Source organism: Anguilla anguilla, chromosome 5 (genome assembly GCF_013347855.1).
Source record: "Anguilla anguilla isolate fAngAng1 chromosome 5, fAngAng1.pri, whole genome shotgun sequence".
NCBI classification, from domain to species: domain Eukaryota; kingdom Metazoa; phylum Chordata; class Actinopteri; order Anguilliformes; family Anguillidae; genus Anguilla; species Anguilla anguilla.
The window spans coordinates 14,323,865-14,395,953 of NC_049205.1; the positions used below are offsets into that span (position 1 = coordinate 14,323,865).

The 72,089-nt window shown below is 42.2% G+C and overlaps 2 protein-coding genes across 3 annotated transcripts; both read right to left on the reverse strand.

The window, feature by feature from the left end:
- Nucleotides 1-2,098: 2,098 nt before the first annotated feature.
- Nucleotides 2,099-7,093, reverse strand: LOC118227525 (N-acetyltransferase family 8 member 3-like). 2 transcript variants are annotated; one of them, XM_035418071.1, is made up of 2 exons: nt 6,209-7,093; nt 2,099-2,965 (listed from the first exon to the last, which is right to left on the reverse strand). In XM_035418071.1, the coding sequence occupies exon 2, from the start codon at nt 2,939-2,941 to the stop codon at nt 2,270-2,272; it is 672 nt and encodes a 223-aa protein (XP_035273962.1). In that variant the 5' UTR covers nt 2,942-2,965; nt 6,209-7,093; the 3' UTR covers nt 2,099-2,269. The 2 variants fall into 2 exon arrangements, with proteins under 2 accessions (XP_035273962.1, XP_035273966.1); XM_035418075.1 differs by lacking the exon at nt 6,209-7,093 and adding an exon at nt 5,762-6,202.
- Nucleotides 7,094-7,191: 98 nt separating this feature from the next.
- Nucleotides 7,192-24,227, reverse strand: cpxm1a (carboxypeptidase X (M14 family), member 1a). The gene is made up of 13 exons (XM_035418070.1): nt 23,838-24,227; nt 18,497-18,606; nt 17,773-17,912; nt 17,111-17,195; nt 15,810-15,960; nt 15,090-15,178; nt 14,697-14,820; nt 12,788-12,984; nt 11,821-12,000; nt 9,660-9,954; nt 9,407-9,546; nt 8,990-9,092; nt 7,192-8,870 (listed from the first exon to the last, which is right to left on the reverse strand). Exons 1-13 carry the CDS (start codon nt 24,181-24,183, stop codon nt 8,557-8,559), a joined length of 2,274 nt encoding a protein of 757 aa, XP_035273961.1. The 5' UTR covers nt 24,184-24,227; the 3' UTR covers nt 7,192-8,556.
- Nucleotides 24,228-72,089: the final 47,862 nt, after the last annotated feature.

Here is a 72,089-nt window from a genome sequence, read left to right on the forward strand (position 1 = left end):
AAAAAAATACAGGAAAATATGCAATCTCAGCTCTAAATATACTGTTTAACAGCTTGACATATAGCATAGTCTACAATTTTCCAGGACCTCACAAATATTTCCAGGACATTTTGTAAATTTTCTCATTTTCCAGGTGTTTTCCATGACTGGAAAACTAGTCGATAAATTTTCAGGTTTTCAAGGTTTTCCAGGACGAGTGGGAACCCTGTGTTTGGAATGTTGGTAACCTTTTTACCCGGGCTTGATAATTAACAGGTTAAATCGCCTCAGTTCTTACGCAACAAATGCCCTCGAGCCTGTCGCAGTTAGTGATTAATGAAAAGCAAATCACTCTACCATCAAGAACATTTCTAACTATGTCCAGGCGTGACTAAACATTTATTCAGTAAACATTAACAAAATGTTAAACATTTATACGGTTAAGTGCATTTGAAATTGCCAACAAAAATAATTCATAACCATTTCCTTTTACAGTGTCCAACTCTCAATGTGATGAGCGTAGGCTCATTTTAAAAGTAGGCCTACAATGATATTGTGTTAGTTTTGACAATTGAGTGACGTTGTGATATGGACCTTGGGAAAAATGTTCCTTGATCAGCTCTAACATAGGTGCCTGTGTCAGTACAAAATCTGTTGCACGTGCAAAACCTGTTGCCTTCCGCTTCTGGTCGAACCCTTATTGGATAAAACGACCAATCCGCCTCCCCGGCGGACTGAATGCCACACACCTCCAACCAGAGAATTCAGCTAACGGCTAATTCGGCATACGCCGAGACCGCTCCCTCCCGGGTTTCGGCACCGAAATGTCACATGCCAGCGTGACACCCCTGGGAGGGAGATGAGGCAGAGCCGGGGAACACCGTTGATTGCTGCATGGAGAGAGAGAGAGAGAGTGCACCCACACAAACCCGAAACCAAATAAACGACCCTCTTTATACGTCCCCCTCACGGGTTCCGGGTGAAAACAATAAACTAAAACAACAAGCTAAAATAACAAAGACAAAAGAAAGTAAAACGGTGCGACCACTTTCCCGTGTGCCGCCCGTAGCTGGCCCAGCTGAGGTCCAGCTCCTCCAGCATCCCAGCTGAGGATTACTTATTTGGTCTTTCCTTTTTGCTTGAACCACACTCCAAAATTAAACGAAACTAAAATCATAAACGCGCTCTCTGTGTGAGCTCCCAGTCTCGGCCCCGAACTGTGGAGAGCAGCACACCTTTAAGCACCTGGGCTGATTAGCTAACGCAACCCAGGTACGTGTGCTCTGTCCACCAGCCGGCGCAGCCGTGACCAATCCGCTTCTCCGGCGGACCAAATTCCACAAACGCTGTCCCATGATTTAATATTCGTTACATTGTTTTGTGCATGCGAACGTACAAGTTACTGGTACAGTTACGCATACTTAGCATTGTTTCCGATAAGGGGTCAATATGTACCAATGACATCAGTACCGGAAATAGAACGCAACAGGTTTTACACAAGCAACAGATTTTTTACTGACTCCAGCTTGCCCGGGAGTCAAAACTCAAACTGACATTCCTGGAAATGCTTAGCATGCCTGACAGTGCTTGACGTTCTCATCTAGGCCACTGAATTTGCAGAGATCTTGTGATCCCTCGTTTGCAGTGGTCTGTCTCTTGCCTTACTACTCTGTAAAGTGTCTTTGTGGCATTTCTCTGTAAAAAAGTGCTATACAAATAAAATCGAACTGAATTGAAGAAGGTACCTACTGATGCGGGTCAAAAAGTCTTCACTGTGCCTTTGGAAGGCCCAGGAAGAGTATACAGTGCTAGGTTCTAAGGCTGCTAAGGCTTTTAATGGTGACATGAGTATGCACTCCAAATGCCATTCCATTAAGTTTTCCGTTAATCTCTTTCTGGATTGTGTTGCATGTTGGAAAGTGATATTATATATCTCCAATAATTAATTTTCACTAAAAGTAATCACTTAATTGCTCTGTAATTTCCAAAGCTAATACACAAAACCTCTTAAAATCCTAAATGTATTCAATTCAATTAAAATATTTTACTCAGAAATGGTTAAAATTAATATCCAGTAATTTCGTAGCTATTTATCCCAGGAGAGAGCTATCACCTTACGTTTTTTTTTTTTTTTTTTTTTTGCCAAACTGATCAGATACAATTTGTCCCTGCCATTAATGACCGGCATCACACTTGTCAAAAGAATGAGATCACCCTTTCCAAATAAGACATTGGTAGTTGTGGTTAATCAGAAGCCATTCACACCATTTTCTGCTCTACCAGATTCCTTTCATTCAATTTTCCTCTCCTGCAACTCTAATCTGTACTCAATGATACTGAAGTTACTGAGCTTGGCCATTAGGGACGGGTAGGTGAACTCCCGTATCTTGGTGTAGCCCAAGTGCTCGTACAGTTTCTGAGCGTCCGTCTGAATTATAGAGGTACCCAGGACAACTGCCAGGTAGCCCCTCTCCCGCGTGTGATCCGCCAACGCCTGGCAGAGGGCCTTGCCCATGCCCAAGCCCCGGTGGGTCCTCCGGACGGACATGCGCTTGAGCTCCAGGCACTCGGGCTGAGTCGGGGAGGGCTGGCAGGCCACAGTGGCCAACACCTGGCCCTCGCTCTCCGCCACCCAGAAGCAGGAGTCCCCCTTCCCCATGTAGGTCTCCCGTATGCAGGCCAGGTCCTCCTTTAGGCAGGCCTCGATGTAGCTGCGGAACATGTAGCTGGCCATCTGCCGGAGCCCCGCCAGCATCAGCGTGACGGTCAGCACGGGCAGGAGGAGGGACTTGGAGCTGGTCAGCAGGGCGCAGAAGGTGCACATGAGCGCCATCTGGACCAGGGGCTGCTTGAGCAGGTGCACGAAGCAGGCGGGCACGTGCTCGATCATGCCCATGGTGAAGATCTCCTTCACCGCCTCATCGTCCTCGTCCCGGTACCTCCGGATTCGAAAGCCGGCCATGGCGACGGCGACGCCCGCTGGCTCCTTCAACACAAACGAGACGAGAGCGGCTGACAAGTCTGCACCGACGCCGGCTCTTCGGTGCGAGGCCACCGCTACTGATCTGAAGATGAAGATATGCTGGCATACTGGCTGAGCTTCAACACTCATCAGTGACCAGCGCGTAACCTGTAGATCTGTCCCCATGGCAACAGTAAACTGTGCCATGCCACTTCTGTCAGTCATGATTCATACATGGAGCAAAACTCATATGCAAAGAACCTCCAGTGAGAACCAAGGTGTGGCATGATGACAGCTGATTGTGACTGTTAGGCCTATGTCCTGGACATACAACTAGACTGTGTTTAAATCTGCTAATTGAGAGGCACCTGTGGGGAGGCATCGAGTGCTTAAAAGCCCCTCCTCCACCTCTCACTGGCCCCCTCTCTCTCTCAGCCAGCAGACACTGCAGGAGCAGTGTCTCCCTCATCTGCCACATTTTCCCCTTTTTTTCTTTGTTTTACTCTTAATAAATTCAACCTTTTGTTTACATCTAACCCTGGTTGTCTGTGTCCCTTTATGTTGCTTCCCTCTGAGCCGGGGTCGTAACAAGGACTAACAACAGTCAGTACTGCACTGTAGTTTCCACTAATGCTGTTGCGGGCTCTAGAGAACATTGATCCGAAGTAACCTCAACATCATCTGTTTACTCAATATTAAAAGAAGGTCAGATCCTCATAAGCATGTATGTTCATTTAAAGAAAAAAAAAAAAAGGAAATGAAAGGAATGGTGTCTTCAGAAATAGACCGAAGGGGGAAGTGGAATACAGTCAAGTGAACAGGCAAATGGGAATGGTAAATGGAAGGACAGGAGCTGAAGAGTGTCTGAATTAGAGAGGACCTCCACAGTGCACAGGCATTCATATGTCACGCTTCTTTAAAAAGCAAAAATGCCCAGTTTTGCATTGCTACTAAATTCAACTGAAACTACCCTTGAGCAAACACAGCTTAAAGGTGCAGTACACAAGTTTGTTGTAAGAACACTTTTGTTCATATCTGGTAAAATTGTAACTGTACTGTATGAGTTTTACAGCGATAAATTAGATCTCGATCGCATCACACCATACAGAAGTACATTACTCAACTTATACCCAACAGAGGGATGGAACAAACATAGGACAGGAGCAGGGAGATCCAGGAGAACACAGGAGAAGGTGGGTGGGGAAAAAAAGGAAAGTTTGTGGACTGGGCAAAGGTAGGGCAACTGGCACTTGAGCACTGTTTACTCCTGGGCTTGTGGTGATTGGCTAGCTCGCAGGGAGCTTCCCCCCAGGTTATCAGTGAAGATTTACAGTGATGGCAGTCCCCTATAGGAGCTTGAATAATTAGATTAGAAATAATTTTTTAAATATACGATCGGAGCCATGATATAGAGTCCTAAAAAATACTGAATTTTCCAAGTCAAGCTTTCGAAACGCACTATGACATCACACGACACCAAACGTGGCAGTTCTAGAAATCAATTTTGCTTACTTTCATTGATAACTTACAAGATCCCAGATAAATAAACTGAACAGGTTTATTAGCCTGTTGTCAGTAGACTATTAATGAACAAATTCAGTTGTTTGGATTGTGCCAGTGCTACAGCTGGCAAGGCAATGCGCCATACAGAATAAAGAGCCCAGAATGTGAATGGCTAACGGACACCAGATTAGTTGAACATTACAAGCATTTTGCTGCAAAATTCATCTGAAGGTGCATCTTGCTAACGCTTGGCCATACACTAAAATACAATTCAGGGTGCACTTTGTGTTACTACATACTTTAGATCAAAGCCATGCTTCTTTCACAGAGCATGACCTTTAATCGTTAACATCTATGCCAAGTGAGTGACATTGAAGTAATACCCAAGCTAACGGTGCTAATGCTCATTTACTGCTTTATTCCTTCCTTGTTAACATGTCTATTTGATACCTTCTCATAGCATGTTCTTAACTCTTTTTTGTCTGCCTCTTTTATTCTTATGTTTTACCCTTTGGTTTGTATATTGTGTTGAGGCATTGTTAAATGTACTTTTAACTGAAATAAACTTGAACACGCACGCCAAGTGAGTGACATCACACTGTTTCAAAGCAATGCCTGACACTAAATCAAAGGCTGTTACTGTGAGATGATGTGTTTATATAATATTTGCAATGGGGTTGTGTTATCAGGTGACTGCCTGTCCATTTGTGCCTTCGTCTGTGAAAATGGAACCTGCCAGCTGCTAGAAACCAGCTGTCCTAAACCAAGCTGCCCTCAGATGGTGACTCCGCAGAACAAAGTCATATGGTCACATGTCACATGACTGCCTCAAGCTTATAGTACACAATAGATTTACCTTGAGGCAGTCTTAGAGTTGAAGATCAAGGATGTAAAGCTACGAAAGCGCATTGCATTCACAAAAATTAGACACCTCATCTCGTAATCATGAGTTACTATCTCGTAATTATGAGATCTTTTTTGTAATTACGAGATAGTAACTCATAATAACGATATAAAGTGTCTATTTTTTTCTTTTGTGAATGCAATGCGCTTCCGTATAAAGTAGCTCCAGCAAGTACATGCAACTGGGATGGAAAGTGTTTCCTGGGCTGCAATGAAAGACTCATACTGAGAACGATTACTGAGCTTGAGACGTGGATGCACCCAGCTTTGGTTACATTTATTTTTCAAAGTCATAGCAAAGTAAGAACGTACAATTGCCATCTGAAGCAAATATTTATCTGAAGTAGAATTCTGAAAGCATTGGGACAAGCTGAACCTAGGTATTATCAGGCTGTTTGTTTATATAAGCAATACCTGTAGTGCTCTTATTACTCCACCTCAAATTCTCCGCAGGACAGGGTTCAGCGCTCCTTTGACAATGAAAGTCACTCCTAATGTTCGTTCTTGCGTGTAAGGAGGGAAACTATCAGAACCCTGATATCGGACGATGCAAATATGATTTTATTAGACAACGACAACATTTCTGCACCGTAGCTAAAGAAACAAAATTAAGACACTTGTTAAGTGCGTTAATATACTCCTCGTGATGACGTTACAATGCACAGTCATCGGTCAGCAACACAGTTAGTAAACATTCGCCAGCTACCGTGCTATAGCCTAGTAAACTATATTTAATATACTGTACAGTTTTAACGCTACAAAGTCAACAGATGCAAACTAGCGAAACATTAGCTATACATTGCTACTGTACGTCGGCTGAACTCCGGCTAGCTAACGATAGATAGATACAGGCGACCTTACCTGAGATTTCGAAAAAAAATGGCAGAGACGTTATCTTTATGAGACCGTTATCAACACCAGTTATAATACATTTACTATATTTTATTTTTTATACACGCTAAATGCCAAAAGAAAATGTATAAATTGTAGACGTGGCTATTGCCAAAGAAAACATGCAACTACCAAAGAGTATCTCTGACTATAATAAGCAGAAGTGTGAACTTCTGTATGATCAATACAGTTCAGTGAGTCATGATCTATGATGCACATTGGTATGATGCTAGCGCCGCCACCAGGCCAGCAGCCACTACGGCTTCCGGTGACTATCAGATCGGGAGATTTCATAATAAAAGTTCACATTTATGGTTTGTTTCCAGTAATTTGGCAGTTTGTAACAAAAAAAAGTCATCTGCACCCATATAATACTGCAATTATAACATTATTTGGTCATTGTACATATTTTTAAGCATAAATGAATACATTTCAGCACTTTTGCTGATCTCAATCAATTTCGTTATTGCCTTATTTAGCTATAATCTGTGAGCCCAAGTTTGCTCCAGTGCCGAAGCAACAGATTCAAACTCAATAAAAGTGGGGCGTTATGGCTTCTGGAGAATGTGTAAATCAGATGAGTTTCAGAAAATACATTCCCCTTAGAAATTGTGACTGGGGTTTAACCCCTGCACTTTCCCTTATTTGCATAATAGGCATTACAAATCTTACCCTCTTGCAAAAACAAAGGATTCTAACTCAGTAAATGTGTGATAAAATGGGTCCTTCAGACAGCCTACTATCTAAATCAGCAAGTTTAAAATAGCTAATTCATCCCATGAACTGTGGCTGGGGTTTAACTAGCACACATCCATAAAGGAGTTCTTGTTTTAATTAAATTTGAGGTGGGGCAGTGAGGTGTTGATGAGTAAGTTGCAGATGGGTATCATTTAATCAATGTTTTTCATTTTAAATTAGGCTGACTTGAACAACTCAGGAATAAAAAAATTGGAGACTGTTCTTAGTAAGCTTTAATTGGAATTCTTGTAAAACATGCTCTTGACTTGCAAGAACCCCAGAATGCCAGCATTATTTATAGATTTTGAACACTTGTGGAAAATGAACCATGAATAAGCACATACAATTGTACTCTGAAGTATAGTTTTCACCCTGTAGAAAAGAGCATTTATCATGTTATCTTAGCAGTTCCAGACTGTAAGAGTTCAGTACTCACACATACAAGTAGGCATAGCTCATATCTCAAGAGCAACTATCATATTCCATGGACGGCACTCATGAAAATGTGAAAATAAAGAAATATTTAATGTTTCAGTATTTGCTTTGGTGCAAGTTACCTGTTTTCCCCAGTTTCTAAGATAAGGTGCACCTAAAAAAATTGTGGTCTTGCATACAATAGGTAACCTGCATGACATACCTAGGTGATGTAAATTGTGTAATAACTTCTGCCCTTTTGAGCAAAGCAGTTCCTCTACCTCACAACTGTAGACAAACTCATTTTATAATTCATAATGTGTTATAAACTACTGCTACATTCGCCAGTTAGCTTCATTACTTAAAGGTGTACTGGTTTTTTATAATCTGCAACAGTACCAGAGCTCCTGTGTCTGCTGGTTTCACTTCCATCCATAGTTTACCCAAGTGGAACAGTTTATCCAAGTGAAACAGCGAATTATAGTCAGTATTTGAGAGTAACAGCTGTTTTGCAGAAAATTTTATACACACATATTGGTGTGAAATTAATTGTTTTCCCTCTTGTGCACTTACGAACCTGCCCTTGCTTTCAAATTAAACTAATGTTAACTGATATTGAAATTAATCACAAAAGGGTATGTATTCATTAATAAACCTTTTAGTCACCCCATTCCCCTTTAATTTAAATATCTACAGCTGAATACGCCAAACACATTCAAATGAAAACTTTAAACCTGTTCAACTGGTTAAAACTGTACACTTCCTGTATGGATAAACTTTTAAGAGATGTAATTTGCTCTGTATAAACAATAGTCAAATTTCACATATTCTGAAATATTCTGCATATGAATGAAGAGCCAATGACTGTACTCACCCCCCATAACTCTGAGAACGACTTCATGTGATCAAACCTGACTATAACTTTTGCAAATGAACACATCCACAGATCAAACACAGGAAATGCAGATATTGAGGACAAAGTGATCAAAGTGAATGAGACAAATTGGCTCTCGGTGGTATGCACCAGAATGCAGACTACCCCTTTGCACCCTCATATAAGCGCACTAGTATTTCTCCCACTGTTACCTTACATACACCAGAAGTGAATGCAGAGACACTGACACTGAGACGGTTTAGCGTACATCAGATAAGGCTTTGACAGGCCTTCAGAAGGACCTACGGAGAGCTCTGGCTTTGCGCTGCCTGGCCCGTCGCTGGTTGATTGCTTTGGTGGTGGCGCGCAGCTTGCGTAGCCGAAGGGCCCGGAGACGTAGCTGCAGGTCCTTGGGGATCTTGCCGCCATTGGCCAGGATCTCGCGCAGCCTCTGCTTTAGCATCTTGCTGAGATAGAAGTCGCAGATAGTTGCGCGGGGCTCCGACCCGACGTGGCACCTGCGCACAGAGGGGATGTAGCCTTCGGCAACCACGGTCACTTTATATTCCCCCGGGTTCAGCAGCCTCCAGTAGTCCCCGTCATCGGCTGAAAAGGTACAGAGAGATATGAGACCCTTCACTGATACTGTAACAGCTCTTGAAAATCCACATGCCTGAGCATAGTTTGAGGTCCCAATGCTCAGGAATAGCGGTTAGATGGCAAACCTGTTCTTATGTGGTGGTCAAGGTCCTCCACTTTGATGATGGCGTTGGCGATACCGGCATTCGTGTCCTTGTCTCTCACCACACCCTTTATTCCACGATGAACCTGTGGTAGGCAGAGGTGAGCAGAGCAATAGGAAATATCCACTAAAACTTCAGCCTTTACTACTGAGGGACCATGACCTGCTCCCAGTATACTGAAGGGACACCAGAGCTAAGTTCAGGCTTCCCTGTTTCTTTGGCCATACTTTTACCACAAACACCACCAAATGTAATCATTCATAATATTCCACCATTGATCTACTCCAAAATAATACAATAATACAATAACTGCTTGCAGTTCAGTTGATAAAAATAGTTTCACAGCTTATGGGCAAGATGAGATGGACAGAGAAGCAGCAAAGGTTCAGAGACCCTCACCTGCTCCATGTAGACCAACAGAGACTCCTTGTTGTTCTCCCACTCGATTGGCAGCTCGCTGGCATGGGGGAACTTGTCACAGGAGAGCTCCACCGTCACTTCGAAGCAGTTGGTGTGAAGGTAGCTGAAGTCATTCATGCCTGTAGAACAAATACAGGTAAAATTCACCACCTCAGAGCTCAACTTCTGCGATCACTGTTCGTGAAAATGTGAAGGGAGCGTATCGCAACCCAGCAGGGTTTATGTTACGCACTGCCTGGGACCGTGTGCCAATCGCCGCCGTTGATGATGTTGTTGTGCCGCTGAAAGTCCTCGTAGTGACAGATGCGGCGGTCGGGGTTAGCCATGACCTGGTTGGTGCTGGCGTAGACGGCGGCCAGCCAGCGGAAGAAGCTGTCGTCCGGGGTCGGGGTGTGCTCCCGCGGGGCCCAGTCTCGGGTGCAGTCGAAGGGGTAGGTGACCACCAGCTCCCCCCCGTGTAGGTTAGCGCTCAGCACAAACGGGATGTCCTGCATCCAGTTGATGACAGCACGGGTCTCTGGAGCGACCTTACACAAAAAAAGAAGGAATTATCAAAAAATTATTAACCAATTTTTAAGAGAATATTTTAGAGTCATAAATTTTACTGACATTTCAAGTGACACATAAGTACCACATAACAACATCCCCCAAAGATATTAGACCAATTCATTTTAGTCTACAGTTGTTTTGTTAAATAAATACATTTTAAATATTTCATTCTGAATCAAAGGTCATTATCAGTGACTCAGATTACTCTGACTCTGATGATTCTGTAGAAGACATAATAGCTGATTTTGATACTGCAATACAGACATTCAGGTTTGATCAGGTTTGAGTTAATCAGAGTTGGAGGTGTCTTCCCAAAGCCCACAACCAGAGGACCTTCTGGGAAATTTGCATTTTTGCCCAGATTCATACAAGAAGACAGATACCAATGGTGTACGTCCCTGTGCATCTAATACAAGGATATTAGACAACATGGGCTGCATGCTAACAGTGTTAGCTCTATCAATGGCTGCAGATGGATAGCACTAGCTAGCTTGGCTACTACCTTAGGGTCTACTCTAATCAACCTCTGGTGAGCGAATTAGTCCAGCATAGTCTAGTTTCCCACCCACTCCCCCTATAATGTACGCAAACATCTGTGTATCCACATTGATTGCTCTCTCTCTGTACTTTTCCCTTGCAGACAAGTGTATCTTTAGGCAATGGAATACAGACTGGAATAATAAACCCATCTGCTGTCTTGTCAGCCCTGTATTTATTTCCTATCCCCTATTTGGGAACAATGAGGACAAGAAGTTCTATCACAAATCAAAATGACATTATACAGCAGGGATTTTTTTTTTTTTTTTACAATGACAACAAATCTTTTGCAAGAAAGTGACCTTTTCTCGGCTCTCTAAATTAAAGACTGATGTTATCCGATGAGACCTGTGACCAAAACTTGAAGTTAAAACAATAAAAAGGACAGACTGTAGTGGAGGATCCACCACTTCTTTATGAAACCTTTAGTTACTGTAACGTTTCTCAGAGATAGGTCTTCCAACCTATTTATTTTTCTAGACGGCTTTTCACATTTTTCTTCTGGTTTGGGTAAAATACCACAGCTTCAGCCATTTCCATAATGCTGTTACAGTGATTCCACCAAGTAAATAAGGGCCACATGTCAGAACGGCTGAGAAAGGGAAGCACAGACATTCTTTAGAGGGCTATTGGAGACAGAGTGTGCTGTTTTTTCCTGTCTCTCTAAAGATGCACAATCCCTTCATCAATAATGTCAAAATAAGTCTTCCGGCTCACAGTATAAGCCCATCCTAAGTTCCAAAAACAATTTTAAAAGTTAACATTTAAAACAGCTTTAACAAAGTGCTTTTATATTAATTTGCTGCCTGCACATCAGATTAATTTATACAGGGTGGCGTACATAGCATTTTCTATTTTATTCTTACACAGTTGAATACTGAAGCAATGCAGGGTAATTACTTTGATCACAGTTAAAGAACAGTGTGTTACACAGCAATCTAAAACTGTAACTCTTTCTTTAGAAGTTAAGCTGTTTAATCACTAACCACAATGTTGCTGTACTTTGACCGGACTGAGTGGTATCATTAAGAAACTGAAGACATTTAAGGACTGAAGACATTTAAGGAGAAATTAGTTCAAGATTACATAGCTTACAAAACTGTCATTGGCATCGGATTGCATGTGAGAACCAGACTACAGTTTACTAGACAGGATATCTTATTTGGGCCACTCATAAGTGCTTTTTTGCATTAATCATACGTACAATGTTATAGGCTGGTCTGGTTTAAATGCCATTTTCACTGACTCACCCCCAAAGCAACAGCAGGAGAGCAATCCAAGAGAGCTGACATGGCATTTTTACTTACCATAGCCTCTTCAGAAGTATAGTACTCAGGGAGGGGGATGTAGTGGTTGCTGATTTTGGATTTGTCCTGCTCCATCTCTTGGGCGTCCCACATGATGTTGTTCAGGTCAGCGAAGTTGCTGTTCAGGTCGATCCACTCATAAGTGTAGCGTCCCATGGCCCACCCGGCTAGCTCCGAGCCCTGCACAAGACCCAGGAACACGCCGAGAAGGTGATGACACTCGCCAGAGTGCAGTTATATTCTCCATCCAGTGAAGACAGATTTATATTACACATTTGTATTTAAACGAAATATATTTTCGAGCAACTTTTTATTCCTCATTTTCCTTTTCTCCCCAGTTCTTGAGTGCGCACACTAGTGCAGATGCCCATTGAGATGTGCTCTAGCAGGTACTACTTCTTTCATGCTGTAGTCCAACAGCTAACGTGCTATTTAGCAATAAGCGTGGGGCTGCTAGCTGAAGCCCACCCCCTGATAATTATGCACAGCTCAGCAGGATTCCCAGACACAGTCGCCACTGGATTCACATGGATTGGATCCAGCCTGAACCACAGGATGCGTCACTGCATCAGCCGCAAGTGCACACAACTGAGTGGGCAGGGGGCCCAAATTAATACACAGTACAGTACAAGAACAAACACACATACTAGCCTGCATGCACTGCAGTTCATACGCATGCAGGGTGTCAAAAGAGAGCTGGAGAGAGCTGCTATGGCTCCAACTGCTGGGCAACAGAGATCTTACACACACACAACTTTTTTGCTTTCACTTTTGAGACATGGGAACACTGCAGGTTTAGCACAAAAAAGCAAGACACGCGTTTCCACTTTTACGAAGGTGCAAAGCGCACAAGACCCAGCGATGACCGCACAACATCAGGATGTCATGAGAAGCATTTTGGCAAGTCCTCTATAAAGCACCTCTGTAGCTATGCCATTTACCCGGACCCTAACCCCAGCTAGCCCACCTTCTCGTAGGCCCCCTCGTGGCCGTCGGGGTTCATGGAGGGCAGCAGGTGTATGCGGGTGTCTTTCACCAGACGCACGACGCGCTGGTTGCCTCTCTTGTACTGCTGGCACAGGTACTGCATCAGGTTGAGAACCAGCTCCCGACCCAGAGCCTCGTTGCCATGCATCCCGGCCACGTAGCGGAACTCGGGCTCACCTGCAGACACGGGCAGAACCATACACCGCATGACATTAAATTGCACTGCATCCTTTATTTACCAAGCGGACACACTCATCCAAAACCCCTTTTACATGTTGTCAGTATCAGGCCCGCCACTAGGGGGGAGATCGAATGGAGCAGTCGCACAGGGTCTCCCGCCAGTCAGAGATTTAAAAAAAACAAGAATTTTATTTCTGCCTTTAAGAAATGTACAAACGTTCACACATGATATTGTATTTATTATTAGTCAATCATATAGAACTAGAAATCTATCATACTGGTAGACATTAGATAGATTTGTAGAATAGTCCTCTTTTCCTGAAAGTGACCTTACGTGACACATCATTTTTGGTGCTAAATATCCAGAGAAAGAGGAAAAAAAAGAGAGGAAGAATTCAGGGCCTCATTGAGAGAGGTTTTTCACAACAACAACAAAAAAACACATAATGGCCTTTTTATTTAAATTAGAGGTAGAAAGGGTTTAAGGAACGATTCCTTCATTTTAGTGATTGTAAGATGGTAAGAATTCCATGTACTTTTTCTCTCCTTATATCTCCTCCCAAATCTCATCATGTACTTTATGAAAATCTGGGACTGGTTATGAGTTCCATGAAACTCGCATCTCTTCGACTAACCTTCCCCTTTATTCTGCTAAAACAGCCTAGATGAAAAACACATGCCAACTCCTGTGAGTAAAACAAAAGGCCCTTGGGTCAAATCGCGTGAAACCAGAGCTTTTGAAATCGCTCATAAATAACCACGTTTTTCTTCTCACTCGTCTGAATTTTATCTTGTTCATAACTCCCAAGGAAAACTTTCCCAAGGAAAGACTTGCTTTATGTTTACATGTCTTATCTCCATGCTCAAAGACATTTTAGTAAACCATGGAGAGACAGCGGGCAGCCAGTTAAGCTAAGGAGCATTACAGAACAATAAAATAACATGCAATCACTGGTTCATAAACCAGTCTTGTAAACAAAAGGCTTCCACTAAAAAGAACTGTGGCTCGCGTCTTGAGCAAATTACTACAAAAATCACTTTAGATAATATCCTGCTGTATAAATGGATGTTGTGTATGCTATGCACAATAAGCCTTCTGCTATAAATGTAAATAACGCAATGCAAGGAACATGGAAAAAACATCAATTTCTTTTAGCTAACTGCGGCTTTTTTGACATATCTTTCACGACATGCCCCAGATACAAGTTTTTGCTCCCTTGGAAAAGAGGTCTCAGTTTCATAACATAGTCATTTTAGGTATTGCTGGCCCCCACATGTCATAATTATTTGTTCCAGGATTTCAGAGTTTGGCCAGAATGGTATGCCTCTTTTGGCTATTCAAATTTCACTCTGCATTATGTGTTCTGGCAAAAAGCAATGTGCTTGCTTCCAATGCTGACTGCCCTGCTGGTTCTTAGGCCAATGGAAACATGTCTGTAAATGGGGATGATTGCCCCACTTTTAAAACTGAAGTGAGCACAATGAGTTATGAAACTGTAAAATATCATAAATGTGATATCACATGGACACGTACACGCACACACACGCACACATGCACACACGCACACACTCACAGGCACATACACAGAGACACCACGCTCACACACATACACACAGAGACACACATTCGCACACACATACAGGCACACACATTCACACTGACACACATACAAACACACACACCAGCACACACTCACACACACACTCACCCAGTTCGTGCTTGCCAGGGTTGTCAGAGAATTCCATGACGTAGAGTTTGAGTCCTTCGTAACTCTTTCCAATGCTATAGATGCGAGTGATGTCGGGGCACTCATCACTCACTGACTTCATGAGCTGGGGAAAGAGAGGGAACACCACACTGTAAACATAAATTACAGTAGCATAATTACAGTACAGTTTGCATTGGCTGGCACTATACAAAAGGTCTTCCAACATATGGAATAATAAAAAAAACCTAAAATTATACATAAACTCTTTGATGTGATTTTGAGAAGTGGTCAGATTGTGACAAGCTTCATTATCAATAAAAAACAACTTGTGTAAACTGTAAGAGGTTAAAATGGCAGAAATATTATTCAGTGATTATTAGCCTCTCTCATCACCTTTCTCATCTCCTTGTAGTTGTGGTGTCTGAAGTCCAGGTCATCCTTGGAGCCTTGCACTGTCTCCCACATGTAGATATTATTAGGATCTAGAGGATGGAAAGACCAGAGCTTTAGCGACCCTCCTGCCAAACAGCAGCATAAACATACTTCAGGCATATTTGCTGAGATGGTGCTTAAACATGTGGAGAAGTGAGTCCCACCAATGGTGAAAAATTGTGTGCTTTACAGTATCTTTGGTGGCAGGATATGATCACCTGACCACATGCTTCTGCACCACACCTTTTACATCTTTAAATGCTAAACAGTTAGAATTTCAACACTCCACCCCAATAGTCAATTTATACACACACCATATTGTATTTTTTTGGAAACAAATTTTGTCTAGTTTCCATCTGGTATACAGTAGCACTTGAATATATATCGCTGGAATAATTTTAACTGTAAAGTCCCCAATGCCCAATGACGTCACGCTGACATCTATCTAGGCTAAGGGAAACTCAATCGCTGTCTCTCTGCAGGTGTATGTGTGTGCGTCTAATTGAGAAACTTGGTGCTGACTTCTGTGTGAATTGCATTAAAGCAGTGGGAAAAAAGATCTGAATCATAATAATATCGGCCAAATTTGAGAGGAAAAAACATTCAGAGAGAACGCATTATCCAAGTGCTGCTGAATAGGTTATTTGTTTTCGGCACCGTCCCTACAACACAGGGCCATACCTGGCAGGGGGCAACCCAACACCTCAGCCCTCAGGCATATGGTCCCATTCTCGTACCAGGTCTGGGGGTTGATGCGGATGTAGCGAGCCACCGTGGGCACCGGCAAAAGGCCCAGCACCGGGGTTTCTGGGTCCTGGTTGCCTTCAAATACCTGGTGAGACCCCATGCTATTATCAACATCTATCTGATCTTATCACCAGCCTTTACACCATCTTATCACCAGTATTTAGTGAATTTTATCACCAGCATTAATCACGTCATTTTTAACACACGTCATGTAATTTACCCCATCAGCCTTTTCCAATCCCTTTAGTGCTGTTTACCCACCAGTTTTCTGTGACATTCTTTATGCAGTTAACTAGAAATAGTTTTTTTATTTTTTAAATGTTATCTTTTCATTAGATTTTATGAATGCCTTTAGATGTGAAGAAAGAAACTGCGTATACCTGCCATTGGAATAACCACATTGTTTGCACACTAGTTGATCAAGGAAAATGAATGAAAACAGATCGAGACCAATTTAAAGGACAGTTCTCTGCCTCATCTATATTCGGCTCAACACCCGCCACTGCTGTTTACAAAGATGGCCTATTCCAACTGTCCTAATTCATTAGATAATTTCCTGTCTAAAAGCCGCACATGGACATTACTGCGTTTATGCTGAGACAGCATGTGTTCCCCTTCAGGTCACAGGGTGTGCCTGAACTCTCTGAGAGCCAGTAAGTGGGACACAGTGCTGGGTGAGGTGCCAGTCTATTGCCAGGATGGTCTGGCACACAGGAGCTGGCACAAGGCAGCAAACTCTGTCCAAAAGAACCCCTCTTCCAGGATTGTGGCGCCTGGGTCCTGCCACTGCCAAGAACCACTTATTTTAACCTTGTGCCAGTAAGCTGGACAAAACTCCAAAACTGCACTCCAGTGGTATAAGGGGAGTGAGGAGAAACTAATGACATACACTATCTGCTTTGAAAAGACTGGATGCTGATGTGTTCCAATCACTGATATTAAATTAGTTATATTGTAACAATCAGAGCCTGCTTCATTAGCCCGACTCAGATATTACCATTTATGGGCATTAGGGCAGTGGTATTAATAGGGAAACAACAAAAAGGTACTGAATGACTCGAGAGCTGACTTCTGACCAATCATGATCTTATGTAGGTGGGGCTCATATTGGAGGCAGCGAATCAGGCCAGGGCAGCAGCATATCAACAACATAAGCATGGCGAAACCTCACTAGAACCATTCAGAATGGAGCATCTGGAGGCCAGAAAAGCACACGGGTTTCCCCCAGGACTTACCGCCTCCTCTGTCCCATTCATGCAGGGCTTCCAGTACACAGAGTCATTACTCAGCTGCACCTTGTACGTGTGGACCCAGTCCCAGCTGCAGATAAAAGCGTGACCTCCATGAACTGAGTACATTTTTTGCACAGATAAGGGAATTTGATGTTTGCTGTTAAACTGACAAACTGAGAATGTAAGGGGAACTTTCCTAAGGCTTGTGTGATATAACACCATGGAAATTGTAATACTGGAGTACCTTCTCTGCACTGCTGCAACACAGTAAAATGTCCAGTGTTAAATCAACTCTTATACATATGTTCCCTATTGGACTCATATGTACTCTGTTAGAGTTGATTTAACACTGGACATTTTACAGTGTGTAGATGCTGCTGATAACAACAGAGAACTACGTATTGCAAGTAATTAAACTAGCGAGTAATTAAATGTGAAAGACATTTTAACATAATTAACATTTGAAACTGTATGCAATTTATATGAATTAAAAACAATGGGAAATAAATGTTTCAATAAAACTAAAAAAAAAAACATATTTAACACGTTGTGGGTGTCTTTGCTTGTGACAGCATGTTTAGTGTCTTAGACGGACACGTTTACTACTGCTAACTGGTACACCTCTGAAGGTCCCATTCCTCAAAAGAGCCCTTAGGGTCACTTACCTCCAGATGGAATTGCGTCCTTGCAGGATGACCCCGGTGAAAAGAGTGGGGCGACGGGCATCCACCTCCAGCCACTGGTCCAAGTCCTCATACTGGGCACACCAGGCCCCATCGTAGAGATCCCCGTCCTCGATGCCCGACTAAAGATACAAATGTGACAGAATTGTACACATAGCATAGGGTCAACGGACTGAATATCAGTAGTTTAGCAAAACAGACTGTCACAGCTGACTAAACATAATCCAGCAATGACAAAGTAAGTATTGTATTACTTGTATGTTCAATGGCAACTTAAGGGGAGCATGACGGAGTTCCTTAAACCCTTGCACAACAGGGGTGGAAAATGACAAAAAGACTTCACGTAACTGACAAAAACATTTTCAAAGAACATTGACAAAGCACCATGGACAAAGAGTTCACATAATTCATCCCGCTTCATGTTCTTTAAAGAAAGTATCCTGTAAAGCCATAGCAATCTAAAAGGCTAGTGCAGTGCAATGTGTTTGCATTATAGCAGCATTTCACAGTGGCACATTATGAGTTGTCTTGATTACAGAGGACTATGTAATATTGGTGAACAGGTTTTAGGTTACTATATGACTTGGTCTCTTTAACAGAAGCTTTTATACATGGAGACTAAGGAAGTTATCATGCCTTTAGTTTTCTTAAGCATGACCAGGACTATTTTGCTTTGGGAACCTCCCAGTACTGATAAGCGGCTCACCTGGATGTTGAGTCGGCCACGGTGAGGGCCCAGTCCCATCCGCTGGTACGAGGAAGCCTGGAGCTGTGTGTCCTCCACCCGCAGAGACTCCAGACCCAGAGGAGGACATTCTGAGAGAGGAGGGACAAGACACTCACTCACAGAGCAGACACTTCACTGGCAGAGCTAAGGACACACTGTCACTCACAGAGCAGACACCTCAGTAACAGAGCTAAGGACACACTGTCACTCACAGAGCAGACACTTCACTGGCAGAGCTAAGGACACACTGTCACTCACAGAGCAGACACTACAGTAACAGAGCTAAGGACACACTGTCACTCACAGAGCAGACACTACAGTAACAGAGCTAAGGACACACTGTCACTCACAGAGCAGACACTACAGTGTCAGAGCTAAGGACACACTGTCACTCACAGAGCAGACACTACAGTGGCAGAGCTAAGGACACACTGTCACTCACAGAGCAGACACTACAGTGTCAGAGCTAAGGACACACTGTCACTCACAGAGCAGACACTACACTGGCACAGCTAAGGACACACTGTCACTCACAGAACAGGCACTACAGTGGCACAACGTCGCAAGGAAACCCTTTCACACATTCTGGCATGGAAGTACAATGATAAATCCAGGTTATAATAAAGTGAATGGTCACCTGCAAACTCATTTTGGAGACCTAGCAGGGCCTCAACTCAGTGACACTTTATGGCAGGCCCATTCCTCTCATTCCCATGCAACATGCTGGCTCATACAATTATTCTGGAGACTGAGTCAGCATCGTGCTTATCCTTCTGATCTCGCACTCATAGACCAGTAGGGGTCCTTTCATAATCTCCTTACGGATATCCCCTTCCTCCTCCACAGTCGGGCACAGGACAGGCTCCCATTGTTAGAGGAGGCTACACTCGGTCCACTGATTTCCTTGGCTTGCGGGACTGTGCATATTCCCTCCCGGGTTTCAGTTTATACCAGGCTGCCCGGCTGCCTGTGACGCCTGCTGGATCAAACCTCAGCGCATTCTGCCTGACCCGCCCAGCTCACTGAGCATGCTCCCACTGTTCCCTTTTAAAAGCAACCCTCCCTCCATTCTCCCTGCCAACAATGTGCAAATTGGGAAACAACTCTTTCCTACGTTAAAACTGAAAGGGGAAGGTTGTTGGGTTTAAATCTGCACAGCTCCATATTGTTTAACTCTGAGTAGCAAAATGTTTTTTTTTTATAGCAAAAATGTTTTTTTCTCCATGAAATGAATTGACTGCTGCACTTGTGATAAAGTATGGAGATATATTCAAATAGATTTCAGTGTGAGCAAGATTTAGACCCTGGTGTTAGTGTGAGATGGTGCTGTGTGTGCAGTTTTTGTTCAAATCTTGGGGGCACATTGCTGTTCTGAAACTAAGCCATATACGGTATTTTAAATGCGTACACACATTATACATGAATATTTCATTGTATATGTATACAAGGTAAATTGCCTGATTAAAATCTTAGCACCATGAGGAATCTTAGCTAGAAAAGTATTTGGAGAAATAATGTACTTATGTGTGAATTCAGGGAATATTCTGGTTTAAAGAATCAAATTCCTTACAATCCCAGTGTGCCATTAAAAACGTATTTGCAATGAGGGATTGGCTGAATGAAGAACACAGACTGAGGTTAAAGGAGGGAACGGCTGGAGTACACATGAAGAAGCAGCTCTCAAAAAGTGCCCGGAAAGTCCAGGGAACTTGGAAAAGTTAATTTCTGTCAGTTCTTAAATAATGTGATTATCTACAACTTTAAAAGCATCCAGACTTCCCACATAGCTGCCTGTGTGACAGCTTGTCTGCCTCTTCACCTCAATTTGGGTTTGATTTTCTTAAATCTGAGACCGGCTTCCAGCGAGTGATCTGTTTAAGAAAAAAAATATTTCAAGGGAATTTCCAGTGAAATTATGCAAATACCTGGTTTGTGCGTGGGCTAGATCTTCCCCACCAGAGCTTTGCAAGCAGTTCAGAACACTGTTGTGTTTCAGAATATAGAATGGGAATGTTGATTGTTGTAGTCTGATTGTGATATCAAGATCGGTGGTCTGAGTCCCTTAAGGGCCTAGTACTATGTTCAATAACCCTGGTTCTAGAGAGAGACAGAAGCTACCCGTATTTACCTTCATCTAAAATCAGCAATCAGTTCAGACTCAGGAGTGCGGGTGCTCTCAGCTGCTATGAAATGATGTCTAATTAATCAACTGCCCAACACATCTTGTGGTTCTCAAGGAGGAAGGTTGGAGGATCCTGCTGACAGTACAGCAAGGCTGACCATTCCTGACACAGTGATCAGTTCAATAGCCAATGTAGCTGTGAAGCTGTATGGGGGTATAGATGATCTTTTTAAACAAGATCCCATATGTAGAATTAAGATGACATGTCAAAAATCCCTGAGCCGACTAGAGAGGCATTCAGGTGCCATTGATATGTATGTTGTGTATGTTCAAGAGAATAAAGAACCTCTCCTTACCAAGTAACTTTCATCATGATATCACAGAACATTAACATGCGTTATTCTTCATTTCAAGAGCTGCATATTTGGAATGTAATCCACCCATTTAAGACAAACGCTTCCAATTTTTTGTTTTATTTCCAGCCATGTCAGCAGATATTTGTTACGCAATCCTTTTCTTCAGACATTGCTGTTTTGGTTTATTTATTTTAAAAACCACCACGTACGGCATTAGAACATTGCTCATTGACCTAAATAAGTTAGGAGGGCAGCCAATAAGTTGCTGTGGAAAATTATGTTTGGAGTACAGCCAAGGCATCCAATTCCTGTTCCAAGGGACTCCCTCCAAACCCAGGTCCGTGTTCCATAGTGAAACCACAGAAGGGAAAAGAAGAATGTCCACAAAAGATAAGAATTAGCTTGCAGGCTGCAGTATCTCTGTTCAATGCAATCTCATCTGATAACGAAAATGAGATGTACTCCTTGTTGCACTATAGGGGATATACCCCTTAGTTGAAGTTTGGATTTCAAAAGGCAAGTTTATCACACATTCCTTAAATCCAGCACGTTTCAACTCGAATAGCGCCGTTCTGGTCCATGTTGATAAAAGCAAAGCGTGATGTTTGAAAGCGAAGCCTATATTTCCAAAGACATCCTTGATAAGCTGTTTTGCAGTACAGGTGTTCAGTGTTCTATACTAAATATTATGTAAGCAAATACTATGTTAACCACTTGGCTGGGCCATTGGGCCAAGGGATAATAAAGCAGCCAATTTCTCAGGCTGAATGACAACTGAAAGCCATGCAAGAGAAGCACTAGCGTGGTCCCATGAGTGTACTGATAGAAAGCAGGCACAATATCTGTCTGAAGTGCCAAACACTGGAACACTGGAACACAGGGGTTAACGCAAACTGAGAATAAGCAGTAACGGCCTCAGGCTTTAATTTGGTTGGATGTGTTTCAATTTCTCGCCCCACCCCCTCTCCCCCCTTTAACCCATTTCCTTAAGACCACCCCCCCCCCCCCCACATTCCCCCTCTGCACTCCCAGAGCCGAACCTCCCCCCGATTCCCACATCCTGTTCACAAACTCTCCGCGTGGGCCTCCGACTTCAAAACACTGGGAAAGAGGGTTCCAAGGACGCAGCTGGAGAGAGGGGCTGGGGTTGAGGTCACTGTGGGATAACAGTCTCGTGCTGGCGGGGAGGTCGGATGTAACCAGAGAAGAAGACAGCACAAGAAGAAGTAAAGAGCTGCATGCAGGACAGGCTGGTCATGCATAACCACCCCATTTTCTCACAAAGGAAACATCCAAACAGCGCACTCCCAGCCCCAATTTTGAGAGCTCAGCAATCTTTAAGAAGTGTATCCACTGCTGACATTGGCGATTCAGATAAAATCTGCTAGTTTGTTCACGATTTATTTCATTTAAAGCTTAGTAATCTGTCGGCTCTACCTAGAAAAATACTCGAAGATGCCAAAAATCCAAAGGTAAAGAAACGAAAATAACAAAGAAGCTACACTCTTTGATCTCAGGGGACAACACAGCTGCCAAAACCATTTGCTTTGGGCACAGGTGGTGTTGAGATCAGATTTTTCATAAGTACCAGGATGTCTTTTTAGCTCTACCCAAAGAGTTAGTATTTATTCATTATTATTATCAGTATTAATGACTACATGAATGCATGTGACACAAAAATGTATTTTTAACAAATTAATTTACGTCTGTTTATTCCATAGAAAACTACTACAATCATATAAAATCAGTGGAAATAACCAGTCGACTTTTGTCATTCAATCTGGTGCAGTCCTTCCTAAATTATATTTACACAAACGGATTATTCCCTTCCCCCCCCCCCCCCCCCCCCCCGTGATGAGGTATCCAGTGCCAGAAAGAGCAGATAACGGCACGCGCAGATGTGAGATCTCTGTGCATCTAGAGTCTGTACATTCAGCCCACGGCATGCATGCACCAAAACACAGATCACAGCTGAAACTCAAGGCTTCCTTTTTTTCCTTTTGAGAATCCTCAATCTGATTAAATTTCAGCTACGATTTCCAAAGGGTGGTCCCGCCTTCCGTCGCATGAAAAGTTTTATTTAATTTTATTTAATTTTATTTATTTATTTATTTACTTGCTCAGTTCGGTCTGTAATAAAATCTTATGGTTTACCATTTAGTGTATTTTTTTATGACTTTCAGATGTCGACAAAGCAAACGAAACCAGTGTTTACAAGCTGCAGTCACAATTAAATAACAACCAATAAACTGGAATGTTTATGTGCTATTGTTAATACCAGCTGATTGAATCAACATGAAATTTACTAATATTTCAATGTAATCTTGCGCGTATACCAAAGCGCGCTGATTGGCGCCTGTTATTCCCTGCTAAAATGAGTCAACCAATGAGAACAAAAGACGATCAACAGTTTGCTTTTACGATGCCCTGCAGCGTAGTAAGCACCTAGAAGCAATAGCACATCTTAAGCAAGGCTGCTTAGTTTTTTTTATTTTTTGGTTTTTTATTTCGTGCATGAGGTCTATCAGGTCTATAAAATTCACACATGAAAACTTTCTGAAAACATAAAAACCAATTAACTTTGCATTGCGGGTAGTTACATAATTATGTTCTGGATGTATATCAAAGAGTATTCTAGGTTAGATATTGAATAACGCACCAGAAAATTTTACCTGCTCAAATACAACCCAATTTATCCAAATGCGCAAAGAATTCAAACACGCAGTCCACCAAAAGTGAGATTGCATTAGTAGATTAGTTAAAAATAATTAAAATACTTCGGATACGAATGATTTATGGTGTAAACATCACAGCACTGTAGAGGTGGAGTCCGACATCTCACCTAGTTCTTGTGTTTTATCTTTGTCCTTTGTCTCCAAATCCTTATCTGTGCCACCCATGTCTTCATCACTGAAACCTGCGTCGGCGGTATCCTTGGGTCGTTTTTTTGTTGGTACGACGGGCTTGGCAGTTGTCGTTTGCTTGGCAGATGCTGTAGGTGTAGAACCGGCACTAACTGTGCTATTGAAATTCGTTGTGTAGTTAAATAAGGCTGTAAAATTCAGGTTATTACTGACTGTGACACTTTCATTGTTAAACACAGTAAAACAATAGGACGTCCTAACAATGAAAATTAAAAGAAAGCAAAACGATACCCCAACCCACGCCATTTGTGCTCCGTTGTGCATCACTGTCAATGTTATCTGGTGAAAAAGAAGTTTTCTACTCACGATAAAGACTCTCGCACATCACCGTAATACTATAAAAATAAGCGCCGCAGGTTGAGGAATTCCGAATAGACGATCGGACCTTACCGTAATTTTTAGAAGAGAAATATCATACTAAAGTGCGTGCTGCGTTCCCCGAACAGGAGGAGAAGGGTATTCCTTTACAGTCATTCTCAGTAAAGTAGTTTCACGTGTCTTTGACCGGTCAAGGTTCTGGAAACAGCAGAATTTCCACAGTGAAATAATTATTATTGGAACATAGTTCTTCCTCAGCTCTTTTTGCAATAAGCACAACAATAATGAGAATATTACCTGTTAGCATTATACCGACGTGTCCTTTATCTGATCCAGAATTAGACACTGATTATAGCAACATATCATGTAGGGCACTTCCATGTTCAGCAGGCATATATGTATATATACACACTACATGGCCAAAAGTATGCGGACATCCCTTCTAACTAGTGGTTTTGGCTACTTCAGTAACACCAATTGCTAGCAGGTGCATAAAATCAAGCGTACGGCCTTGCAATCTCCATAGACAAACACTGGCAGTAGAATGAGTCATACAGAAGAGCTCAGTCACTTTCAATGTGGCACTGTCATAGGATGCCACCATCCCAACAAGTCAATTTGTCCTGCTAGTGCTGCCCCGGAGAACTGTAAGTGTTGTCATTGTGAAGTGGAGGAGTCACAACAGCTCAGCCGCAAAGCAGCAGGCCACACAAGCTCACAGAATGGGGCCACTGAGTGCTGCAACACAGCGCGTAAAAATAGTCCGTCCTCGATTGCAACACTCACTACCGAGTTCCCGACTGCCTCTGGAAGCAACGTCAGCACAAGAACTGTTCCTCATGGGTTTCCATGGCCGAGCAACCAGACACAATAAGCCTAAGATTACAATGTTCAATGCCATGCGTAGGCTGGAGTGGTGTAAAGCACACCGCCATTGGACTCTGGAGCAGTGGAAACACGTTTTCGGGAGTGATGAATCACGCTTAACAGGAGAATGATACCTGCCCGAATGCATAGTGCCAACTGAAAAGTTTGATAGATGGTCTGGGGCTGTTTTTCATGGTTTGGGCTAGGCCCCCTAGTTCAAGTTAAGGGAAATCTTAATGCTACAGCATACATTGACGTTCTAGAAAATTGTGTGGTCCCAGTTTCCTAGCAACAGTTTAGGGAAGGCCTTTTACTGTTTCAACATGACAATGCCCCCATGCACAAAGCAAGGTCCATAAAGAGACCACTCCCATCTGGATAGAAATGTTTAATCGTAGGATAAAGGTGATCACTCAGAATAACCAAATTGATTTGTATGACTGTATTGATTTGCAGTGACCCTTTCCTCAAAGGGGACAAGAGAACCCAAACCATGCCAGGAAAATGCCCTGCTTATGCCCATAGCATAGCAGAGCCACCGGACCCCCTCACTGTAGGGGTCAAGCATTCAGGCATGTATTGTTCTCTTGGTGTACATCACACATGCACTCACCCACTTGTCGAGAACATGATGAAGGATGACTCATCTGACCATATCACATTTTTCCACATCTCTGTAGACCTGTGCCTATGGTTTTTGTACCACACTGAACTCGCAAATGTACATTCGTCTATGTAATTAGGGGTTTATGCATTGCAACCCTATTATAATTTCACTCTCTATGTAATTGTTGATGGACTGCTCTAGCTGACAGTCTGATCACACACTGCATTGACATTCTTAGTTACCTGAGGAGGAGCTGCTCTTCTGTTTTCCCTTACATATCATACTAATGCACGAGCATCAAGGTCATTGAATGTGCGCTTTCGACCACAATTTCTGACCCAATTTACTGACGTCATTCCAACAGATCTGAATGCAGATGTCACTTTAGTCACTGTTCCTATTTAGTCACGTTAATCAGTTACCCAAGCTCCTGCCATCCGTGCCCCAGTAATGAACCCTCTTTCAAAGTCACTTAAATATTTTTGTCTTGCCATCTTGATCCAAAATTCGAGGTCGAGAATAAATTCTTGTTACAATTAAAAAAAAACTGTCAATAAACTGATTTTATGTTGCACATCTGTAACGAAAAGCAACCAAGAAAACATCTGACCAAACCAGTAAGAGTGCTCTGATGTCTGGTTGAGGTAATGCTGTGAATCCTTCTGCCCTGCAGCTTATAGAAAGTGCACTGTTGCCATCTAGTGGAACCTTAATGATGTTCTCAGTTGTACCAAATCACAATGGAAGATGATTTGCATAGAAATATGTTTAAAGGGTGAATCGCAAAACAGAAAAAAGCTATTATAAAATCATAAAAAGCATTTCTATTACGTTTTCCCTTTATCCACATTATATTTATATTTATTTACATTTTGTCTCAAGTGAGTTCCAGTGTCTTTATGGAAACAACCCCAACCAGAAGTATAAACTCAAGAACAGGATAGTTGATTCAGATCAGATATGAATTGATCAAATACTTCACAAGATTAGCCACTAGCAATAATCAGTATCACAATGAAAATGACTCCTTTGCTTTCATTTTTCTTTCTTAACCTTGGAGCCAATTGCCCTCCATAGTTCTTAGACTGTAGCTTCACTTTATAATTTATGCAGTCATACAAATATGGGAAGCCATTAAAAAATTAAAGCACTAGCATGTTTGACAAAGTACAATGGCACATTATATCGTATACATATAATGCAAGTTAGAAGACAGCCAAATATGTTAGCCAATTATCAAGAGGAGGAAAAGGCAGCTAAAGACAGTTCTCAGTGAAGGAAACTATTTCTTGATTTGTCTTAATTTATCTGAAGAAAAACTTAAAACAAACAAAAAAGAAAATCAATGACAAATAGCATTTTCTCTGGCTTTACTTCACAAAGAATACCAGGACAGAAATAAATTAATAAGCACTCCAAGCTGACTCTTTCCAATAATTAACAGGCTTTAGTAGACAGGCTACAAACATTAGGTATTTGATTACAATATAGCCTTATATATTTTGACATTTATTTCTGTGAAGTAAGAGAACCTCTAGGGCTAAAATTAGATTTTAGGGTTCACAACAGGGTTAGGTTAGAGCAGGGGTACACAACTCCAGTCCTGAGGGCCGGTCTACATGCTGGTTTACATTCAAACCAGATATCTTAGATTTAATTTTCTGACAGCTCTATAAACTGAGCTGGTTCATTTCTGTCATTGAGCACAGTAAAATCAGTAGGATAGACAAGCAGCCTGTGGCTGTAGCTGATGCTTATATAAATGTCAAATAAATATATCCCTTCATCCATTATCTATACCCGCTTATCCTGGGCAGGGGGGTGATGGAGTGCTATCCCAGCATGCATTGGGCGAGAAGCAGGAATATACCCTGGACAGGTCGCCAATCTGCCTCTGGGCAAACACCACTCACACACTCATACCTAAGGGCAATTTAGAGTCACCAATTAGACTAACCTGCATGTCTTTGGCCTATAGGAGGAAACCAGAGTGCCCAGAAAAACCCATGAGAACACAGGGAGAACATATAAACTCCAGGACCTTCTTGCTGTGAGGCGATGGTGCTACCCACTGCACCACTGTGCTGCCCAGATCAATATATGATTGAGCTAATTAAATACTTACGAGTACAAGTTGGCATAAAATCCTGAAATGGATTGGCCCTTGTTGTGCACCGCTGGGCTGGGGTTTGGGTTAGAAAAATTGTGTTAGTGTTGATGCAAGAATACATTTATATTGAGGTTTTGAAAACATTTTGGAATGAAATGGACAAGTGAAATACAAAACTATTTCAAACTGTTTTTCAACAGTTTTATCAGCAAAACAAGGGAATATACTTAAATGTCATCGATATATATTACAAATTTGTATTAAAAAGGCAAAATGATGACCAGGATGCCATAAACAAATGAGCAGATTTAAGCAACTGTGTATGACACATGTAAATTAACCTAATGAAAGATTTCAACTGATAAATTAAATCCTGATACATTTAATATCATTTATCAACTGGCAGTGTAAGCTCCACACTTACTAGAAGATGTTATGATGATGATGACAAAGATAATAATTAATATAGTTATTTTGAGTTAAATTATTATTATTATTATTGTTTTTATGTTTACATCCACACTTAAGTACTAATAGAAATACAGGGAGGACATAAAAAAATTAAAAAAAACAATTCAGTGAAAACAATTCACCTCAAAAATTGCACAGGCCTTAAATTTTCCACTAGGTGGCATCACATGACCAGGTCTTTAATTGCCAGCTGAAAAACCTCAGCTGTGTCTGGAAATTAAACTCACAGTTAATCTCTGATTTGGGCTGAACAAGGCCAGGACATAAGCAGACCCACTATGTCCTATTGAAATGCCTGAATCAGTGTGTATGTTTGGTATGGCAGCCGTAGTCTGCATTTTGTTTAGGCTCAACTGGCTACATTTTGACCACATACAAACATTGTTTTTCCGTTTAAATTAATCTGTTGCAGGTATTGGTTCACAAAATTACATTCTTTAACATTTTTGCAGGGGAAATAGTGAATTTAGGAATATTTGTATCAAGCACATGCTTCCAAACAAACAACATCAAACAAAACTTTACTTCAGTTATCTGTCATTGAAATAAGTGAAAAGGGTTATTACGCAATATATAGACATTAGGTATTCGCAGGAAAACTTCTAATTTTAAAAGGAACTGTTTCTATGTTATTTAATCATCGTCAACACAGGAAGACCTAATAAAAACTGCCTGCATTGGTTTCCTTTCAGCTTGTGTGAGCATCCCTTACATTGCCGTGAGTAAGGAGGAATTATGTACACAACTAGTATGCATTCACCCAGTGCTGTACTATCCGCTCTTTATCAAAAATCTATGAAAGTAACATAATTGATGTTTGTAAAGTCACAAGATTTAAAAAAAAATGTTCTCAAAAATCATCCAAAATTGTTGAAGGAAATATTTAGCATATTCCCTACATTATATATAATATATATTATATACAAATTAAACACATTTTATGTTGCTTTTAGCAATTTGCTGGACACGCCATTTTGTGTTGTCAGCTCTACTTTCAATTTTGTGTCCTTTTTGCCTAAACAATTACTATTTTAAGCTCTTTTTTATATGCATACATTCCGCTTGAGAGTTTGGGAACTGAATAGACTTCTAAGCATCAATAGGCTTCTATAAGTTTGCACTTCTTCAACATAATAAGATATCGAGGGGCACAATATTAAATGCACTTTAAAGTTTAAAAAAAAAAATCACCATAGAGATCCTTTTGACAAAACGGTTCTATGCAATGATCACATGTAGCACCAATACAAATGAATATTTCAATATTTTATATTACTCTTAATTAGATATTGTCTATTGTTATAGGTATACATTATATTTTTATTCCAAAAATGTTTCTAGCAGTTCTGGGGTATGCAGTATGTGAATGCTAATCCTGTATATTTGGAACCAATAAAATGTTCCCCTGTTCGCCCACAGGTCACCTGTGATGTGCTATTCATGACTATACCATTTGGCATATATTTGCGGGCAATACCCACGGTTCATAGGTACAATCTTTTATTCCGTTTCATTGGTCGTCCTAACGAAGTGCGGCAGCCACACGTGTTCCTTCCGGAGGCAAACCAGCTGAAGTGAGCCACATACCAAGCCGCTCTTGATCTGTGACCACTTTAACAAACAGCCTGCTGGGTAATTTCAGCAGTAGCAAACCAAAGAGAGGTGCCGCTCGCAGCTCTGTAAAGAGAGCGGAGATTAGAGCTCTGTGCTGCATTGAGCTTTGTGGGAGATCCCAGTGTCCCTTCCCTTCACACTCAGAATGGTCCACAGTGTGTCTCACACCGTCAATCAAACGATCGACGGGCAAAGAAATTGAACTAAAACATGAAAATGCAGAGAGTGCTTTAGTTTAGTCTATTTAGTTGTGTAAATGGGCCAGGGTTTGGATTAACTTCCAGAAATGACAGAATTGTAAAGGAATTGACCATGAACATAATTTGGGGAGCTCTACTGTTTCATTTAATTGTCCAAAACAGAAAAGACCAGAAGTAAAGCAACAGGACACAGACCAAATCTTTTCCCCATTCATTCTTGATTGTTCATTAAAACAAGCCATAGCACAGTGAGTCTGTTTTTTTTTTCTAAGCATGTAGTTGTTACTTACTTCCCCTGGTGAAAAAAAGCAATTCTGTTCTGTGCAGTAATATAAATTATTAACCCAAAACAAAGCTTAGAAAGCATTAATAAGCTGATTTTACAAATTAGCCCATCTAATCATTTGTGAGAAACAAACCAAATAGAAGAAGGCTGGTGTGGAAATGATAATTATTTCAGTAGCTTTTGCTCATGGCTGTGCATCTACAATTGTTTACATTACCTCTGTGCAAGGCACTTCATTAAGGCAATTTTGTTCAATTACTGCACTGTTTAGCCTACCAGAGTGTGTTTCCTTGGTTTTACTCTGGGGTCATTGGATTTAACCCCTTTAGTACTGAATCCATAACACACACTTATGAATTCAAGCAAATGCTACTTTTCAACAATTCTTCTGTGATTTGACCATTTATTGGTTTCAGTTAAATCTTTTTGTTATAATAATACATATGTGGTGATGGTGATAACATTCAGTATAAATATAAAAAAAAGAAAAAGAAGTAACCGCTCATTATTACGTTGATATTCATAACCCTAAGCTGAAGACGAACCTTGTAGAAATCAAACACCTGACTGCAACCACAAGGAATATTAATTGATTTATATTTTTTACAGGCACACATTTCCAGATTGAATTTTTGGAGGCTCTGTACTTTCTGTTCAGTTAGACTGAAACACAATTGGCAGTAAGTTTGGTTCTTAAAAAATGAATTAAGCATTTATATTGTAAATATGAATATCAATACTCATAGTAAGCATTCCTACACTTCCCTCATAGGTAAAGTTTTGTTTTTTAAAATAGGCCTGCACATACATATGAATGTATAATACATAGAACAGCAAAGTGTTGTCATCATTTCTGTTTTACCAGATCATTTCCGGTTCCATTTTTTTTTTTTTTTTTTTTTGCCTATGGCTAAAATGAATTTGATAAAGGACAATCATTTTGTCCTTTAACTATGTAAAACCTTGACATTAGAAATTCTGCAGGGTGAATTCATAATATGTGTTATCAACACAATCTAGTGAAATAAATATGTTCAGGCTTAAAAACTGTTACATACTACTTCAACAAGAAAAGGCATCCATATGAAATCCAAAGATCTTAAGCAAAATAGTCAGTGTTGGTTTTGGACGTAGTTCAAGGTAATAATTTTATTACCCTATTCATTTTCCTGTTAGTCTTACAAGGAACTGGAATTTCTTATTTGGGCACAAAATTTACATCACACTTCGGTGGTCTGTTGCTTTTATTGTTTTCACTTACAGCAATCAACTACAATTCCATTACTATTAAATGAATGGTCGTCGCCTGAAACGTGGCATTGTACTGTTCATCAGAATTGTTCTGGTTCATATCCCGAGTGGGATATTTCCATTGTGTGTTTAGCAGGGTATGCAGCCTAAATGGCTTCAGTAACTATCCAGATGCATACTACGTAAGATGTAAGCTATGGCGCTCACCCAGGGTAAGACCATCTGCTGAGCAAATACATAATTTAATAATGACAGTTAGGACTCAGATGCCTGGATAAACCCCACACAGAAAGCCTGTTAGGTACTGAGCAAACATACACACTCTCCAGAAACTTATAATCTCAGGCTCAAGAGTGCAATACGGTCAACGTTTAAAGCGTTTGACCGGGTTCCCCGGGGTCCGCCTGCGGTAAGCGCGCATTTAGAGCGAACCTCCGCGTTCTCCAGAGACCGGACTCATTCGCGCTTCAAAAAAGAGAAAAAAAAAAGAAAAAAGTTAATGAAAAGCCACTCTAAATTGCGTGAAAAGCAAGCTTCTGAACCCACCCTGCCCTCAGCCACCTAGCGCATGCCGTTTCCAGTGGCGCTGTAGTTTTAATATATCATGCATAATTTACTGAATGAAAGATGTATGTGTGTGCTCGGCTGTTTCAGCGCGTGTGCCTTGTGTAGCATACGCTGTGGAAAGAGTTAAGAACAAAATGGCTTTGTGCGCGCGTGCGTTTGCAGGCATGCCTATGTGTGTGCGCATATGTGCCCAGGTGGGAGAGTGCAGACTGTGATGTGGGGTCAAGAAAGGCTGTATGTAAAATGATTATGTGTTCATGGTTGGATTCAGCTAATCAATAGTTGCACTTGTAAAATGAATTGCAGCACATGGAAATTTACTTTGACAGGACTTTATATTACCGAGCTGCTGACTGTGGAATTTGCCTGTCCATAAAATCTTTATTAATGTAAACTGTAAATAGGTATTAATTAGCCTCAATGACCTTTTACAAATGTACTGAGAATGTCAGTGTCTTTCAGTTATACAGTGTTGAAAACTTTCTGAATATATTTTAGGATACGCTTTCAATCTGAATAAGAAATTAAGTAAATCATGGAACATGCTCTCACACACACACACACGTACACACACAGATTCTAGTTACCTGGATACACCACTTCCTTGACAAGCTTTTACAGTATGCGTGTTGACCCGTCCCATGTCTCCTCTCATATCACAGCTCAGCCCTGACGGTGTAAACCCCGACCAGCCTCCAGTTAATGGCACCACAGAAGAAGAGCGACGAGCGAAGGACCCGAGCGTGAAGCTCAGCCCTCTGTACTTTCACGTAAAAAGCCAGATACAATATTGATGGGACACACAATTTCCCACTGACCCTCGCTTGGCTCCTCTCATGTTTCATCAACAATTCATGAGCCGTGTCCCCCTCTCTCTTTCTCTCTGTCGCCGGACTCACCTGCAGGCCCTCCGTGTCATCCCTGCCATCCTGCAATATCCTCACTCCCATGGGGGGGGGGGGGGGGGGGTGACTGAGAGAAAGGGAGAAGGACACTGGGAACAACAGGAGGACTCTGGGAAATGAAGGCTTCCTCCAGGTCAAACAGAAGGCTAGCGGAGGTGGACGGCCTGTAGCACCAGAGGATTGCATCTGTGGCACAAGCCCACCCAGAGGGCCTGAAGATTATAACACTCTAATCTATCTGTTCACTGTGTTTTTTTTTTTTTTTTTTACTGCTCCATGTGGGGAGTGTTGGGACTGATGATGTTGGATTGCCCTTAATGAGATTCTTGAAAAATAATGGCTTGCATTCAAAATTCTCTGACTGAGTCTGGGTTTCGGTAAAGGCACTCAAAGCTTCGAGATGGTGTTTTGATGTTGTGTGCGCAAAGCTGAGGCTCTACTGAACAATGGGAGGAGTGTTATTTATGAGCTGGGGAAAATGGGAACATTTATAAATCTCACATTTATTAAGCGCACAGCTGTGCTGGAGTTCATTGAGACAGTTTGTTCTGATCTACTTTTGCACTATTTTTAGGGAACCTGTGGGCGCATTGTAACCTTGGTACTTGAGGGCCACACTGCATGCAGTGGCATTTTGCAATGGTTCCGGAGGGCCAGACTTACTGCTGGCCTACCCAGCCCTGGCACTGAAGGACCCAATGCCTGCAGGGCTACTCAACCAAAGTCCTGTAGGGTTGCAATGCTTAAGGAAATATTCAATTCAGCTCCTGGTATCCAGACTTCCTGCATACACTTTATAAACACAAATAGTTTGAAAAATATGCCTTCCTACCCTAGTTCTGAGTTTATTTGTGGACCAAGGTAATTGGATTTGACACAGCTCACACACAGTAAAATGTTCAGTGTTAAATCAACTCTTACCTATTGGACTCATATGTACTCTTTTAGAGTTGAATGAACACTAGACATTTTACTGTGCACACCTGGAGTAAATTCTTGAGGAAAACAAGGTAATAAAATTTGCAGCCTAAATTTGTGCTCCCATATTAATTTAAATTAGCACTCACCCATGGAAAACATCTCGACTGACAATTCACTTTAGTCTGAACTGTATTTAAAAAAAAAAAATGCTTTGTCTAGAATAAGGCGTTTGCTATGAGTACTTACTTTGCACATTTAAAGCCACTGGTCTTTTCTTTCCCTTCAGAACGCAATAAGCATTTATTCTCCCTCCTACCCTTTGTCCTTTGAATACCTATCCTCCCTCCTCCCTCTCCTCCCTCTGTTTTTATCACTAGTTTGCTTGATCCTGTCATATTATCTTTATTGAAGATGCAGTCTGCCACCTCCCTTACCAGGCTCTCTAATAACACCCCCGCCCCTCCCTGCCCCCTCTCATTAGCCCACTGCTCCGGCTAATACAGATGGGAGAGATTGGGCCCTGTGCCTGTGACTCAGAGAATTAAGCATATATTCTTCCAAATGATAGATTATTGTCATCCTTTGATTGTTGTGCACATATAGTGCCTGAACACCACTCTTTCTTAATTCTCCAGTAGGGCTTAGTGTCCAAAATGCATCAGCATCTTTTGTTCAATGAACTGTTAAGAACTTACGGGAGGCCTAAAGAAGGGCTCATTTTTCTTGTAAAAGATATTCCTTTAAATTTCTTGGTGTGCAGTGGATCACAATCAGAGCCGTCACTTTTTTAAGTACACACATACACACGCACGCACGCACACACACACACACACACGCACACGCACACACACACACACACACACACACACAGGTAAACACTTAGAAATAAATAATTTCCCAAGGCCCAGATTTCAGAATACATTGTAATTTATGTGATTCTCTATATTTGGCACTGCAAAACCAAAATGCAACATTAATAAAGGAATTGGGTAGTCTTCAGCGTCAAATAAGTCATGATAACTGAATTAAAAAGCACTTTTTTAAAGTACTTTAATTTCATGGGATTTGCAGTATAGACCAAATGTAACAAGAATAACCACACAAGGCCTGTTTCTGACACACACAAGACGGAACTGGGAGAGTTACCACAACATATTCACATAGCCCTAGAGAGGGAGGAACAGCCAATGAGAAAACTTTGGGGAAAAATTGCTGTGCAATCACCCAGAAAGGCAGAGAGACAGATGCACAGACCTAGCGCTACATCCCTGTATCATTTTCCAGATGATTTTGGCCAGGATTATACAAAAAAAAAAAATCTCCTCCATAACAAGACAAATGCAGAGACTGTCCACAGTGAATGATCCTTAAACCCTATGCTACAGATATACAGTACTGTACACACGGAACATCTGAGGGGTAATTGCATGCTAAACTCAGTCTAATTCGATCCGGCAACAAAAAAAAACAAAAAAAAAAAACTGCTGGTGGAAACCTGTAGATTTAAATGATTCTGTTCCCCGTGTTATTTATTGGGTGGGCAGTGAGTCGCTGTCTCTCCATTTGCTTCAGATCGCTTCTCCAGATGTTGGAGGGGAAGAAATCCCCTTCCCACCCTCCACCCCTCACCTCCCTTTGTCCAGATGGAAGTGATTTTTATAAATCTTGATGATCATTCCTTTTCCAGAACATTCTTCCACGGAGTTGCGATAGGAAAGTTATGATGGGTTCTGGAGAAACGGTCTGGCGAGGGCCAAGCCTTGTCAGTGGAAAGCAGTCTCTTCCTCTTGTCGTTAAACAAAGCTGAAATCTTGTAGCTCGTGAGCCGGTCTGACCCTCCTCTAATGGGTGTTGGTTCAATAGATCATCTTTTCCCAACTGACTCACCGCTTGACCCTGTTCCAACTCTAAATGCAATTTCTTTTACTCCGCAACACAGCAAACATAAAACTTTGATTACTGTAAAGCTTGCATTATGAAAATAAATATCAAATTATTGTAATTTAAATTATGTAAATATTCAGTGAAAGCTCAATAAAATAACAACAATGGGTATTCGGTGATAAAAATAAAAAAAAAATGATAAAATGTTCAATGTCCTAAAAATATTAAATGATTCCATTTTTACATAATCTTTGTTATTTTCATATTTGTATAATGAGAATCTATTAACATCTTAATGCCTGTAAATTTAACATAATTTTTTGTTTTTTTGTTGCTTTGGCTCTGTATTCCAGCACATTGGATTCAAAATGAAACAATGAATATGAGATTAAAGCGCAGGCTTCTTGGTTGCAAACCGTTTTGTGTGTGACCCATAGACAATACCAGATGCAGGGTCTCTTCCCTGTTGATGCTCTGCAAGGCCTGTATTGCAGTTAGCAGAACAATAAAAATTGTGTGAATGTCCAAATACTTACAGACTGCACTGCATATCCTCCCAAGACTCAACATGAGTTTCTGGTCTTAATTAGGGGACATGAGTTTCTGGTCTTAATCTCAAAAACCGTTTATTCTACTATTCAAAACCTACATTACAAGGGACATTCAATAAGAAATATTATTGAAAGTATTTTCATTGCAACACGTTTTTACCACTTGTCTTATGTAAAAAAAATAAAAAAATACTGCCGAGTCTCAGGTTGATATTAGAATTTTAATAGACATGCATTTGTGGGCCTCAAAAGGAGACTTGAAACCTTCAAAATGATCAAAAAAAATATTGCAAAATCCACCTCCACCGAAAAGCAGCATTTTCTCTGGTGCCGTTTAGAGCAACAGTTTCATGAACAATCTGGTGTTCCTTTGTACGTCTCCATCTTAGGCCACAGGGACGCTGAGAGGGAAAAACAGCAGATTGATGAAAAGCCGGAATATTCCCAGGGCAAAACCTCACATCATTCCACATTATTAAAAACTCCCACGCGCTCGGGGAGGAAAAATTGCCCTCGCCGAAATGCGAGTGTATCCTCAATAACAAACTGTATTTGTTTCATCCTGATAGATGGGACGCTCGACCCAATTAATATCATTTCAATATCATTAATAGAGTACACTCTACGTGCTGCATTGCAGGTGACAGACAGTTGAGACCGTTTCACCCAATATATCGGTGTGCTGGTTCAGTATAGTACGGTTTTCAGTCCCATGATGGACAATATGGAAAAACCTCTTAATCTGCTTTACACCAAGATGAGCATTTTGCATTAATTTGTTTAATAACATCTTTTTTTATTAGGACAAAGCAAAGTGCAAAATCTGTTGGATCAAGAGCACATGGAACCTCATGAAGCTTGCAAACATGATCTCCTGAAAGATGTCTCATACGTCTTTACTCTGTGTATGAGTGTTTACTTTATTCCTTAGTTTTCAATAGCTATTATCAATTATCTGATGCGATGTGCGCTAACCGCTGAAGTCAGCCAGTGTACAGGTCTGTATACATTAGCAATGGCCTTCTCTCACAGCGAAACCATTATGAATGGATTTTCGCTAAAGTGCTGGCACGGCCTGTTCCGTAGTTCAGCGAGCCTCTTAATGTTTTCCAGATCACAGTTATTAGTCGTTATATGTCGCTCAGCTGCCCCGGGTCCAAGGCGAGCTGGCAGAGGAGTTTTGATGCAATGCGGAAATGCAGGAGTCAATGGCATTTGCACATGTGCGGTCATTGGAAGCTCGCTCTCTTGTGTTGTTTCCCATACTTAACCTTGGTCCACTCCGAGGGCGGCAGTCGCTCGCTTTTTCTCAGGCCCCGTTTCGCAGCTTGTTCCCTCCTTCCCCGGTCGCTCGGCGCGCCCTCTTTCTCGAGGCCCGGCTACCGTGGGCTGCCGGGTTTTTTACGCGGCGCGAACGCCTCCACGTGCGCGTTAAAACCCACGGCCCTTCGTTTTTTTACGACGGCGTGCTCTGAAACGCGTCCTCTGCGCTGTTTAAATGCCGTCGTTATTGTTTACGTGACACATGCTTCCATATGTTTCCACTCACCAGCTCTCATTTTAGGACCTCACTGCGGCTTATACAGAAACACATTTCCAATGACGGACGGCAAGCTATTGATGTGGACGATAAAGGAAGATGGGATGAAATTGCGACTCTTTCATGTCACAATGTTTTACTGTTTTCCAGCGAAAGACTCTCGCAGACACTGCAAAAAGGCTGCCAATTTGTTAGCAGCAGGTGGTTAAGTTTTGTACAAATTCTGGCCCAAATGATCTGCGGACCACCAGGCCCACAGTGCATTTCTGCCGAAGCAGGACACTTTAAGTATAACTAACATTGTTTTCTCTCTGTCGCTACGCCACGTGCACTTCAGAAACTGGGTCTGGCGCAGGTCTAGCCGAGCTTTGCCAGGCTTCTGTCAGGGCAGACGCGGACCTGCGTCAATCCCATGACCCCCTGGGGCAGGAAGGTACGGGCGGGGGCAGAGCAACCTGCTGCCAGCGGCGCTGGTCTTGCGCGCGGACCGGGAGAGGCCAAATTAAGCATGAAATGCCCCGGCACCTTCCATCCGTCCTGGGGCTGGCGGGAGGCTGTGTGGGCGAGTCTCAGGGTCCCCCGAATTTCACAAGTCATTAATCTAACATGAAAGACTCCCCTCCGCTCCCTCCCTGCCCACCTCCACACCGAGAGGAGCAGAGGCTCAGACAAAGGCCTGTTTATGTGCAGGGCCTGGCTATCTGTCAGTGGACAGCACAGGGTCCGCTCATTTGCACACAGGGCGAAAGAGCTTCATAGGCCTGCGGTGTAGGCAGGAGGTTTCTGGGATAACAACCTCTGTAGAACACCCGCGAGCAAGGAGCCAAAACAAATTACACAATAACTTAATTTAATAACTTAAATAGCTGCATGTTGGCAAGACTTATTTAATTGTCTCACAGCATCTATGTAATCATCACTATCACAAGGGCTGTTCTCTGGAAAAAAAAATGTTTTGATGAACTCAGGGTGATATTTCATCTGTACTGAGCAAACAGAGCAGACAACAAAGCACTTTCCTTGGGCTTCATTCATCTAGCACTTAATTATATTTTATTTATTTTTACAGTTGGATGATATACAGGGGAATATTGGAAAGACATAGATACTCTGTTGGTTTATGAAATACTTGTATTTTATGTAAAATATACTGTATCAGCAGCTCCAGCTAGTGTTGTCTGTCTTTAAAGAAAATGAGTAGTATTTATTTATTGCAAATTGCTCGCTAAACTAGAATTAAGCTAGAATTAAAAGAACACTAACCCCTGTTGCCCCCATATCCACTGTGTCACCTGAACTGGCACCACAAAAATAAATATTAAAAAACAAACAAATCATATAATTATGCATTGGCATTATGCAGTGTAAATGACACTCATCACACTATGCCAGTAAAAGTTTCACATGCAATTAAAAAATAGAAATTTTGAATGAAAAATGGCACAGCTACAACAGACTATCATGTATTGTTACTTTCTAATCATTTGTAAGGAAACTTGAGTTCAAAGGCACTCACAATACTGTACATTTATAGAGTCAATCAGAGATTGTTGTGTGATTTTATGTAGTGTCCAGAATTATATATTCAATGAGCAACTGGAGGAACCTTGGTTGCAGGTAAGAGTCTATGACATTTCAGCACCATGGAGAGTTCTTTCTCAGAGAGAAAGAAGGTGCATTGCATTTTAAGCCAGGCATACTATCATTGTACAGACAGTTGTTTACATTGGTATTGTTGCGTTAGCATTGTAGTGATGTACCCTGTGCATTGACCATTCTCTGTATTGAGGTTTGATATATTTAGATCGCTGATAATAGCAAAGGCACCAACATCATGAATCATGCACTAGAACAGTGCCTTTACAAGTTAAGTCACCCTACAGCCATAATTGTATACTAAACTTTGAATGTTCAGTTGTTAGTGTTGTTTTATGTTCCTGCTCAGATTCATGCAGCAAGCAGGTTATCTCAGTGCAATACAGATATCATTCATTTTGATACAAGGACTGCATATAACAAAAGCAAGAGGCATAGTGTACAATTTACAGATAGAATACCAGAATATAGTCCATTCTGCATCGTACTGAAAACTAAAATGAGTTCTCCTTCTGGGTAAAGTGACACCGGTGTCAAACTCCCCTGTTTCTCATTTTGAATAACAATGCAATAGCAACTAGCATTTATCTCTTGGAGGTGCTCTTTAACATGACTCCACAGTGTGGAGTTCCATTGTTAATGTCTTAAGTCTCCAGTGCATGTAACCAGAGAACCCCTGCAGCTGTGGCACGTTATGATGTCACACACTTGGTCATAAGCTCTCGGCCAATCAGTTCCCGGTACTGAAACACTGGCCCGTTTAACACAACAGCACTCTCCTATGTTGAGGAAACCTGGCATAAATGCTTGCCTTTGGACAGGAGGCTGTGAAGATAAACTCCTTCCTGTTATGGTAGCATTTCCATGTATTGCGGTAATATCAGATTCAGTTAATATTCGGTTGTTGCCAGGTTTATAAATCACTGCCAATTGTTTATCTTTGCGCTAGACTTTGGCAAATATCAGAGCTTGTATTTACGAATTGAAGGGTGGAGATGCAATGTTTTCAATTACCCTGTAAATGAGAAGGCGATTTGTGTATTTCTGCTGTGATGCATTGCAGAAAGATGGATAGCAACAAATCAGTGTTAAAACAAGGACACGTATATATTTGGCAGCTACCCACAATACCACAAATCCCACAATCCTCAAGTGTTTAATCAAAAAATAGTTCTTAGTGAAGTTCATTATCTTGTGAAAAGAATAAGGTGATGAGCACTCATACCATACAAACGACTGTTGTAAATGATTTAGGCATTTTAAAAAAGAGACAGCATTACCAAGTGCAACATAACTCCCAGGATATCAATGGTGGGAAACTGCAAACAAATCGTGGAATGATATAATGGCTAGGGGTGAAAACGGAGGCTTGCGTTAGAGGAACCTCAGAAGACTGAGCGAAGAAGGCGGCTCTCACTGGGGTTGAGGAAGAATCCATGTGGCAAAATAAAGCAGCGGTTGCTAAGCAGGGCCTCAACTTTAGTGCAGTTCACTGCAATTCAGTGCAGTTTTATTTGTGCAGTCATTATTACAGAGGAACTGCATCAAGTGTCGTACTGCAAGAGGATTAAAAAATTCAATGAGTGGCAGTTTGTGTGTGTGTGTGTGTGTGGTGTGTGTGTGTGTGCGCACGTGCGTGTGCCTGTGCGTGTGAGTGTACGCATAGGTAAATTCTCAGAAGTCAACTTTTAGTTTAGGGGCTACAGTACAAAAAACACCATGTCATGTTACCATATTATATATATGGGTAAATGATGTGCCGTTTCACAATTTTTCCCAAATGCTTCAGACAATGCCCTGAGCATCCTAGAGAAAGGGAGTACCCCACTTCAGGAACCAATGAGACAGAGGAAAATTAGAATCTACGGAGACTCACATAGTCCATGGGGAAGCACTGTAAAATGTATTTTCTGCCATTTGACGCAAATGATCCATGTCTCCCTCATGTTTTAGCCAATAACTTTTCAAGTCAAACGGCTGAGCTAGTATGTACGTGGTATTTCTAGTGTAAACACTGCCACTTCCCCTAATTTGACGAATGCATGCAGTGCGATGCAAGGGTCATTCTGTAGCATACCTCACACTGTGCAGGGAGAATCTCAGAGGATCCATAAACCATGCTCCCAAAAACATTAACAGTATTAGCATCCCAAATAACATGCCACTTGCTAAGCACGTGTGGAGCATGTGCACGAGTGTGGGCTGGCTAATGACGGCTGCCGTCTGGGCGGCAGGCCTACGCGCACCGGACACACAGCCTCTCCTCTACCCTTCTCTCAGCGTGGAACCAGCACCCTGCTACTCCTCCTTACATCTGCACTTCCCTACAGTACGCTATCTTTGCTCTGCTGAATATGCAGTGTCGATCAGCAGCCATCAAATATTGCTTTACATCACTTCCTGTAGGTGGTTCATCCCCCTACAATCACCCCCCCCCCTTCTCCTCCCATATTTTTCTGATCTGCACTCTGTAGTGCACTGTAGTCTGGGCTGACTGCTATTCCACCTGCACCCACATAAAGAAAACTGTCAGTGATCAGCCTGCTTTCCTTAGCCACAGGTACCCATAAACCAGTGACTGTGTTCCACAACCCAATCATTGACAGAGGATACACTCCAATACACGTGTGTATAGTAAGTATGTAGACTTTTTGTAAAATGTAATGTGTAATGTATTTAAATATCTGAAATAAGAAATTATTTGAATATCTGCCAATATATTGCGAACAGTAGCAATATCTTCACAGTGTATTTTCGTCAATACATTTTTCCAATATATTACATTTCCATAAGGGTAGCTGAATAGCATGCTATGGGATGGCTAATGGAATTCATTTATCACCATTGATTATTCTGTAAGCACCCTGAGTAGGGTGCTAGGGGGCCCTTACTCTCCTGAACCCTGGCCAGCTGCAGTCCACAATAACATGAATGAAGCCAGTTGTGGAATTCCAATAGTAGAATTGAGGACCAGTGCTGTCTTCAGAAAATGATTCATTTTTTGGTGACAGGAAAACGGCTTAAGATTCAGTATTCACTCCAGATGGAGAACGGAAAGGGAGAACAATGGGAGAAAACGCAGGGCAGCATTGCACAGAAAAACAGTGCCGTGCACTGAAAGAGTGCAGGTGAAGTGACATAGGATACAAGAAGAATGCAGTATTTGAATCCATGCAGACTGAAGAACAGAGAGGGCCTTAGAGATGGCACAACGGTGTCATTGAATATCTTTATACACACGTCCCTTGAGGCCGAGACCCATATGAGGGAGCCAAAGAGACTGACGCCATCGCGTATTCGCAGGACGTAATACGCGTCCGCCGGGAAGCTTGGGCGGTCTCCTCGGAAGCACCCCGGACGGCGGGAGGCGGCTCGCCCGCCCGACCCCGTTCCCCAACCGGCGCGCGCCGTCGCGCTGCAGAACGGGGAGACGAAACCGGTCCATTACTTTTTAAAACTCGTCTTAAGTGAGACGGTGATGCGCCCTGACAGAGCCTGCTAATTGGAGTAAATAAATTTACCTCGGGCGCCGTGTTTGCTCGGAACGGAGCGCTCCGCGTGAATAAGTGATGATCGGCAGGGCCCCGAACAGGCCCTGACTTCTTAAATCATTTAGCAGCGCGGTCTGCTAATTAGCAAAGAGAAAGCTGTGCTTTCAGCTACAATTAAGACAGGCCTCTGTCAGTCAGGGGACCTCAACTGACGAAGCTTTAATTTATTCATTCTCCTAGCAGATGCTGAATGCAGGGGGGTGGTAGTGGTGGATGTGGTGGTGGTGGTGGTGGGGAGTTGGGGGGGGGGGGGGGGCAGAGGCAGGATGGAGGGAATGAGGAAAGAGAGTGGGAGAGATTGGGGGGGGGGTGGAGGTTGCGTAAGCTCCTTTGTGGAGTCTTTTTTTCCCATTTAGAATTTGTTACGGACCCCCTGGAGAGAGAGAGATAGATAGAGAGAAAGAGAGAGAGAGAGGAAAACTAAAGAGGGAGGTGGCGTGTGGGAGAATGCGGGGTTCCTTGTCCCTTCACGCGACAGAGTGTCTGCGCGCAGGCAGTCTTTTTGTCTCGCTAAACGGACGTGTCACTCACGTGCGCCAGTGGAGGAGCGGCGGAAGGACCCCACACATCCTGGGCTCTGCGCTGCACAAGCTGGCTGGCAGAGGTAGCACATCGCTCAGGCCTCAGGCAGAACTGCATTCCCCAGAATGCAGGCACCATGAGTTTACACTGAACACAGAGGCCCATGTCACAGAGCTGCTATGACATCATACAGCTAATTATGATGCGATAAAGGTTGTAATGCATGGAAAGAAGTTTACTGATGCAGCATAACAGCTATGCAAATTCTCCACACCAAATGAAATATAATAACCCCAATTTCAGGCTAAAGTAGAGGGCAAAGTTCTTAGGTGTACATAGTTTATATTATAGGGGAGTTCCATATATAATTACATGAAAATATGTATATATTTTTATTAAGGAGGGTCAGTCAACAAATGCAGTGAATGTGCATAGTCACATATGCCAGTTATTTCAATTTACAATTTATTTCCAAATCTTCATGTGTCTGGAGTATATTCAGCTGAAACACATCTCACATAAATCCTGAACAAATGCAAAATCGCAAACATCCAAATTCTCCTCATGCGATTGTTTTTCTCCCCAAACTTGACTCCAGCTGGTTCTACCATTGCAAATGAGGCTTAGTATTTCACATTTTACTACATTGTAAATATGCAAGTTAAGACAGCGTTCAATTCATTTAACCGAGAGCGACAGGCCCACGCGTCCTGCAAGAATAGCCTGACACGCACCAAGACGGAGTGACTGCCCGGGCAAGTCAATGGCTCCCAAGCCGAGCGAACGACCGGCCATTCATTCTAGCGAAACCCCTCGGTGGCACCACCTGTATATTAAAATATCCTGCAGACAGATAAATGGTACGTACAAGCAATGCGCTCGGCCGGAGAAAGAAAAAATGGCTCATTCAGATAAACCGAATCTATCACAGCATCTGAAGCACACGAAAAGGCCATGAATCAGGACGGGGGGGGGGGGGGGGGGGGGTTGGGGGGCAGCACCGGCGGTGTCGGCGTGAGGAATGCGGAGCGGCGGGGCCGGCCGCGCTCTCCCGCGGACGCGTGAGTGATGCCGCGACGCGACGCGGCGACGACTGCTCATTTTAACGACGCGGGGAAGCGGCGCGCTTTGAGCCTTTACTGCGCGCGGGGCGCTTCTCCGGGCCCCGGCGATTTATTCGGAGTCATGCCCGCGCGACGCGTCGCGCTTCTTTTATCTCTCTCCGCCTTACGGCTCGCGGGGCCCCTCGGATTCCGAACGCGCGGGTCGTAAAACGATGAGCGATGGGCAGGGGGGGGGGGGGGGGGAGGGGCGGCGGTTCACAGCTTGCATAATCACGGGTTCTCCGCCGACTTCATTTACCAGCGCGCATGTCACGTCCGTTTCACCCTTCTCCCACTGTCCAAAACAACCGCTAGTTTGATGATGTCCAGAGAATCTGTGAAAAGGGCCAGAGACGTGACCGTGGAGCCAGCTGCCGACGGGATTCCACAGGAAAAGACCACAATACAAATAGGGCCCTGATGGACACAGGAACGGCTTCGCCTGGCCCTCCGCCTCGCCAGACGTTACCATCGATTTCCCCGATGTCTAGACTTCCAATATACCCCGGTACGGAACCTCTGGCGCAGGGGTCACTGCTGGGATTCCTCTTCTGAGCCCCGAGGATGTTTTCCCAGAACTGATCAATGTCCTTCTAATCTGACCGACCAATTGCCTGCCAGGCCGCAAATCAGTCAGCTGCCACTTCCACCCTCGCCGCGGGTCCCCCCGCGGCCCCATCCGCGCCCCGCCGGATGATTTAGGAGGCCGCATTCGGCCAGGAAGTTTTCGCCTGCGGGAAAGTTGTAGCCCTTCGGGACAGAAGTATTGTCTGCGCTGAAAGCAGAGACCAGATCAGTACAGTACGCATAGCAGCTCGCGTAATGAGAGAAAGACAGCTACGGGGTTCATTTCCAGATTACAAAGAAATTCTTACATTTATAAAATTAATTATAAATTATTATAAATCCTGTAATGTCTGTATCACTTGCATGACAGTGTTTTTTGCACCTTGTCCTGTAATGTGAGCCTGTGTTTTAAAGGGAGCTTTACATTTTCTGAATGTACTGAAACTGAATAAATAACAATGTAGAGATTTTAAAAAAAAATGGTTTGGATCAAAGAAAAGCTCAACCTAATTTAATGTAATAAGAATGCCAATATTCACTTGAAATGACATGCGGTGAAATTCATTGCAAAACAAAAACGACATGCTTTTCTTTTACATTTGTCACTCAATTCAGTGACAAACGTTAAACGTCAGTGATATAAAAAAATCTTTATGCTCAAGACACGTTTTTTTAACATGAAGCGGCATGAGTGCGGTTTGGAAATTCCTGTACCAACAATAGTTAGTCCTCCATTTCTCCGGTAACCAATGCAAATATCAGCCGTTCCCAAATGAATTCCTTCTCCGCACTGCTTTCTGAAGGTTAAATGACAGGGGATCAGCTGCGTTTCACTTCTATAGCACACCTGCTCCAGTCAAAGGGACTTCTTAAGTAAAGCATCTGTTTACGGGACATACGGACGAACAGATGGAGCGACAAGGTGCATTCAAACAGACTGTACTGTTTGCGATTGCACTCTTTGTTCTCAAATAATTGCATCTTTATAAATTAGCTTTCACTGTCATGCTTCATGAGTCATACTGTAACCCTTGATGTTGACAGATTTTGTCTGTTGGAAATCTGGAAGAAGAAAAAAAAAACCCTTTAATCTTGAATTGTCGGTTATCTAATCTAGATAACTGTTTGCTCATTTATTTGCGCGTTCACTGCAGGAACGAACGCTTTGAAGCTACACAAATCTAGATGCTATTCTAGAGCTGAAGCACTATGCGCCAGGCAGAGTTTGGCCCGTGCGTTCTCCCTCTCCCTCTCCCTCTCCGTGCTTCGGGAAGCCGAGGGGGCCCGGTTACGCAACAGGAAGTTTGAAAGGATATCTTCCGATTGCCGGCAAGCTCGCTCCCCGCCGTCCTCGGCATCAAACTTTCATGTACAAAAAAATCCACGGGCGAGAACAATGGCTGGTCCTCTCCGAGGGGGCTGGCGCTCGCTAATAATTAGCCGGAGGTCATAATTTTTTAATAACGCTCCCGAGCGCGGAGAAGCCCCGCTTCATTTACATAGAGGCGATACACGGAGAGGCACCCTCCTATAAGCACAGGTCACGCTGTTACCAGAATTGTTCAAAGATAATTAGCCCGATTCCCCGTTGCACGGTGTGAAATATTAAACGGTTTCGCGCTACGGAGGTGGAGACGGGGGCCCCGCGCTGGCGAGGAGGGGACTGTGTCAGTAACCTCCATGTAGGACGGAGCGGCGTGTCTTTGCCTAAGACCCCTTGATTTCCCTAGCCTGTGTCAGGCAGTAGAGGAGGTGTTTGTTCAGAGAGAGGTTGCTGTTTCGGGGACGGTTTTTCGTCTGTTTTCGTTTAGAATATTGCTGAAATGTTGCAGATCCGACGCAGTAGCTTTCCGTAAAACTGCGCAAGATTTTTAGACCTATCGGCACGTGAGCGTGAGATCGATCCTCGGTGCGTGAGTCTCATACCTGATGCGCCTGAGTCTTGTGAGCTAAGGTGCAGACTGTGGGCCGAACACTGTGGAGCTGAGCAAAGGCAGTAGAGAGAAGGGGTCCCGCACCGCTTCGGTCTGAATCAATCCCTCGTTTTCGGCGAGATGAAACCGGAATACGAATGAGGGGAGAGGCTCGGAAAGGCGCAAACAGCGGCGCGCCCAGGCGAACGCCCGTCTTTTTCCACGAGAGGAAAAACACACAAACAACGCGGCGCCGAAGGAGACGGTTTACCGTCCCGCATCGTCTCTGTCTGACAGCTTAAAAAAACCCATGCGAGGCCGGCCTGAGTCTTTGGTGAAATGCGCTCCGTTAAAATTTAATCTGTTTACATAACTTTCGTTTGCTCAAACTAACAATAAAAATGCAAGGGAAGGCTCAAGGCTAGCATGCTACCGTATACAACGCCAGCCAACGGGAGCTGCTGTCCGCCTGATGGTGATGCTGTTCCAGCTCCATCATTAGCTCCATCCTGGCCGCAGTTCCCAACATCCTTGCCACAGTATCGCTGCTCTGCCCATACAAACTCTGGGCCTCTGAGTTTCTGTGCCTGGTCTAACGTACAGGGCACTTTCACTGCACTGCTGAGACTGGCATTATCAAAACAAGCTGTTTTTTCCCCAGTAAATGCCTTGTCTGTTTAGAACGGGGTTGGCGCAGGATGGTAAACCATCTCCCTGTTTGTGTGTATTATTCTCCTTGAAAAGACAAGTTTTTTGTGAGGACGCACCTCTCTTTGCAGGCACCGAGGCTCTCCCTTCATTCTTATTCCAGTTCCATCTTCTGTTTAGAATTAGTAAGCGATACATGAAAAAATAATAAATTCTGCTTCTTTTTTGAAGTGTGATCCTCTCGTCTAACAATATCTAGCAGTGGGGAGGAATGTGATGGCAAAAACATTAAAAAAATCTCTACTTGAGTGAATTTCCTGAAGGGCATGACTACTAAGGCTACTGAATTGTAGTTCCGTTGTGTGATGTGGAAATGGTGGAGGAATGGGTGTAGTCTTTTGTGAAAAGTAAAGAACCAGGAAAACTTGCAAACCTACATCTGGGCTGAGGCAGGCCTGAAATGGGCTTCAACCCCATGACCCCCTGAAGGAACCAAAGCCACAGTAACCACTGTGACCTCGGAGTGGTTTTAATTCGTCCCATCTGAAAAGTGATCAATCTGTCATTTTTATTTTATTTTTTTGAAAAGGGAAGGAAGGAGACGTAAATTAAAACCAGATGGAACACCAGTTATGCAGCATCATCTTCAGTTAAAGGTCATTCTCTGTGTATTTCCATTCCATGCTATTAAAATTATTTTTTTTAAAACTTAACACCTTTCCCTCGCTCCACCCCCTCCCCCCCAAAGATAAAAAATGTAAATAGTTTGCTAAACCTTAAAAGAGAAGGACAAAAAGTTCAGTCAGCATTGGCTACCAAACATGTGGTGTCAGGTTACCAGAAACAATTGAGTCATTTCTGCATGATTTTTTTCCGAAATAATTTCTATGAACCACAGCTGCAACTGTAGGAATTAATATACATCATTCTTTGTGATATATAACAGCCGCTTGAAACCACTAAACCCCACCATACGGCACTGAACCAGTAGTATTTCATGTAATTGTGCCTGACTGCACAGTCAACCTGGGGAGAGCGCTACTTCTCATGCCTGCTGCCATATATCTTCCATGACAACAGAGTAGCCTAGCAAGACAGCCCCACTGCAGAAAATATAAGAATGGGGGAAAATGAAATGCAATTATACTATCCATTCAGCTGTCTCACCTGCAGATAATTTAATTGCTGCTTGGCAGTGGTTTATGCGTAATGTATGTTCACAGATGTTTGGGTTACGTGGCCAGATTTTGACTGTAATGAAATGGGAAACTGTTTGAAATTCTTCTCACCTGGCCTTACAGCTTGTTATTGGCTTATTATTTCCAGACTTTCTTGATTTCAGCAAGATTCTGGAGAAAGGAGCTTTATTGAATGTGTGCATGTGTGGACTCATGTGGCATTGATACAAATTTAGTAATACATTTTGGTGGCGCTGAAGGTTTGGAATTCATTGTAGTCAGGGGGGAAAGAAGTTGTAGACTGGTGGGACTACAAACTGTTTGTGGGGGGGGGGGGGGGGGGGTAATGCCTGTGTTTCCAGTTTGATGGTACTGATGTTCCATGTTTCATTGAATTTCAGGGGTCAGAAAGTCAAAGTCCTGCCATGTGTTTCTTCCACCCGCGAACTCAGTCAGCTTATTTAACTAATTAGCACAATCTCCTGGCTGAATACATGTGCTAATTGGCAAATCCAGGTGATTGGAACAAAATACTGGGGACTTTTACTTTTTCAACCCGGATTTTCCACCTCTGGATGGTACTAATGTTCTACGTCTCATTCGATTTCTACGCAATCAACTTCCGCATATTTGAGGCATGTCTCCAGCATTTCAGCAGGGGTACAGGGTCTTATTGCCTTGACTACGTCACCTGATTTTAATCGCTTCAATGCAGAGGAAATATTAAAGCATGTATACAAATGTTGGAAAAAAATGTGGAAAAGCTCATGAAAAGGCATGGGTCTACCTTGCCTCTAGTGTTACCTTTCAAACCGTATGCCATGCTTCTGGAATTTAGGTTATTTGTCCAAAAAAATGATTGTGAAAATAAAGGTTAACGAGCAATCATGCACCAGTTAATTTTACTTTTCTGTATTTTACTGAGCTCATACTAAGCTGGTCATCCTCAGAAACTTTGATTAATGCTTCAGCTCCACTTCCAGCATTGGTATCCCAAACAAATCAGCTGGTGCGCGGAAACTTCTGGAACAGAATGTTCATGCCCTGTCACTTTCAATGTGGATAATGACCAAGCCCCTCGCTGACTGGCTGACAGTGATAGACAGAGCATGGGCTTTCGTTGGGATTCCTCCCACGGATGTGACTGTTTGTTTAGCAAATGGGGGCTGTAGAATGTGAGGTGCTCTTGTGATTAGAAGACCATAACTGGACCACGACTGAAATACAGCCAAGACACAGGCGCTTGAGCAAAGCTGTGTTTTAAGCATAAAAATATGAACGTTCCTAAATTTTCAGAACAAGTTATTAAAAAGGGCAGCAATCACAGGATTAGGTTTAGAGACTCAAAGCCCCATCAGCACAATGCTGAAGACCCTAAACCTGGTGTTTAACCCGTGCAGCTCCTGTAAATCTTGCACTACATTCATTTTAAGCGGCCAGATATACACAGTCAATGTTCACTGTCAATTCAACTCCAATAAAGTTTATATTGGTCCAAGAGTGATCATGTGTCCTCTATAACTATAAAATGTACTCTATGAGAGCTGATTTAACACTGAACATTTTACGGTGTACAAATATTAAAAACATCACTTTTAAAGGCCCTCAAGAGATTTGGCTCATCCGTTTCTGTTTGAACAATGCAATACATGCTTCAGTGAAATACACACAAAAACAGCAATAAAAACAGCTTATATATAATTTACTACTCCGTGATTTTATTGGCAAGCATTTCATGTCATACTTTTGAAGACTAACAGCAATATTCTGAGAATAAGAACCTCTTTATCATTAGGTATTAGTTGTTTGCAGTAATATTTCTTGTTCTGTTCTCTTCTGTCCCTTTTTATGCTCTCGGACTCAAAGCACAAACAAACCCATCAACCATGTGTTTCTCCTGGTTATGGCATCAGGGATGAAGGAAGGCATCTCAGCACAGGCGAGCCCTAGCATGGGCTCCCAACCTCATTTAACTTCCCCTGACAGCGAGGTTCCCCGCTGCCACCCCCAAATCAGGGGCAGGCCGAAGCCGGGACTGACACGACGGAGCGATTCCCTTGAAAACGCTAAAAAGGATAATAAAGCACCAGCGCGAGGCCCCGCGAAAACCGCCAACCTTTTCAGATTCCGTCTCGTCCTCCGCCCGGTTCGCTCGGTTAGACGACGAGGGCGGCGGCATCATTTTTTAACGGAGTTCCCTTCCTCCCCCCCCCCCCGCGCGCCACCGAAGGGCAATCGTGAATTCCGTCCTGCTGTCGATCCGTAAATGGGACAACGACGTCACCCGCTCTTTGTCTCCGACGCGCGGCCCTAACAGGTGACAAAGCGGCGCGGAGCGGGAGCTCGCGCCCTGCAGAGATTTAAAGGGGATGACAGGCCCCGTCTCCTGCGCTGACTTGACCCGGCGCCCCTCCGCCTCCCGCCGTCCTCGATGCCCTAAAACGCTGTGGGACTTGGCGGCCGCCGAGGGTTTAGCATCTCCGCTGCGATAATGGATGTGCTGGCACGTCGCGCCGCGAGCGAAGGCACGGACAGAAGTTTGAACATGTGCGCTCCAGAGATGCTCAATGCACCGCAGCCTTAATGGCTTCATGGCGCGAAGGAAAGAGAGAGAAACATTCTGCAGCGCTGTCACAATGCGTTCCCTTGTAGCGAGACATATTGCGAGGTAAAGAGGTAATTGAGTCAGTCGACGATCATGTTTTAAATTAAAAAAAGAACAAATGAAAAAATGAGAATGGACATACTGTTGTTCAAAGCAATAAATGGTGAGCACAGATAGGCTGAACAGCCTGCCTTTGTCATTATCTATTTGTGCGTCTTCTTAGTGTTCTTAGTCTTAAAATCTGGTATATACTACACACATGCATTTCAAAAATGAAAGATGCTGGTATGCCAAATTTCCCAGAACAGGAGGGAACTAAAGCACAGGAACTCTAGGTAGGAAGCCTTGGTTAATTCCCATGTTCTATACGAGAATGCATTATTCAATGGAATAGAACATTAATATGTACAATATAAGCTTGCTATTACAAAAACATGACTGAATGACAGCTGGCTCAAATTAAACATATAAACACAGCATCGCCAAGAAGTAAAACAAAATATTTCAAATTGGTAAACAATCAATTCATGATCTATTTTTGCATGACAAGGTTAGAGAGATATCAGCTATAATCAATCAATTTTTTTATCTATTTTTACATGACAAGGTTAGATAGATATCAACTATAATCAACTACTAGCTGAGCTAGTTTTTCAGAAATGTAAGAATGGCTGCATTACCTGGTCACGTTGGCTTCATATTTCAAAATGATATCAGACTTTAGCTGCGTTTGTTTCTGATCATTGACGTTTAGTTGTATCTATGCCTAGGTCACAGCTTTGCCTGTTAGCTAACTCACAATCAGCTAAAATGATCACTGTACCTGTATTAAAAAAAAAAAAAAAAAAAAAAGCTATTGTATGTTTTCCTGGAGCACTGCTGTCCTCTTTGAACCTGACAATCCCAGAAAGATTAATAAATTGTAAAATGTTGAAGGCTGTAAGGGTTTTGATTATTTTGTGTTCCAAAGAGTTTTGTTTATGAAACAGAGGCTAATAAGGATGCAGGTCAGTCTATTGCTAATGGAAAACTGTCAATCATTATATTGGCTGTCATTACTTCCTGATTAGATCTACAGTAGCCTGCTTTTGAATTTATAGTATGATTGCTTGTCTTCACCTTGCCAGAAGGATTTATTGAAGTTTTTTAAACATCCGGATATTGATGCTCAAGGCTAATTATGGCAAACATGAATAGGCTTAGATATTAATGATCAGGCTTTAGGAACCTTCTGGAAGCATTGACATATAAACAATTCATGATTTACTGAACAATTTATCTGATCTAATTAGTTGTTGTTGTTTCTTCTTCATCTCCACCGATTTTTGTGATAGGCTACATCATGATACACTATACATTTATGAACCATAAATCAAGTAATTTATACAGTATATGCAACTGAACTAGACTGCATGAATATTCCTGGAGCAGCACCTTAACCCTCTCTCACTGGCTCATTCACAGTCACTTCGGAGTACAGTCTATTAGTTAACTAACTAATGTGCTCTTAAAACTAATGTAACTAATGAAAGTCATAGTAGTCAGCAATGTTCTTGCATTGCGTGTGATTCTGGTAACATAGAAAATGTTACACTGCTAGTCTATTCACGAGTCTGGTTTATTCATCTCATTGATGTGTTCAGTGTTCCTCCATTTTGTTTATATTTATATCTCGCTCGTTCATATCTGAAAATCCTGCTCCGGCCCTTATGCGAAGCCCGTTCCCATCCCCAGTTCCCCATTATGCTAATCTCTGTGATCACTGCGGTGCTGTAGAGTGGCGGATATCACCCATTCCTGCCCCCCCCTTCTTCCCCCTCCCCTGCATTTTCGCTTTTATTCTATTTTTCTTTCTTAGTTTTAATTTCCCTTTGGCTTCTGGAGTTCACTTTGCAAAGCCCAAGAGCATTGTCAAAACATTACGGCGCCCAGCATGTGTTTGATTAAAAAAGTGTAAAGTTACAAATTAGTTAATAAAATCATTTAGGCTGATCGCCACAAATGTTGATAAATGCATTCCATATGTTGGCAATAAAAGAAGGCATGTGCCATGTGCCCGTCCCCTCTGTCTTCCCCCATAAACAAATAAATTAAAACGATTACCGCGGCACGAGGACCTGTCTTTAACGAGAACAGGGCTCCGTGAAATATGGGCCAGGTTTCGCCGACTCTGAACTCCGCTCGTCTCCGTCAGCGATACCTTCTGTCGAACCTTCCAGATGTTTCCGGTGGTGGCCACTGCACGACAACGCTTGGTTCTGGGGCCACTCAGTGCCCCTGTACTCATTTCCAACGAATGTAACCCCCCCATCTCCCTGCCTAACCCCCAGCTTAATCCAATACGGTGTCATTAATTTATATTAATATAGACTGCAAGTGTAATCAGGCTAAATCCTCTTCCGTACACCCATGTGAGAAAAAAGCCTTAGCACATTATTTACATGTTAATAAATGTTCCTTGGGATGCAGACAGGGGATGAGTAGTCAATAATCACAGCCATGTATTGTATTATTTTGTGCACTGTCTCGTTCAGAGCTGCTCTGGCATTGATGTAAAAATGTAGACCATCGGCACGTTTGCTGAATAATTAGTGGAGCAGAGTAAGCAAGAACTTCATGTGAGGAATGAGGCCTGCTGACAGTACTGTATATACAAAAAAATTGTTATAAAAATGAAATACTATAACTGTAAAATCCAAAAATGGTAATGCTCAATGTAAATAATTTTTAAACTGACTCATTAAACATTGTATATATCTGTTGTAAAAACAAATAATTAAAACATTGCCCTAAATGCTAAAGTTACAATTCCGTGCTATTTGTATAAGCTGAGACACATTTGTTTCATCACCTTGCTTACTAATCGAACCATCACAGAAAACTATGCAATAACTTTTTTTCTGACATTTTAAAATGCTTCTTGCCTCATTTTTTCCTCCCAAATTGAATTGACCAATCATATCCCTCAATGCTCACTTCTGCATCTCCACTAACAATTCAGAGTGCCGGTGAACATGAATGCTCTGAAGCATGTGATCCCACCTAGCACAATGTTCTCAGAATGTTACTAGAATGTAGAATGCTACAGCATTTCCACAATGCGGCAGCAACACTGAAAACGTTTTGTGTTAGCTGGGATGTCAGCTGTCACTTCTAATCACACTGCTGTTTTCTAGCCATACTTGCATATAGATGTGTTGGAGGAAGGCATTTCACGTGCAGCTCAAAAGGTAGACCGTCGGCACCCGCAGGGGTCGTTAGCATGTGAGGGCTTGCTCTCTTCATGGCTGACTGAGAACCCCAATCCTCCCATCCATACATAACCACACAGAACAATGTCATAACAGGATAAGCCACATCCCTTTCTATGACACTTTTACTGCTCTATATTCAACCATGCACTTTTGAAATTCTGGGCCATATTATGAACTAATTATTAGTGATATGCTTTGGCAAGCTGGAGAGCATTTGAGTACTTATAAATGATAGTGAAGGGAGTGAGATTTCATGAATCACATATTTGGTGGAGCTACAATGAGTTGTCAATCACTGAAACATATTTGCTTGAATCAGTGAGTCACTGACATCATACAGTAGCCCAACCCATTTTTGGTTTCATGAACCGTCAGTCTGTCATCACTAATCTAGTGAGGATGACAAGAGCGGAATGCAGGTGTAAGGTGCCCGGTGGAAACAGGTCATGTTCAAATGACACAAATTGCCCTGGGGTACATGCTGTCTGAGCATTTGCACCTGGTACGTATACCACGCTCAGGACTTTAATTATATTGGTCCCTGCTGTAAATATTTCACGTTGCCAAATTTAATTTCTTGTTTAGGACTTTTTACTCGAGCCTTACATTTTTTAATTGTATCTCCAAGGTATTCTGAAAGCCTTCTCAATTTGTGTAATGGCTTATTACGTAACTGCTAATACCCAGAAATATATAATTTATTATCTTTCCCCGAAAGCCAATCGGGTCAAGGCTCTGTCTGAGTTCCGTCGGACACCCCACACCGCATTCGGCTTAATAAAAGAAGGGCTTTCACAGGATTCTGGCAACCATTTTCCCCTTATAAACAACGTTTTAACGTGCCCTTGTTTGCTAACGAGGGAACAACATAACTTAAATGTCGCGAAAGCGCGTTTCATCCAATCCCGCCGAGTGTTGGTGCCGCGGGTTTTTTGGCTCCGAACTTGCTGAGGCCCGGCTTGGCCCGCTCGCCAGCATCGCCGGGCCCCGCGGCGACATTCGCGAGCGAGCCGGCCGGACGGCGGAGTCGCGCTCCCGTTCGGCCGAGCGGCGGCGGGGGGAAGGAAAAAGAGCGCAGGCTGCATTTAACTTATTAGCGAGTTGCTGCGGGGGACAGATTGAGGCGGGGCGGGGACGGCGGCGGCGGCGGCTTTAATGGCCGTCAGGTAATGGTCCTCAAAATTGGGCCATGAAGCGGAATGGGCGAAGCGCGGCGGAGGCCGTGGAGGGACGCCGCGGTCCGCCGCCGACCTTCACAGGCGGCCGGACGCTCGCGCTCACGCGCCGCCGTGACCTTGCCGTGTGACCCGAGCAGATGAAACGGTCGCGGAGGCAGACGAGAGGGGAGGAGGCCGTTAATTTCAACCTTTATTTAAAAAGAAAAGAAAAAAGTAATGCTAAACGGAAAGAAAAAGGGTCTCTTTGTTACCTGATTGATTCCACTTTTGGTTTAGGCCAGAGGAGTGTGCGCAGTTGACTCCAGCTTATTGTGTTATGTAGTGTTTTTTATTTTTTTGACAACATGAAATATGTAATAATAATAATTCTGTCCTCATTCAAAGTTGAGGATGTGAGCTCTTAATAATGGCTGAAGAGCCTGTAAGTCAGAAACCCACATTACCTAAATTTGAAATGCAGCTTGGCAGCTATGTGTGCTGGAGCCATCGATTTGACCCAGGACTGTCAACACACTAATACATGTGCTTCATATTATATGATATTACATTTTTATTTAACTTCCCATTAAATGTATGTATGTAGCACCGTAGGGCACCTGGTTATTGGGTAGCAAAAAATCATGTCTGGACCTCATTTGCTTATTGAGCTCAGTCATAGTGGCTGGGTTTAGGACTCTCTTCTTCGTGTGTTTTGTATTCTAATTTATAACTTGCAATTTATAAGGATATGTCTTAAGTTTTTTAACAGACACACTGGCTTTATTCTAGCTTTGCCAATACTGTTGAACGAGGGATCAACATCAATTTTCATACGAATGTATCCTCAGACATCCAAGGGGAAGAAATCAGCAACATTCCCTTTTCTTAAACCCCCTGGAAAAAATAGCATCCCTACCAAAACACCCTCACTCAACAGAACTGAGAGAGAGAGAGGGAGAGAGAGAGAGAGAGAGAGAGAGAGAGAGAGGAAGAAGCCGCTCTCGTCTTTCCAGTTTAGGGAGTCCAGATGGGAAGTCATTTTTTATTCGTCTTGAGGCGGCACTTCACATCTGCTGGCCCAGATGTCTAATGAATACGGAAGCGGGGCCACGCTGTCGCTTCATTAATACTGCACTCGCGGTGGGAATCCGCGCGGGCCGCCCGCGTCACCCTCCCCGCCGCGGAGCCCGCGCGCCTCCTCGCGCTCCTCCGGGCGCGGCTGGCAGCTGGCGCCTGGCCGGGGCGAAGCTGCGGCACTTTGCCGGGGGCCCCGACGCCTCCCCGAGCCCTCACCTCAACGAATTTTAACGGTTTTAACCGAAACTTTTTTTCCCCCCGACGCTTCTCGGCGCGTGTTTTTCTCGAGCGCCGGGGTTGAAGGAGGGCAGCCGGAGCGCCAGGGCGGAGTCTTCATCAAAAGGAATGGGAAAGATGAAGATCTGTTATGTTATGGTGGAATGGGCAGACTGAGAGTGCAGAGCCTTCCATTGCACTTGGGATCAAATCTGCTATTTTACCTGTTCAGAAATTTGAGCGGTTCCTTTAAAATACATTTTTAGTTTTATTTTGTGTGATGGAGTTTGGAAGTGTTTTCAAATACCTTAAGCCCACTAAGTTAAGGGCAAACCACATTTTTTGCAGGAGTGAATCTTGGCCTGTCAAAGAAATTACTCATAAACTGACGCACAATGAATTGCTATGCATGGATTTGAATATTGGATATAATAATAACTATTATTATAAGTAGGTTACACAATTAAATGCTTATTAAGGAACAGTAGGTCAGCTCTGGAGAATTTTCTTCTACCAGAAAGATTTCAAGCACAAAAGGAACAAGGTATATCTGAGAATCCCTCACCTTTAAGAACGTCATGACGGTGTCTGATCTATCAGTCTACAGAAAGACACAACACATGTTTTGCAGGCTTTAAAAACATGTGTTAATACGTCAACATAACTTAGCATAAAATTTATGAGCATGCTTTTCTAATAAATGCAAAGTAATACACTGCTACAGAGAATACATTCTCACACTGAGCAAATGAAAATGAGCAGGGGCTGTTCTCACAGGGGTTTCAAATAAGACAAGCGGATTTATCTTGTTTCGGTAACTTTTCCGGACTTCACTTTATGAAACAAAGAAAAGGCATTTGCAGTGAATCTAAAAAAAAAATTAACTGCTGGTTCATCTGACTATTGCAATCCGCAAGGCTCCAATCAAACGTGGGCACGATCTCAAAATCTTTCAGCTCACCATATGCGACGCACAAAAGTGGCTTTTAAGAGCCGATGCCGAATAAATGCCGTGCACTCCTTTGATAAAGTATGGGAAAACACAGGACCTTAAACAACGGGGAGGTCTGCTGTTCAGTCTCAGGGCAACACAGATGCCATCTGAACAAAACAGAGTTTATGGAGTGGCTTTCTGAACTAATAAACAAAAGCAAAGCCGAAGAGAGCCTGGCGGGTGCCAAATGTTTCGGTGTGGGAAAGAAGCCCCGAGATTCCCTCCCTCTCAGTTCACGCATCTGACCCGCTGATCAATTGGGAAAGAAGAAGACAAAGCACTTAAAGAAGAAAGTAGAAAAAAAAAAAAAAAAAAAAACATCTGTCCACCGCAGCGTGTCGTCAGGCCCGGAGCAAAATGACAACCTTATTGGTTGAGTAACGACAGCTTGCGAATCGAGACCACCTGCTGAGTTTTCCTTGCCAGGCCCAAAGCCCAAGGAGGCCGTTGATTGGTTAACTACACTTCATTTGGGCAAGCTCATCTGGGCTGTTAGCGTACGCTCGGGAAAAAGAAAGACATGACAACAGAAGTTGTTTGTTGAGTTCCGAGTTCTTGAGGACTTTGTGTGTGACTGCGGGGTGTGTGTTGATAATGGACTGAAGCTATTTGTTCTGTGCGCACTGCTATCGCTATTAAGCTGATGCTAAGCAGAGGAAATGTTTTTCAGTGTGAGAAAGGTGCGATACAAAAATTCCTGGCAAAATTTGACATTTTTTACAACCTGGCTTTTATACAACTTCATGTTATAACAGGATTGCTTTGTGCAAAATTGGTTGTCCCAAATATCAATAAGAAATTCCTGTGCAGTAGCAGAAAGGTAGGACTAACTTTAAAGCCTATGGCTTTGTATGCAATATATCTACATGCGAAAGGGCAAGACATTTTGTATTGCACCATTTGCTAGAAGGCACTCATATTTGAAAAGAGAACACACTCTTATGTAGGCAACAAGCACTCATTACATTTTATTACAATGATTTCATTTTGAGAAACCTTTCCCCAGGGTGGCTTATGGGGCATTTGTATACAACAGGGCAGAGGAGAGTGTAAAATCCGGAATATTCTTGCTTTTTTTTCCACAAATAAATATCACAAATACAAATTCAGACGATCAGGATCCAGTCCAGAGGGAAAACACTTTGTTGCGGCAGGGCATTTGTGCTTTACCTGAACTGGCCAGGGAGCAGTCTGGATGTATTACAATTATCATAATATCATCATAGACCAGTAATAAGAAAACAAAACATCCTTAGACCAGTAATAAGAAAAGAAAACATCCTTTTTAGTTTCATCATTTTGAAATCCCCTTGGATGATCAGTTTGCCCAGCAGTATTATCCCAGAGGCTATACGTGTGCACACATGCACTCCAGGTATAGATGCACACAGCTAAATTTGACCCAACCCCAAGCAAAATGTAAAGTGTAGCTGTTCTGCTGTCAACCTGCAATGGATTATTTATTAAGCAGGGGGACGATGTGGGGGTGGGGAATCACAGAGAAATATTTAACAAGCACAGGAAGAGGCACTGAATTAAAAAGGGCTCTTCAGACGGATCAGCGGATAACAAATGGCGCCTTTTTAAAAGCACTGGTATTACAAACAGCATCCTCAGTCTTCCTCCCTGAGTATTGCTTTTTAATGGCGAGGCAATCTGGTCCCAAGAACAATATCCACGCACACAGATCTCTCTCACGTGGGCCGACCGGAATAGACACAAAGAATCAGGGAGAGAGGGAGTCATTACTATTGTTCTTCTGTCTGAGGTACATCTTTTAACGAGCGTTTGTACAACCAGTAACGGCGCAGGGCATGGCGATGGTTATTAGGGCGATTGTTCGGCACACAGCTTCATTTAGCAGCACACCGTGTGCTCTTGTTATTTCATGATGTAATGATTGTAATAACGACACACTCGCAGTAATAACTAAAAATATGACTGTCCGAGATCACACCTGAAAGCCTGAAACGATGTCAGCTAAATATAACATTCTGGTTGGAGGGTCTCTATCTATGGATGTGTTTTCAAGGTGAAACGCTCGAGGGGCTCTCTAACACACGGGTGACTGCATTCCACCCCATAGGCCCCCCCCCACCCTCACCCCGCCCTACCCTGAACATGCCTCCCTCAGCCCCCGCCATTATTTTTCCAGTGCAACTCCCTTATTAAAACATGTTGAATATAACAGACAGAGATACCCTTGGGGGTTATTTTAGTTTCATTGGCCCAGTGTGTGTGTGTGTGTGTGTGTGTGTGTATTTGTCGATGTGTGTGTGAGAGAGTGTGTGGGGTGGGGGGAGGGGGGAGGGGGGGTTAAAATAACAAACAACAGCAGGTGTCAAGGGGTGTTTCCCATTTCCCCACTGTCTGTCTTTATTGAGCTCAATAGTGCCTCCTCCTGGTTGCCAAGCGATAGTATGAAAAAAATCAATAGACTTTTATTTTTTACATAAAATAAAGGCGAGCAAGGTGGCAAAACAGATTGGATGTTCACATGCCCACTGTTTAATAGTAGGCAAAGCACACAAAGGCAGTGGAATTATATTAGGGTGTAAGTCACAGTACAAAAGGACATTATGAGGGACATTAAAACTAGTGAAATAAGAACATCAGTGTGACATTTAATGGCTTGATATTCCATAATATTCCATTTGCTGCGGGAGAATATAGGGCCTCAAGATTTTCATCCTTTGAAACCAATTAAGAATTACACACAGTGTCAATGGGGCAGAAGAGAGCTAATTCTTCTCAAATGCCTTGCCCATGACCTTGCTGAAACCAAAGAGAGTTTGTAGCTCTTCTCCTTTGGGGCTTATTACTGGCCCATATTTAGACTATAATTATACATTGGAAAGGACTGATATTAGCTTTAAAATCAGGCTTGGATTTTTTTTTTTAATTATATAAAATTATGCTCTCACCATTCTGGACTGCCACGTGCAAAGGCCATCACATGTTTGAGATCCAGTAGGCAGACGGATATAAAGGAAGATGATTTGATCAGCTCAAACCAACACCTAGCTGTCCTTTGTAGAGAATGCTCTATGCTTATTTTCCTCTTGCGGGACATCGAGATAAATGTTTGAGAACCCTGGTGCACATAAGAATGCAAGCAATTTCTTTAAATATACCTGGAGATTGGAAATGTTAGGGTTTCAATAGTTTTAATTCTTATTTTTCAATCAATTGCATTTTCTTACACACCAAAGGACAAATGTAAGTTACCCACTGACATACCCAGTAGCTCCAATTTTAATTAAATTAATAGAGATACAGTATATTCGTAAGAGGAGCTATTTTAAACCCTCGCTTTCTATAATATTTGTTGGGAAACATTTTAGTCATTTACACATACCCGGCAAGCGCACACTGCCCAAAGTGAGACCATAATTCATTCATGAGCTGCACTGCAGCTATTCTCAATGGCGCTGAATTATTACTGCTTACATTCGATCTGTGGTGAGGTACAGGCGAGCCCAGCTGAGGAGCATTAGAGATAGATTCGGGGAGACAACAGCCCAGGGTGTGGGGAATGCCAGAAATGTTGTCTGCAGTACAGGTCTGGTCTTAATAAATCTTTGATATATGGAGCATCTTCCCGCACAAAAAAATAAATAAAAATAAAAAATTGAAAATAAAATAAAAGTAATAGTTTTCCTCCCCCCAAAAACACAACTTTATTATTGTTATTATTTTATCTTGCGCATCAAAACGTGAATACTTCTGTAACTGGCGATGTTCGAACCAGCTCATATACGAGTCTTTACAAAATCTCTGTATGCCTTGAAGACCTTCTCACCTTCTGGATGCCTACCCATCAACTGGAGCTCAGTGATAACAAAAGTGAGATAGGTGGCAGGGTAGCAATACTATGGGAACTGGGCTTGTTATCCAGAGGTTGCAGGTTATATTCTCAGGTAGGGCATTGTCATTGTACACTTTATCAAGATACTTAACCTCAATTGTTTCAGCAAGTATCCACATGTGTAAACATATATTAAGTGCAAATGTAAACTGTGCAAATCTCTCTGGATAAAAGCATCTGTTAAATGCTGAAATGTGGATATAACAGTCATGAGATCACCTTGCTGACAGAAAACAGAGGTGTTAACAATCACCATCCCCCCCTTAGAACACCAGTCCAACACCTTGCCAGACCACGGGAAAACACCGTTCACAGTGGGCACACATTTAACTGTGTGTTCAGGGAGGTCACAGTTCAAACTGTTGTGATGGCAGACCAATGTAACCCATGCCACGGGCTGTCTCACACGTAAAGACCTGTGATAGAGGAGAAGTGGATGAGGTCTCCAAGGTAACCAATCACCTGCTCAGGCTCTACTCTCCCACAAGCGGTTTCGGTTGAACTGGCGTCTCACGTTGGAGCCAACAGTTTCATGAACAGGTGGTCCCTCTTTGAGAGCCAGGTGGTGTTCTGCCTCCACTGAGAACATGACTCCTTTCAACAACCGATGCGCAGCAGAAAGTCTCCATCTTGGAAGGTGTGACAAAAGCTTCTCGCGATCACAGATTGTTCACAAAAATGCACCTAACTCGCCAGCTCATTTCTGATCGTATTTAATTTAATATTTTGGGCCAACGGTGAACAATGCTTATTTCACCCATTCTATACAACCACTCCATGGGAATTATTATTTTTCTTGCATGTGAGATGTGAACATATGAATTTAGGATTCAATGCCAAATTTCCATTTGAAGTGGAAAACCAATGACATAAGGAGAGGTGTGAGGCAAATTTCAACCAACTACCATTTGTATGCCTCAACCATTTTAATATCCTAACTATTCATTACAGTTTATAATCGTATAATTACTTGATGCACAGAAAGCTAGTTTGTAGAGCAGTCCATTTACCTGTCTTTGTTATTTCAAACTTTAAAATGTGCAAATTGTCTATTTCTTACCACCCGGCAGTGCTAAGGCTTTTTGTTCATTAACCTATTTAGTTTTATGTGCCTTGGGTTTGCAGCTCATTCATTTTACATCAAGACAGAATAGGACAATAGCACATGCATTATGGAGGGTTCTCACTTAGAAAGGTCTCCAAGGAACCACAATTCCGCATCTGATCACTTTATCTTGAGCTTTTTCTACATGAGCGGTCAGTGCTTCCCTTTCAGTCGGAGTTAGACACCTTCTGCCGACTGTTCGCCTGTCCCAGAGTTCTCCTGAGCACAGCTAGCCAACAGCATGCTGTGTGTTACCTGACTGGAGATATCACAGGCACATTGTGATAACACTGCCTTTGCCAATATGACTTGTACTCTTAATTATTGAAAGAATGCTCCATCACTGCATGGCTTACAGAGATGACATCAAATGTATTTACAGGATAACACTTGGGGATCTTAAAACGGATATTTAAAAAATGTTCTTTGTTTCTGTGATGTTACTAATGATAAACTAGATACAAACCACTGGTTGAAACATATAAAGTCTACAGCTTTATATATAAATATTAATCCTTTAGGCTGTGCTAATGTTCACAGTTTTTTTTTCTCACCTTTTCCTAGCCTTTTTTTTCTTTTATTACTTTCTCTCCTTCACCATGTTTTCAGGGGTAGACAAACCTGGTTCTGGGCTGTTAGAAAAATGTCTGTTGCCATCTGAGCTTTTAATTTGTCATTTAATAATGAAACTAGGTTGAGTTGACATATCCACATGCCAAGACCATGTTTTTGTATCCTGGCATTATTACCACTAAGTTTTCCCAAACATGCAATGGAATACATAGTCAGTAGCAACTAGCAATATTGATTCACGGTGGTAACAAAACAATGTCAAACTAAACAATAATTTTCTCAATCATGAAAAGTGGTCTTTAATTTCAAGTGCTTCCAGGTACAAAACATTTCCAACATTAAGAAGGACAAAAGATCTTTTACATAATTCATTTATCATACATGTTGTGATGATTTATTTATCTTACACATACCTTCTGCATGGTTTATTGATGCTACATGCGCAGAGATGTAACAGTATGTGGTCTCGGGCGAGCATGAAAACACCACCTCATGCAAATATAATGATCCAGACTTACTGGTTAAATGCATTCCTTTCACTTACATACAGAAGCTGTAAACCATATGAATCCCCTGTTGCTCTTTTGAGTGCATCTCAAGCTTCATAGAAAAGTTCTAGTAAACAACAGTAGAGATAATCTTGCTCTCCTATCCTGTATTTATTACCTTCAGTTACCAAAGGTGGAACCCAGTCTCTTTGAAACCCTGCCCAACCAGGCGATAAGTTCATGGTGTACAGTTAAAGCTGGAAAATGTTTTTAAGTTTTAAAAACTTCAGAGATACCATTAGCTAATATAAAATCATACACATCTGAAGTTCACTGCTAGGAATGATATGATATTTCTTGTTGCAAAATTCAGCTCTAGATGTTGCTTTTCCACAATAATGTATGGACGGAAAGGCTAAAAAATAACAATAGCCACAAATGTCATAATAGCTTTGGTAGTTGAAATAGGAAAGACCCCTCTGAATTGCAAATATTTTCAATAAACTGAACGAGAACATAAAAACTAAAACGTAATGGGCACAATGCATAATGTATACTATGAGCCATATTGTCATAAATTCTTAATGAAACATTTATAATGCCTTTGTTGACATAGCATAACATGCCTGTAAGTCATTCCTTAGCAAATGCAATGGTTTATGAAGGATAACATTATAGTACCTATGATGTATCACAAGAGCATAATGTCACTTTGGTTAAGGTGAACCTTCTCACCAAAACTCGTGCACACCTGATTTAGCATGGTGTAATGATGTCATGCACTGGTAAAAAAGACATTATGGCTGTACAAGATTAAATAATGGCAATGAAATTATAATAATCAGAGTACAATACTACTAATAATACATTCTTAATAACAACAGCACAACGACAGCAACAAAAACAATAATAATAATAATAATAATAATTGTCATTATTATTATTATTATTATTATTATTATTATTATTATTATTATTACTCATTTTATATGGTAAAAATCGAATGTACAGTAACATTGTATAACAGCAGACAAGCCATGACCCCAGTAGGATAAACAAGTGTTAGAGTAAAACCCAGACTGGGAAGATTGGGCAGGGCATTCAGTAAGAGCAGGTTTGACAGCATTGATCCGGAGTGCTGTGTGCTAACCCGGGGAGCCAGGCTATCAACCGTCAGACTCGGCCCTCCACCGGAGGCGCTTATTCGGGGCTGCCGGGAGGGTTCCCGGGGAGTCCCAGAGGCCTCGGGGGCCGGGGAGGATCCGAGCCGATCGATCAGGAGAACCGGGGCTATGGATCAGCCCCAGCCGACCGGCCTGCGATTCTCAGGCTGCTCGTGGGCTCCAGCGATCCCACCTGCTCCTTCACGCGTCTGTTCTGGCGCGCGATTGTTTATCCATCTCCCCGCGCGCGCAGGGGTTTAAAGTTGTTTGGTTGGGCTGCGGTGTTCGTGGGAAGCCCTGAGTGTACAGATTAGCACCAGGTCATGTGGTTACGCCTGAAAGTTTACAGGAAAAGTTGGTGCAAAGATGCATTGCTTTCACTACTTGTTTGTTTTTTTTTATAGAATTAAACTAAGGAAAAACTAAGGAACATCTGTAGTTTTAAGTGCATTTTAAATTGCTGTTGCTGGAAGATCAGAGGCCTTCCGCACTCCGATAATAACCAATAAACATAAACTCCGAGGCTCTTTTTAGCTACGTTGTCTGGGCATGAGGGTTCACACATATTTTTCACACATTAAGGAATATTAATTTCCTATATTAATGACGAGGATTTTTCCAGCTGCGATGCTTCCCTCTACTCGCTCTAAAAAAAACATTTTCACATCCGTATCCGTATGTTCTCATACAATCAGCAGGGAAGAAGTAGATGACAACTGTCCTACACTGACAAGAGCCAAAGTACTGAGTATATTTTCAAACAGCAGATGAGCAGTCATCCTGTTTAACATACAATGGAACACCTAACACCCCTCAAAATGTTCTCAACATCTGACCACAACATTTCTGCCATTCATCGTAAGATTCAGTCAAATGGATAGATGCAAAATACGCATGAATGCAACAGAATGTTTACTTGGAGCATTACTCAGTGAGTTCTTTTTAAATAGTGATGCAAGCATGGCATTTGCCCCTTGGACACACACCGCACTTAACTCCAGTCCCTCCCTCTCTTTTGACAAGCTCCCACCGGAGCTACGATGGTCACAGTGTGTATTTTTCTCCCAGTATTAGCGCCACCTTGATCTGGCTGGCTAATTGCTAAAGGGGTGAAGGTTATGCCACAACCCAAATGAACCCCCGTGCTTTGATAAGACTCCTGGCGGTTGTAGACACAGACGCACTCATTAACCTTTCTTGATTGAGGCAATTATTTCCAGCACATTATTCGCTAATGTGGAGAGCGCGGTGGCTGCTCTGCTCTAGCGAGGCACAACAGCAATCAGACCGGGAGATGGCTTTCAAGTTTCTCGCTAACGCGGGCTGTGCCGGCCAATGCGGATATGCGCGAAGCTCCGTAGCCTCTTGTAAAGTGTGCTGAGTTTACTCAAAGGTCAGGTCCAACTGCCAAGAGAGGTACAGTACAACTATTGAATCCTTGTGCAAGATGTTTACCCCCCAAATTGCTTCAATAGCAGTCCAAATGTATCCAAGGTTAAATGCAAAATAATAATAAAAATATTTGTAATATCTTTGTATTATACTGCACCTTAGGTATTTGTTAAGACAGTGAATAATACACAGTCCAATAATGCACTCCGGTGAAAGCCAGTGTACCAGCTGAATTAATTTCCCAAAATGGAAGTTTGACTTGTGGAACGGAAGCCCAGAGGCCATATTTCATTTTTCATGCTGTGAGACTCCAAAATCAGTACAAGGAATCTCAGGGTCTTTCACGGGCACACTTAATCGCTGTCTGCTCCGACCTGTTAGGGAGTCAGTATCACATCTTTTTAAGTACACTCAGGTAAAAGGACCTCACTTTGCAAAGACCTCCCGTTACACACTTGATGGTAAAGTGAAGAGATGGTTTTTATAGGCATGCACTATTTTAGAAGTCTGCCTGGAAACTGACAAATTCTGAATTCATAATATTCAAAATAAGCCATTTCAACTGTGTTCCTGCAGATATCATATATCTATTTAGGTCTAGTGTGTTGTGGTTGTCCTTTCTGCACAAGTGGAAAGTGAACGTAACAAAAGCGGCAAAAGAAGCGTGCTGTTTTGGTTATGATAAATATTCATGGGATGGAAACGGCAGATGCGGCTAACATCTGTACAAAGTCAGTGTGCGTTTTCAAAGAACTGTTAGTGCAGCAAACATGCAACCTGATTAACTGCCTGACAAGCAATCAATGCTTTAATAAAGTGAGAATCAAGCCTTTGCATTATTAATTCATTTATTTCCTGATTAAGTACTTTCTGAGTGGTATTTTCTTTTCTTTTTTTTCTTAATTCCATTTAATTTAAGTCCCTTCTGTGCCTGCGTACAGCTGTGTGGAACAGAAGGAAGCAGTTCTGTGTACCATAGATGTGTTTTGTCATGGTTTACCATAGAGCACTGGGTGCCATAGATGTGGTTTGTGATGCATTACCAGAGAGCTCTGGAGGGCCTTGTGTGGCCTGAAATCACCACACCCTAGGAATGTCCCTGCCCACTGAAAGATCCTAATGCCAGGCCTGAAGCTCCAATTTTGCAATATGAGTCCTTGGTGGTTTATATAGTGTGAGCATCAGTAGATTCAGCCATCTGAAGCAGCACACTAAACGACTCGTAAAAATGGCAAATAACTTCAAAAAGTTGTCTAATACAGATGGGCTTTTCTTTTTGCATATACATTTAATGAAATGTTAAAATAATTTTGAAAAAAAAAATGTCATGAGCTGGAATACCCTGGTTTATCTTTATTATGAACAGAATTATAAAATCCATTCAGCTGGTCAGATGCACATACAGTTCTCATAGGAGCGTGGTAAACACAGATTCCGCATAAACTGTCGATGCTTTAAGAAGCAGGTTCATTATGACAAACTGAATGTGTTCCAGTGACAACAACTTGCTGTCCTCACCTTTAACAAGATATCATTTCATATGGTAAGGTTCTCCCTTACAAATAAAATGTACATTTTGTGTGTGGTATGCTTACATACACCTAGACCTGCTGTAATTCCAATCTGCCGTAGCTGGAGCTCGGAGGAACCAGATTATGGTTCAGTGGAAAGCCAGAGGATGCTAAGCACCGTTAAGTAGACCAATCTTTCTGTTTGGGGCACACACGTGCCTATGCATACATATGTGTACGCACACATATAGGGTTTCACCAATGTTTTCTTTTAAGACCAGGCAGATGATGAAAGGAAAATTGCGATTCACAGATAATAATGTGGATCTATATCAATTATTAAGTAGTTTTACAATAACAGATACAAACAGGCATAACGTGGGAGAAAATAATGATGGACTTCAAAGAAAGAACACTTAACCATAGCCAATGGGTATAGTAATGAGAACACTGGTATATTGATAATTGTTCAAAGCCTGCCAATTAAACCCAAAGTGATTATAAGACTCCCTTACTTTGTCCCCAAGGATATGCCAGCTCTCTCAAAGCATAATTGAGTTTTTTTTTTTTTTTTTTTGCCTCCTTGTTTCGCGAATGCTTTTGTGCGTAACTCTCTGGACATTGTACTCTGCGTTTTCAGGTCCGGAGGGCTTGCTTTGAAAATCACTGCGTTGTTTTAGAGGACAAGTTTCCTTCAAATAGTTATCGTAATGAATAAAATCATTACTGCACTGCGTTGTGTGCGTGGTGACTATGGTTACGTACCAGGCTCATAGCTTAAGGGTGGGGAAAATAATCAAAAAAAGAGGATGAGGTGGAGGAGAAAAAACATGAAGACGAAGAACGCTAAGAGAAAACAAAGGAAGAGTGAAAACAAGAATAGGATGTCAGTATTTCATTTTGTTTATAATGACACAAAAGTCGTAAAACTGGTACAAATTGTTAGCTAATTTGGGTTTTTTGTGGAATGAGAGCGTTGAAACTCAAAGATAATACCTTAATGAAGGTGTTTAACTATTTTTCTTTATATTTGATGGTTTAGTTTCTTTATATTTGAAGCACCTGCCATTGTTGACATTGTAGACTCTAGAGCTTGCAGTAATGTGTGAAGACAGATGATTTTTTTTGGAATTAACAACAGGCTTCGACATCACATTTCATCGTCGTATTGGTCCTACATTAGTTGAGCGTGTGCATGCCTGTTTGCGCGCACAAGTGTGTGTTTGTGTGTGTGCGCGTGTGTGTAATGGATATAATGTCTGTACTGTATTGTCCAATCCAAAATTCAGTGCCCACAAAAACAAGTGATTGAACCTAAAAGTCTTTTTTTGTGTTTCAACCAGCTCATTTCAGTTTGGTTTCTTGGCTGTTGGAGAAATGACCATTGTAGCCACACCTGCTCATTTCTATTGTAATAACATCATTTAAAACAGTTACATTTTAATTATAAAAACAGCACTTAAAAGCAGTTCAGCCAGATGAGGTGATGTCAATCCAGATCCACTTTGTATTTAATTTGAGGCTAGGGCCTTTTCTGTATTGCAATTCAGTGACAGACAGAAAAACAGTTATACGCAACTTTTCAAGTCTCATTGCTTACAAGTTAAAGAAGAAGCTTAACATCTCCTTAAATAGCAATTAAAACCACACCAACATCCAGCATCACTTTTAAACAGTGAATCTGTCGAACAACCCAATTTAGTTTGAGTGATCCTTTTCATTTTGCTCAGATTGAAACGGTGTTTCCTTTAGCATTGCATATGGACGGAGATACAAAGGTACGCCGTTAAGCTGGAGAAAAGCAGATGTTTCCTTCGACCCCTTGATTAACAATGCAAATTTATTCATTAAGCAGTTTAATTGTGCCAGTGATTGACAGACGGCACATTATTATAGAGGACTGTTGTGGAGCCGGACTACTAATATATTACTGTTATTAACTGCCTATGCCGGCAATATCTGTGCCAGCTCCGGTATGAATTAACCCCTTCTAATGCTCTTTGCTGGGCTAAATGGAGCTCATTGTTCTGCCGCTCAGCTGAGACAGAATGCAGCATAATTACAGCAGGCATCAGTGCTTACTGCTGCCGCGATAGAATGCACTTATCCTCTCCGAGAGCCAGGAAAACACGCTCAAGAACGATGGCATGGGCGAAATATGACACACAGGCGTGCGCACACACACGCGCACACGCACAAGCGCACGTATGCACGTACAAGTTTTTAACATTCTGAATTGAATGCTTTCAAAATGATCTGCATGGCATATCAAAACAAATTTAACACATGTATTCTTTATTCTTGTTGCACTTTTTACTACAGGTATTTATTGTTGTATTTTCAATTTGTGTATATATTGGTACAAAATTCCATCTGAGATATATATATATATATGGTTCCATTATCATCATACTGTACGTTACAGTGGAAAGCAACACATTTATATGAGGCATTCTGAATTAACAAATCTTATTCTCAGGGCTTAAAATTCTAGAGTGCAATTGCAAGCCTTGCAGTTCCTGAGACACCATCATTATGTTTTGAGAATACTGTACTGTTCAGACTTCACAGTATGAAAGCGCATCACTCTGTAATTGCAGAGTAATGATGAGGCCCATCACTTGAATTATATGATAAGGGAACTGGGTGTAGACAAAAGGACAAAAGGATGCCCATGCCATTGAGTCAGTGAAATGTAGTGAAGGTGCTTCAAATTTTAAGAAAATGGCTCATATCAATCACTTATCCATACATAGTATTCTTTAAACCTTCACTATTGAAATCTATATGGTGGGAAAATCTAATGATATGTATTCTGAAACGTACAATGCCTCAGCTCAAATGTTGATTGAAAGCACATTGTAGGTTTCATTTCATTAAATGACTTAACATTGTGCCTCAGGCTAGGAAACATCATTAACAACTTTAAGCTCCCATTTCAGGGTACCACAACAGTTTTTTTTAGCTGTTTCTTAACCTTGTGATGCATGTTTTACCCATTCCAAGGATCAAGGGCCATCATTAATCTTTCACAGGAGCCATTTTTTTCTGTCCTTCATGTGCCTCATCTTATTAATTGAGTTTTGACAGGCGGTCCCCAGACGGCTAACCTCGTACCTCAGGACCCCATTACCTCCCGCTTCAGGATGTTGTTTTAGCTTCTTAAATGTTCCACAGATTTTTTGCTCTGCCACCCACTGTGTGAAAAATGTGCAGTGACAGGAAACTGTGACTGTATTGTACAGGAAATATCAAGTACCTCACTTCATAGCTGACCTCTTTTGGGCCCGAAGTGGCCGTTTCTATGCCTGCTGCACATTTAAAGGATATTTCATTGCCCATCTCCATGCCGTTGCACGGAGCAATCATAGACAACACCATCATCCAGCAAAGACTGATCATACTGGACAACATGCAGGAGAATTAATGTAACAAGGCGTTTCAGAGTTATTTCAGTGTTTTCATTCTCATAGCTGACCTCACAAGTTTGTATTTTATTAATTACCATTTTGATTTTCAATGAATATCAAACCTATAGTAACATCTAAGTAACAGAATATTTGCTTATAAAAGTCTAACCAACCATTGACCTGCTAT

What these genes read in the sequence shown, in the direction of transcription:
- LOC118227525 (XM_035418071.1), bottom strand. Translation starts at nt 2,941, where the DNA reads ATGGCCGGCTTTCGAATCCGGAGGTACCGGGACGAGGACGATGAGGCG.
- cpxm1a (XM_035418070.1), bottom strand. Translation starts at nt 24,183, where the DNA reads ATGCACAACGGAGCACAAATGGCGTGGGTTGGGGTATCGTTTTGCTTT. An exon ending in AGATAAAACACAAGAACTAG is followed by an intron (nt 18,607 to 23,837) that starts GTGAGATGTCGG and finishes CTCCTCTCTCAG; the next exon opens with AATGTCCTCCTCTGGGTCTG. An exon ending in TGACCACCACATAAGAACAG is followed by an intron (nt 8,871 to 8,989) that starts GTTTGCCATCTA and finishes GTACCTTTTCAG; the next exon opens with CCGATGACGGGGACTACTGG.